General features: G+C 40.4%; 2 protein-coding genes, 3 long non-coding RNA genes and 1 pseudogene across 5 annotated transcripts; 5 read left to right on the plus strand and 1 right to left on the minus strand.

Moving 5' to 3' along the window:
* The first annotated feature begins 3,272 nt into the window (after positions 1-3,272).
* LOC120433243 lies at positions 3,273-6,287 on the plus strand. The gene is made up of 3 exons (XR_005608420.1): positions 3,273-3,666; positions 5,169-5,249; positions 6,254-6,287. It is a non-coding gene; the product is annotated as an uncharacterized LOC120433243 (long non-coding RNA).
* Positions 6,288-7,124: 837 nt separating this feature from the next.
* Positions 7,125-10,202, plus strand: LOC120439012 (annotated as a pseudogene).
* Positions 10,203-15,080: 4,878 nt separating this feature from the next.
* On the plus strand, positions 15,081-36,294 carry LOC120437457. The gene is made up of 4 exons (XR_005611143.1): positions 15,081-15,143; positions 18,700-18,879; positions 20,945-21,118; positions 36,235-36,294. It is a non-coding gene; the product is annotated as an uncharacterized LOC120437457 (long non-coding RNA).
* Positions 36,295-49,399: 13,105 nt separating this feature from the next.
* On the minus strand, positions 49,400-50,832 carry LOC120439206 (putative nuclease HARBI1). The gene is made up of 3 exons (XM_039609985.1): positions 50,155-50,832; positions 49,839-50,050; positions 49,400-49,526 (listed from the first exon to the last, which is right to left on the minus strand). Exons 1-3 carry the CDS (start codon positions 50,775-50,777, stop codon positions 49,462-49,464), a joined length of 900 nt encoding a protein of 299 aa, XP_039465919.1. The 5' UTR covers positions 50,778-50,832; the 3' UTR covers positions 49,400-49,461.
* Positions 50,833-51,713: 881 nt separating this feature from the next.
* Positions 51,714-53,934, plus strand: LOC120434087. Its single transcript, XR_005608943.1, has 5 exons — positions 51,714-51,876; positions 52,146-52,229; positions 53,475-53,542; positions 53,647-53,745; positions 53,819-53,934. It is a non-coding gene; the product is annotated as an uncharacterized LOC120434087 (long non-coding RNA).
* An 853-nt stretch (positions 53,935-54,787) lies between these two features.
* Positions 54,788-56,359, plus strand: LOC120437470. The gene is made up of 2 exons (XM_039608055.1): positions 54,788-54,973; positions 55,173-56,359. Exon 2 carries the CDS (start codon positions 55,598-55,600, stop codon positions 56,291-56,293), a length of 696 nt encoding a protein of 231 aa, XP_039463989.1. The 5' UTR covers positions 54,788-54,973; positions 55,173-55,597; the 3' UTR covers positions 56,294-56,359.
* The last annotated feature ends 15,730 nt before the right edge of the window (positions 56,360-72,089 follow it).

The raw sequence follows: 72,089 nt of genomic DNA on the forward strand, positions 1-72,089 counted from the left end.
TTTACAAAATGTACAATTTATATTTGCATTTCAAGTTATATAAATTTACTCAACATGTCTGCGGGTTTTTTACAGTAATAAAATACTACTAGGATTTTAAGTTCTTTGTGTGATTTCAGATCAGTAATACTAATGCGGTATGTCAGTGAAAAAACAACTAAATTCAGTTGAGCTGAAAAGATACCAAACAAGGCAAAGGGGGAAAAATAAAATGAAACAATTTGAGGGTGAAATACAAACGTAAACTCAAAAGGAGTCAAAAATGTCCGGTTGTATTTCAGACCTCAGAGGGTTAATCCAACAAATCATGAAAAATTAGGTTTAAATTTTTGTTCATGACAATGCAGATTTCTGACATTTTGTGTAATTCAAGCAGTAACAATGTGATTGTTTTCTAACAAAAAACAGTGAAACTTAAGTTAGACTTGTGTTCATAAATGAGCCGCCCCATGTTGTGTAGCTTTCTGGATTTTATACTTATTGGGCTACATATTTATTTATTATACAGGCTATACAGTACATAGCACCAAAACTCACATGTTTTATGTAACTAAAGTGTGTAATTATGTGGGCTACAGACAATAATTAAGTTATAGACTATATTTATATGAAAAACGTGTATACTTACTGCATTTGAATCATTTTAACCATATGTAACCACCTGCATATGTGTTTGAAAAAAAAAAGGCTTTGATTTTGCCACCCTAAGAAAATTTCTCTAGATCCGCCCCTGTTAGTGTGGGGCCCAGGGCCGCTCTGCTGCCCTCACCACCCGCTGCAGTTTCCTCTTGTCCTCCACAGCAGCTGAACCACAGTGTGCAGCAGAAGGATCTCCATGGTAGAAGTTCATGAGCAGTTTGTGATTAGCATTCTTACATAGATATCAAATTAAAAACAATGATTGATGCAAAACTCATTTGTTGCTTTGGGTTTGTTACTTTCAGTTTATTTAATATAAACTTTTATGTCATTTCTTCTTCCATTGACCTGAATCCTCACAGTTTATAGAAGAGGCCCTGTTGATGTGGAGAAACATCTGAGCACATGTGATGTGCAAGCTAAGAGCATTTGAGCATCTCATGGTGGTTACCTCGGAGACCATCTGTCACTTTGTGTAGAGCCACGCCCACAGCGCACAGAATACATGCGTACGACTAATTTGTCCACACAGGAGGCATCTTGATGATGTCATCATACACAAAGGCTTTTGTACAAAGTGTTAAACAAACTGCAGCACGTGTGTTCAAGACTTTTTCCCGTCTTATTTCTCTTTATTACACATAATCTATGGAAACGTGTGATTTGATTACTTTGCATGTGTGGATTTGATGGGTTGTTGCCACATCTGGTGAGATTTTCATGTCAACAGCACCTTCTGAAATATGTTTCTGTAGAAAATTGGTGACACTGGTGACATTCGTCCAATAGCCGCTCTATTTAAACCCCATAACCACACTGGGTAGCAACCTCACCACTACATGGCACAGAGATTTCCACAGTCTGCACCTGTGTGGAACAGGAACATGACACAGAAATGTATTACACAGATCTGGTCTGGTTAAATATTACAGTTTATCTTTCAGGTTCATTTCTTGGATGGTTTTGTAAGAAACAAACTGCTTGAATGGCGACTAAATGAGTTGGAGGAACGATTTGAAGGTAAATTATTATTACTTGGTGGCTTTTTTGTAGCAACTGTGACACTTAGTAGTAGAACTGACACACAAAACAACAACTACACTAACTATATAGTCTGCAACACACCCAGTGAGCTTGATGTGAAAACCTTTTCTGTCTTACTAACATCACTGAGCTCATCCCTGAAGTTGGTCCAAAGATTCAGACGCAGTCTTGGGCAGTTAAAGGTGAGTCTGTCACGGGTCTTTGTGACCCAGCATTTTAACTTCTTGTATTTGATGTTGTGCTTCTGAGTCCTTGGTTGTGCTGTTTTGTGGGAAAACTGCCCTTCACTGCTACCTCTCCCACCTGGAAAACACAGACTCATACATCAGGCTACTTTTGGTTGATTACAGCTCCGCTTTCAATCCTGTGATCCCACACAAACTCACTCACAAGCTGGCTACACTCGGCCTGCACCCTCCACCCTCTGTGACTGGCTACACTCGGCCTGCACCCTCCACCCTCTGTGACTGGCTACACTCGGCCTGCGCCCTCCACCCTCTGTGACTGGCTACACTCGGCCTGCGCCCACCCTCTGTGACTGGCTACACTCGGCCTGCGCCCTCCACCCTCTGTGACTGGCTACACTCGGCCTGCGCCCTCCACCCTCTGTGACTGGCTACACTCGGCCTGCGCCCTCCACCCTCTGTGACTGGCTACACTCGGCCTGCACCCTCCACCCCCTGTGACTGGCTACAATCGGCCTGCACCCTCCACCCTCTGTGACTGGCTACAGGACTTTTTGACTGGCAGACAAACACTGGCGTCCCACAGGGTTGCGTCCTCATCCTCTACACCCTGGTCACCCATGACTGTGTCACCTCCAACAAAGACAACATCATTTTGAAGTTCACGGATGACACTGCAGTGATCGGTCGCATCACTGGAGAGGACGACGTGGCTTACAGGAGAGAGGAGGCTGGTCTGGTGTCACGGTGTGAGGACAACAACCTCACCCTCAACACTGATAAGACAAAGGAGATGATAGTGGACACGAGGAAGAAGAAGAGGCCTCACCAGCCGCTGTTTACCCGGGAGCGTGAAGTGCAGAGGGTGAGCAGCAGTACCTGGGCGTCCACATCAGTGAGGACCTCACCTGGACACTGAACACCACACAGCTGGTCAAGAAGGCTCAGCAGCTGCTGTATTTCCTGAGGAGGCTGAGGAAATTTGGTATGTTGGCCAAGATCCTCAGCAGGTTCTACAGCTGCACTGTGGAGAGCACCCTGACCAGCTGCATCACTGCATGGTACGGCAGCACTACTGCAAACTGCAAACGCCTGCAGAAGGATGCAGTCACGCTGGAGAAGGATGAAGGAGTCTGACCTGAGCCAGTGTTTGACATGAACACATCAGCACTGCTGTCAGTGTTATAGTGTATCAGTTAACAACAGCCATTAGCATCATTTCAGTGTTTCAGTCATAAAAACACTTCCTGTCACTGTGGTGGTTACAGTGACATCATGCAGTTTCTGCTTTGACCTCCAGAGGGCGACAAATCAGCACAGACAGAGAGCTCCATTCAAACTTTGCTGCCATCAGTAATAATTCTTCAAATATAATCATCAGTGTTTGAGCAGTTATGATATCAGGGACAATCTAGACACGTGTGACAATACTGAACATGTCACATGACACACCTTAAACATCATGTGATCCACTCTCAGTCTGCACTTTCATTCATGACTTCAACAGGTTGAAATGAGCTTTGAACAAACATCAGTTCAGTGCTGAAATATTCAAACGCTGCAGGAAGAACAACAACAAAGTGATGACAGATGTTTGTGCTTCAAACTGGAAAACAGCAGAAATAAATCACAGCCTGCCAGAGGTTTGGAGTTTCCGAGGTGCACCTGAACGCAGCACACAGTGTCCAATGCTCCTGATTGTCCTCAAACGTCTCTTTGGGTGTTTCCTTCCAGCTCAAAGTTTACTTTCACTTCCTGAACGTCGTGCAGTGGATCTTGTTGTTGGTGTGAAGAAACTGTAAGTTTGCTTTGTTTCCTCCTTTAACAGTTTGTCTTTAGGAACTTTACTGTTTGTTCATGTTTGATTTCTTCACACAACAAACTGTGTGTGTTTGTATTTCCGGTCTCTCCATTAAAGTCAGTGTGTAATGTTTTCCTGGCTAACATCAGCTGTGTGCAGCTTAGTTTCAGCACAAATCTGCCGCTCCATAGTTCACGGTAACGGACTCACAGCTGGACCAACGAGGCCGAGTGTGTCCTCACTCTGAGCTACGTTCGTGTTTGTGTACTTGTAGTTTGTACTTTGTGAGTTCACTCAGAGCCCACAGAGGACGCAGCATACGTGATGACGTCACAGCCCTTTACCTCCTTTACTGTCACTGTGATTAATATTTACACACTACACGAGACACCTGACAGCATGTTAACGCTAAGCTAAAGCTAAGCTAATGCTGAGCTAGCCAATAACCCAGAGTGACGTTAAAGCTGAGTAAACACTGACCCCATACTAGGGCTGCCACAAACGATCATTTTGATAGTCCACTAGTCGCAGATTATTTTTGCGATTAGTCGACTAATGAGATCATCATCCACTGAACATAAAACGTACAGCTTATAGCACCAGCAGCATCAGCACTTATATAACTATCATTAGCTTCCAGCTTTTAGTGTTTAAGGTCTGTGCTAACTAAAAATAAAGATAAGATGATAGTTTGTTAAATTTTAATGAAATTTGCATATTGTTTCGGTGAAGTTTAATAAACTCCTTGCTATCTAAAATATAACGGGACACCGGAGTAAATTCTCAAGCATCTCACACTTCTGATAATCAGCTGTCTGTTTGACGTTTATTCAGCTGTGTAAAAACTAAAACTTTGATCTCAGCCAAACCGATTTACTCGGGAACAAATAAAATACTAAAAAAGCCAAACAATAAATTTTTTAAGTTATCAAAGTGACTTATATATCATGTTTAACCTGAGTAGCGAAAGACGGCGGTGGGTTTGAAAACGATGAAGCCGGGAGTCCGGTGTTCTCACGGCTCTAGTGAGCCTTGCCCCCGGCTCGCTATCGAGCTGGTGGGTAACAGACGTCTCCGAAAACGTCGGAGCGCTTTTGAAAATATGCGGTGTCTTGATAAACTGAGCAGATATTTGAGGTTTACACAGCTACATTCTCGCCTGAAAATATGTTAAACGTTTATTTTGTGACCCAGAAAGAATAATAAGAGTAATATTAAAGCTAACTAGCTACCGCCATTGTTGGAAACTGAGCTGGGCTGCGCTATGAATTCTGGGACACTGCTGCTTCTTCTTCTTCGGTGTTTAACGGCAGCTGGCATCCTTGTACATGCAGTGCTGCCATCTTCTGTTTCAGTCCGTTATTACACTCTTAAATCCTACTACTTATTCCTGCGTCTTTTGGGATCTTACAACTTCAAACGACGCGTCGACTATTAAATCAGTCGTCGACAATCGTCGACGTAATCGTGACTAGTCGACTAATCGTGCATCTCCACAGTGCAGCTGTAGAACCTGCTGAGGATCTCTACCCCAGACCAGCACCGTGATAAAGTGAGCTGCTGCTGCTGAACTTGAACAGGTAACACAGTGATGAGCAGTCAGGCTGCAGGTTTCTACCTGTTCATGTTTCTACAGTAGAATCACTTTGAAGTGTCTTTGTGCTGTTTCATCATAAACACTCAGAGAAACATCACGTGACCTCATCAGGATCTGTGTTGGTGTGTGGGGCTGTACCTCAGCTTTAGATTGTTACATGCTCATTTGTTCATTTTACACAGTAACATCAAAGTAATGTTATGAGGAGTAATGAAGTAACGTACTCCATTACTTTTAATTAAAGTGTTCTGTGTAATATGTGTAATAATGACTTTTTTGAGTAATGACCAACACTGATCACAACAAAGAGGAAATGCCTCCAACAAACATCTGACCCACAACATGCAGTTAATGCGCACAAATGTCTTTGATATGCTGCTCAGTGATGGTGGTGACTGTCAGAGCAGAGCTACTGAGAATCAATAAGTAATATCAATGATGGAATCACTAAATCCTTATCATCCCTGTCAGTATCATACATGTGCTGTATGATGTGATAAATGTAGAGGTGCTGGCTGTTCTCTCACTCTGCTGTTTAGCTGTAAAGGACGCCTCCCTGCCTTTGTCTCATTCAAATGTCTGTGCTCCAGATGTTTGTGCTCCAGATGTTTGTGCTCCTGGTGAACAGGCTCACAGTTTCCTCCTTGAAATAAGTGTTTATATTGTTGTTATATTGTTGACCCACTATTGATCATGTGACTCATCACATGACCAATGTTGAGCATCTCTTTCCCTCTCAGGTTTAAATATCTGGGTCTCTCCACCGTTTGGTTTTAGAACTGAAGAAGCTTCTTGGATGAAACGTCTTCCAGAAACTTAAAGACGTCTCTTTTCTCTCCAAGCTCCTTAGATCACATGACCTGGATGACTGAACCTACAGACATATTGACCTGGTTTCTAGGTTACATGACAGGTCAGAGGTCAGCGACTGTAACTCAGTTACTCCTGTTAATGTGACTCACTGAGTGTTTGTGGTTTACCTCTCAGACTGACTGAAGATGATGATGGAGGAAGAGGAGGACAGAGCAGAGTCTGCAGGGTCCAGCTGTCCGTCTGTGAGGAGTGACCGGTCCAAAGATGAACCTCCACTCTTCAGTGGTGAACCTGGAGCAACGAGGTCAGAGAGCTGTGATGACTCCTTTACATGTTTGTGTTTCCTGGATAAATCTGACCTGAAACATCCTCAGATTGTTACAAAGATTCATAAAAAGAAAACAAAGAGAAAAGATCCAAATGTTCGACTTGGTCATTTGCTGTTTGAGGACAGTGATGCTCATATCTGTGGGGAAAGTGTGACCTGAGTGGGTTCATGTTTGTCTTTAAAGAGCTGCTGTGATTCTCTTTGTGTCTGATCTGTGAAACAGTCTGAGAGTCACACAGAGACCCAGCAGCTAAAGCCTGGATCATACTGGCTGCTGTTACTCCATCAGGACAACACTGGACCACAGTGGTGTGGATGTAGTGGATAAATCCCACCATACTGATGCTCAGAGTTAATCACAGGGAACAAAACCAGATGTTACCTTCAGATTGTGACCTTTGGAGTGGACGATGCAGATTTCAATAGAGAATAAATGTTGTTGTTTTTCAGCTGTGAAAAAGAATCTAATTTTCTGAACTTAAGAATTTATGATGGTGGAAAAAACATGGAGACAATAACACAACATTTCACTGTATTCATAGAATGAATGTAAAACTGTCAGACATTCATTAAATATGCAAAATGTCCACAGAAGCATCAGAGGGTCAGATGTGAAGCACTCAGTGATTTTGATCAAATGACTCATCAGTTATTGATCTGTACTACACTGATCTACCACGTTAGTAAAGCTGGTGTTCTGGTGGTGGAGGGAGACCTCGGATCATGTTCTGGTGTTGGAGCAGTGATCTGCTGATGGTTCAGTTTAATGAGCTTCTTCAAAATCCTCCCTGACATCACCACTGAAAGGACGTCCATAAACTTACTAAAAATTACTGATATGTTCACAATCTGAGTTTATAACTTGACAGACTTGATTGAGATGAAGTTATTTGAGCAGAAACTCCTGGATCTTTATCCTGTGTTGATCTAATCCTTCATGGTTCCTCCACAGAGTGGACCAGCAGAGCTCAGAGGTTCCCAGTGGTCAGTCTGCCCAGCAGCATCAAACACAGCTGGACTCCATATTTATGGTCTGTACATGAACAACAACTACTGTTACATCTGTTCTGTCCACAGTCATCTCCATGCTGCTCTTTGGAGACCAGTGTCAGTGTGTCCAACATGGATCTGATGTTTGGCTCTATGATTTCAGTCTGATCGGCTCATTCACAAATATTCTGTTCCAGCTGCTGGAGGACAACATCATCACTTTTGTGAAGAACGAGCTGAAGAAGATCCAGAAGGTTCTGAGTCCAGATTACCCAGAATGCTTAGAGAGTCAGAGGAGCAGCAGCAGAGAGGCATTTGTGAAGATCACAGTGGACTTCCTGAGGAGAATGAAGCAGGAGGAGCTGGCTGACCGTCTGCAGAGACGTAAGAGGATTTATCTAAAGATTTAAGCTGCTGGATAAATGAACATTTTCCAGAGATGGAAGATGGAGCAACATGTTTTAAAGATTAGTTCTTTTTGGAATTGAGTGTTTATTTTTCTTCTCATTCAGAACGTCAAGCTGCAGTTTGTCATCGTAACCTTAAATCTGCTCTGAAGAAGAAGTTCCAGTGTGTGTTTGAGGGCATCGCTAAAGCAGGAAGCCCAACCCTTCTGAATCAGATCTACACAGAGCTCTACATCACAGAGGGAGGGACTGCAGAGGTCAATGATGAACATGAGGTCAGACAGATGGAAACAGCATCCAGGAAACCAGACAGACCAGAAACAACCATCAGACAAGAAGACATCTTTAAAGCCTCACCTGGAAGAGACGAACCAATCAGAACAGTGCTGACAAAGGGAGTGGCTGGCATTGGGAAAACAGTCTTAACACAGAAATACAGCCTGGACTGGGCTGAAGACAAAGCCAACCAGGACATCCAGTTCATATTTCCATTCACTTTCAGAGAGCTGAATGTGCTGAAAGAGGAAAAGTTCAGCTTGGTGGGACTTGTTCATCACTTCTTTACTGAAACCAAAGAAGCAGGAATCTGCAGCTTTGAAGACTTCCAGGTTGTCTTCATCTTTGATGGTCTGGATGAGTGTCGACTTCCTCTGGACTTCCACAAAACTACAATCCTAACTGACCCTAGAAAGTCCACCTCAGTGGATGTGCTGCTGATAAACCTCATCAGGGGGAAACTGCTTCCCTCTGCTCGCCTCTGGATAACCACACGACCTGCAGCAGCCAATCAGATCCCTCCTCAGTGTGTCGACATGGTGACAGAGGTCAGAGGGTTCACTGACCCACAGAAGGAGGAGTACTTCAGGAAGAGATTCAGAGATGAGGAGCAGGCCAGCAGGATCATCTCCCACATCAAGAAAGCTCAAAGCCTCCACATCATGTGCCACATCCCAGTCTTCTGCTGGATCACTGCTACAGTTCTGGAGGATGTGCTGGAAACCAGAGAGGGAGGACAGCTGCCCAACACCCTGACTGAGATGTACATCCACTTCCTGGTGGTTCAGGCCAAAGTGAAGAAGGTCAAGTATGATGGATGAGCTGAGACAGATCCACACTGGAGTCCAGAGAGCAGGAAGATGATGGAGTCTCTGGGAAAACTGGCTTTTGATCAGCTGCAGAAAGGAAACCTGATCTTCTATGAATCAGACCTGACAGAGTGTGGCATCGATATCAGAGCAGCCTCAGTGTACTCAGGAGTGTTCACACAGATCTTTAAAGAGGAGAGAGGACTGTACCAGGACAAGGTGTTCTGCTTCATCCATCTGAGTGTTCAGGAGTTTCTGGCTGCTCTTCATGTCCATCTGACCTTCATCAACTCTGGACTCAATCTGCTGGAAGAACAACAAACAACCTCCAAGAAATCTAAATTATTTAACAAACTAAAACTTCAATCTCTCCACCAGAGTGCTGTGAACAAGGCCTTACAGAGTCCAAATGGACACCTGGACTTGTTCCTCCGCTTCCTCCTGGGTCTTTCACTGCAGACCAATCAGACTCTCCTACGAGGTCTGCTGACACAGACAGGAAGTAGCTCACAGACCAATAAGGAAACAGTCCAGTACATCAAGGAGAAGCTCAGTGAGAATCTGTCTGCAGAGAAAAGCATCAATCTGTTCCACTGTCTGAATGAACTGAATGATCGTTCTCTACTGGAGGAGATCCAACAGGCCCTGAGATCAGGACGTCTCTCCACAGATAAACTGTCTCCTGCTCAGTGGTCAGCTCTGGTCTTCATCTTACTGTCATCAGAAGAAGATCTGGATGTGTTTGACCTGAAGAAATACTCTGCTTCAGAGGAGGCTCTTCTGAGAATGCTGCCAGTGGTCAAAGCCTCTAAAAAAGCTCTGTGAGTACATTTGTACTCATGTCTTTACTTTAACATCCAACTGTGTCAGTAATTTATTTCACCAGGTTTTCTTTGTATGAATTTGTATCCTAAAGTTTTGGGATTTCTCCAATACAACTGTAACCTCTTTGATGCCTCCCGGGGCTAGCAATTTTGCCAGTCGGGCTACCAAAATCTATCTCAGCCCTGCCCGTCGGGGGCATAAACTCTGACATCACTGCTGCTGTTATGTTATCAGTCTTTGTTTAAACACTTAGGCTGCATGTGCCTGATGCTGTGATACTTTATATTCACATGCATGCTCCTAGATACATTTCTACTGCAGGTCTATTTTTAGTCACAAATGTTGGTGAAACACTTGCTTTTACATGCAGGGCTCGCAAAATTGCTAGCCCAACGTCCCGGGGCTAGCAATTTTTCCAGTCGGGCTACCAAAAGCTATCTCAGTCCTGCCCGTCGGGCTATCATAGGAAGGAAAAATATATGTCAATGCTTTTGCATTCTTTCGGAAATGTAGCTGGGTAATTATGTCATTGGCATCGATGAGCCACTGTCAATACGTGACATATTGAAATCGCGTTTGAATTTGCTCTTGTTTTTTTGCTTTCACTTTGCAATCGAGCGAACTGTGTATAGAGAGCGACAGTACTGATTGGTGAGTGACGATAATTTGCGCACCAATTCCTCTGACATCGTCTTATCACTCATTAGCTTACTATGCAAACATGACAAGTGAAATCTCCCGCAGGAAGCTTAAACATGTGAGAGGTTGATCGTGCAGAGAATCGCTGAGCGTTATGTGAGTACGTGTGTAAAAGCAGCAGGATATATATTTTAGTTCTGCTGAGCCAAATAAGACCGGTCAGGGTGAAGAAGTGACAGCCAAAGAAAAGCTGACCACAAAACGGAAAAGTTATGACAAATCAGACTATGAGGCAAAAAAAAAGAGCAGCTTTATGGTTTCATGGACAAAAGAATTTCTGTGGCTGGAATATGACGAGCTAAATAACCAGGGGTGCACATAAGTGGTCCGCAGGTGCGCATTCGCTGTCAAAATAAAAAACGCGATAAGAAGTTGCAACGCACGTTTGCGTACATAAGATTTTCTGGAGGACAGACATTTGTTTAGAACTCTTAAAGATGTCGAAGAAGCTCATTTAAGCAATTACTTTGGTGTTCCTCCACCTCCAAAGAAATGTCAGGAGTCCGAACCACAAAAGAAGCGTGTATTCTCCGAAAAGTGGTTGCAGGAGGTGAGCTGGCTTCAAACAAATGATGAACGCTCAGAGATGTGGTGCAGAATGTGCCATGAAAATCCCACTCTAGCAGACAAAAACAGCCTTTTATATGGACGCAAACGCGCGTTGCAACTTCTTATCTGGTGCGCGTCTTTTATTTTGACAGCGAATGTGCACATGCGGACCACTTATGTGCACCCCTGTAAATAACACAATGTTCTGCCGGGTGTGTTGTTGGTTTCCCTCGATTTCTGAGTCGACAAGTGCCTTTGTTACTGGGACCAGTAATTTTAAGAAAGACCCCCATTAGAACCCATGAGAAATGCAAGAAATGCATCATTGCTCAGTCTGCAATATCTTTCCCGGAACAAACACCAATAAAAATAAACCTGAAAAATCTGTTTAGAACAGCCTACTATGTTGCAAAGAGTGAACTACCACTGGCAAAATTCAGCAGTCTTTGCAAACTTCAAACAGCAAATGTCCTAGATCTTGGTTCCACTTGCCTCTTACCTGTGATTTCAGTGGAAATTTCAAATTCATGATCTGACACAGACTGATTCATGTTCACAGTTCTTACAAGTTCATAGAAATTTCTGTTCAATTAGAACCAAGTATTTGAGTTGATGATTGTAATTTTTATACAATATTGTAATTTGTGTTTCAACAATTTTTTGATTAATGTTTTGTTTCCGTTACAATATTATACTTTAATGTATAATATTGAAACGGAAACAAAACAGGAAACAAAACATCAATCAAAAATTTGCTCTCTTTTTTTATTCGGGCTACTTAAATTTATTTTGGGCTACCACAAACTGAAGAGTCTCTGTCCAAAGAGCTACCAGGGATTTTGAAATTTTGCGAGCCCTGACATGCATGGTAGGTCCTGCATTAAAGAAAGCATTTGAATTACTCAGTGAATCCTGGCAGCCAGAGAAACATCCTTAGTTACACTTTTTTTTTTTTTTAATTATTTCTAAACTATTACTTCACGAAGGTGATTACAGGCATTAACACAGTTTACAAGGGAAAAACAAAACGAAAGAAAAAACAAAAACAAAAAAAACAGTCGGGAGTGACCAGTTAGCTATGTTGGTGGTTTCAAGCTTTGAGAAGAAGATTCGGCTTATGGGTACTGGCAAATAGGACCCACTTATCCCAACACGAACGGAACCAACACACCCTGTCATTGACATAAGCTGTTACCTCCTCCATCCTATAAATCTCTAGTGTAATTTCCCACCATAATGACAAGGTTGGTATATCTTGCAAGGACCATTTCTTCGTTATACTTTTCTTATCTTATCTTATCTTACTTGCAACAAGTAAAGCTCTTAACAGACATGTATCATTTTTAGACCAGTTCTGCGGTATACAACCAAAAAAGATTGTCTTCATGTCCAGAGGGAATGTACAGTAAAAAATGCCTTGTAATGTACCATGAATGTCTTTCCAGTAGGTCCGTAGCAAAGAACAATCCCACATAATATGGGTGTGATGTGCTCGTTGGTGTCCACAGTTTCTCCAACACACAGGAGGATTCCCATCATAATGAGCCTTTTGACACAGAGTAATAAAGAACCTTATCAAAGACTTCCATCCAATCCTTAGTTCCACTTTAATCTCTGCTTCGGTCCTCCACAGTGTGTTTGTGGTTTCTTTGTTGTTGTTGGCCTGCTCTCTCCTCTCACTCCAGTCTGGTTGCAGCAGATGTTTGTCCCTCCCTGAACCTGCAGACTTGGGTGCAGCACCTCAGTTCATCTTCAGTCTGAAACCAGCTGTTTTATCCCCTCAAGCACACCTTCCCTGGTCATCTCTGCTGTGGTTGGTGTAAAATTTAATCTTGATTTTAAAAAAAAGAACAAAAAAAAGAAAAAACTAAAGTCAGACTTGATGGCATTTATTGGCAGCATGGTGCCTGTTTGATGATAAACTGCAGCACAGTCTAAAGCAAACCTTCTGACTTTATTGACTTCATGCATGTATATGTTCTTCCTGTTCACCTTGGACACACAACAGCTCTGTTTGTTGTGACTGGATCTAGAACAATTCAGATCAGCCAACATCTCCTAATCTAGATGATTTGTAAGGTGGTATCTGGGAGGAAAAGTTAAAAATCAGCGTGGATGGCCTGTACTGTATGATGGCCTTGGTTGCACCACATTGACAGCCATGCAGGGTGGTTCACTCCTTGGGCAAGAAGACCGAGGAGTGAGCCACCCTTGGTCAAAGCTTGGTCATTCAAGCTCACTGTTTCCCCTTGTTGGTTGATGATAAGTATTTTTTTTACCTGACTTATAGTCATCATTGTCTTCAAATGAGCTCACACACTGCTGACTGCTGTAGCTTACCTGGCTGAGCAGGTGACCCATGTACTGAAGGTTAGAGTCGTGACTCCAGGGCCTGGTTTGAGTCTGCCCAAGACCATTTCCTGTGTGTTATTCTCCTCACTTCCTGTCTTCTCTGTCCTATACAGTGAAGACAAAAGGCCTCAAGTTCTGAAAACTCTTCCTCTTCATCATCTTCCATCTCTCTCATCTAAAATCACCAGTATTCTCTGAGTAGAGAATCTTTTCACAATCTTGAACGATAAGGATCCAAGTGGGTAAAGTTAGTTATTTGTTCCTATTTGCAGCTGGGACAGATTGTGAAAAACTCTCAGCTGCCAAAGTTACATCCAGTTTAGAAGAAAAACATTGAGTGAAGTGTTTGTTTCATCATCCTTCACAGCTCATCAACCAGGTGTCACAAACTGCAGCAGAGCAGTACAAAGCATGTCATACTGGAACTGCAACAACCAGAGTTTTACCTACCTTTGGTGTTTCTTGACAGCATGAGCGTAATATTTACTGAACAGAGTCGTCTTCTGTAATCTTTTCAGATTCAGAACACTGTATTTATTTTCAAGGGGCAATTAGGATCCTGACCTTGCCAACCGTACATACAATACACAAACATCACATTGGGGAGACAGGTCAGGCCAGGTAGCTGGCCGGTCGGCCGCTAGAGCAGCGACCCGGAACTGAACAGCAGAAAATGCACAACATGAGGAAAGATGAGGAGAAAAAAGAACTCCCCCCAGACTGAGCTCCAACAGGGAGATCAGTTTGAGAACAGAAAAAAATGACCTCAGCGCAGAGCACATGAAAACTCTTAATGCACCATAGAAACACATGACAAGCAACAGGGATGAGTAAAAGGTGAGAGACAGCCGGTGTAGACAGCGCATCCAGGCCTGCAGCATTTGCGCTGGTCCCCTCGACCCACCGTCTGCACCGGGAGGGGATAAGCATGCTTAGGGTGGAAGGAACAGTCTAAACACCGTCTGTTATCAGGGTGAGATTTGTTATGTTCAGCTCCAGCCTTGAGACCACAGCTGGCGCCGGTATGTTAGCCGCATGAAATGATGGTGGTTTTCTTTGGTGCCAACAACTGCATGTCACAGCTGATCTAACAGTCGGTCACTCGTCTCTCAATCTCCCGTTGGAGAGCCGCGAGCTTCTCCGAGAGGTTAGCGGTTTAGCGCTCAAAGAACAAAGTCTGAGAACTCACGACCGCCATGAGCTTCTTCAAGATCTTATCCGTGCTGCATTCAGTGAGCCCATTTTGAGAAGTCACGACCCGTGCCATTGTTCAGTCACAGCGGGCAGCCTGGTGGGGTTTTGAACAGCTGATTCTGCTTTCTTTAATCTTCAATAAGCCAGGGCCAAGCCAGCTCAGATCAGCAAGAACCCTTTGCTGCTGTGAATGTCCGTGCTGCTATATTTCAGTATCAGGCTCTAAATGTACAAATGGATCTGAGAAGATCTCCAATCATGTTTCTACTAGATTTACAGTTTGTTTTCATGTCTTCTGACTCAGAAGGTGGAGCAGGTGGAGCTTACAAGGAGTAAGTGCTCATATAGAAGAAGAGTTGTGTTTTAATGAAGCTATTTTGTTAACCAATAATTGTATTGCATGCTGGCATTAAAACATGTTTCATTTGACTGATTTAATTAATTTGTTTGTTTTCTTCCAGACTGAGTGGCTGTAACCTCTCAGAGAGAAGCTGTGATGCTCTGTCCTCAGTCCTCAGCTCCCAGTCCTCTAGTCTGAAAGAGCTGGACCTGAGTAACAATGACCTGCAGGATTCAGGAGTGAAGCTTCTGTCTGCTGCACTGCAGAGTCCACATTGTACACTGGAAACTCTCAGGTCAGGATCCAAACATCCCCACTGCTGATCATTAAATGATATTATTGTATAAACAACCAAGCTTTATAGAATTGGCAGGTGAACTTTTCTTTATCTTTGGATGGCTTAGGAGATTCTTAATTACTGTCTGAAGAGTTTTTACAGTCACATATTTTGTTTTAATGGTAAAACAGAATTATTGTTCAGTTCAATGAGCAGGTAGCTGTGAGATTCATAATAATGAGGTATATTTGTATTAAAGATGACTAAACTTGAACAGTAGCTGTGTGAGTTACTGTGTTTACTCATGTGTGCTGATGTTGTGAGTCATTTAAAGCTGAAGTAAACTTGTAATGAGTTTAATAGAGTTTCTGAAGTGAGTGTACTTGGAGATATTTATGTGTTTACTAAAGTCCAGGAGCAGGAGGCTGTGTGCAGCATAGACCTCAGCTTTGTCTCCTGGTTTCTGTTGCTGCTGTTACAGTTTCCCCTCATCGTTCCCTCCAACAGTCTCCTCACTGTAACAAATCAAAGTGTTCACGTCTGAATGTTGCCATGTGTTATTAAAACTAAAAGCGATGTTTCATACACCCACGTGGTTCAGTCATACAGTAACTGATGGTAAATAATGTTTGTGTTGAGCACATCGTACAGGTCAGCTGCTCCACACAGATCTCAGGTTTACATGCTGGAACAGTTTGTGATCATGAAGGATAAACTTCCTCTTTGTTTCATACAGATGTGACATGAACAATAACACGTTCATGAAATCCTGTTAGGAACACAAACACTATTGTAGCTGGAGAATATATTTGAATGTAGGATAATGTAGGGGATCATCAACAACAGTAATAACTAACCACCACCTCACCATTTGGGTTGGTAGCTGCATGTTGATTGATGAAGTCATTTTCTTCTTCCTCCATTTCTACCTTATTACCATCAGATTAAAAGCTGCACAGAGACAGGCACTGGACATGTTTAGCCTAGCTTAGCAGAAGGACTGGACATGGGGGAAACGGCTCTCATCACTGGATCAAAACATGAAAACAAATCTGAAGTAAAGTTTTGTTGAAGTGAACTGTGGTGGTTCCCAATGTTCCCTCTAAACTGCGCGCGTTTGCAATTGTGCACTGCTGGCACGTCTCTGTGCACAGAAAATCTGCGTTGCGCACAAAAAAAAATCAAATCTCAATTGAAATTAAAATTAAACTTTAACAATTCTGTTCTGCAGTGTTAGTCAGTGACTGGCTGCTCCTGTATGGGATTAGAACAATGCCACCTTATCCCATAGTCCAGCCAATGATGCGATTCACATTCGTATATACGCAGCTAATCAACGTCGCTGACAGGCTATGACAGCGTCCTTATGTGCCGACACCGGTGTTTTAGCAAAGCGGCTGATGTGGAGTGAAGCCACGTTAATGACAACGTGTACAACCATTGGACATGTGAGCAGGACAGACGGAACAACTGACGGACAAATTGTGGACTTTATACCAGTTTTTAAATTGTGTTGATCGGCCGTAAAACCAGAGTAATGATAAAAATATCTGCAATGTTTGGTTTTCTTCCTGAATACTGTCGTTGTTTATAACAACGACAGTATTCAGTATTTATTGCAACAAACTTTGTTGTTTGCAAAACTCAGTAACTTTTTTGAAGAAGTAACTATATAATTAATTGCCCAACATTGGTCATTATTTACTGTATTTTGCAGACAGAGAGTTACAGACTCTCTCCCAGACCACAGACTCATAATACAAGTCAGAGCCAACGTCAAAGTCAGAGAGAATTCATGACGATGTTCATCAAACGTAAAGCGTAGTTTGGATCTTCTTTTGCTGCTGGTTCACTCAGTTTTGGTTGGAGACAGATGAAACCTGCAGCTTCAGGATCTGTGAGCTGTCCACTTTCAGCCCCGACGGCGTGTCCGTGTACGTGCCGTCGAGTGAACGATCCACGCTCTGTGTTTCCATCTTTGTGTGTTTAGCTGCTCTCATTTACTGTTTTATCTGTTTGCTTGTTGTTGAAATACTTTTGGGAGCTTTAACCTGAGATTCTGGCAAAATACATTTATATTAAAAATCCATTCAGGAATGAATGAATCAACATTGCTTTATTCAAATTAAAACCATTTAAATAGGAAAATCCATTTTTTTACAGCCGCCTCTAATGCTGGGTAATGTCAGCTGGTCCACAGGAGATCTCCTTTATGAAGAAACTGTGAAAGTTTGTCCAACAGTGGGAAACATCTCAGAGAATATCTCAGAGAATATCTGTGAAACAGAAACTAAACACAATAATAGAAGAAAAGCCAAATAATGATCCAAATCCTGCTCTGAGACTATCAGACAGGCTTCCAAAGACTGCTCACCTCTCAGACTTACTTAAAGATGCTGGTGCTGTCCACAGATCAGCTGACCTGCTGGGTCTCCATGATCAGCTTTGTTTCTTGGAGATAAAGGCTGAGCCCTTTAGAGCTTCAGTTCTGCAGAGCAGCAGGATGTCTGAGGTCTGCAGAAACACAAAAACACAGCAGCTAAAAATAGTTGTTGAAAGAAAACGAGGTGGGAGCTGCTGGTTCCTGAGCTTTGATACTGGATTAGCTTCAGCAGTTGTTCCCATCACTGCTGTAGGAGCTGCATTTAGTCACAGCTGATTGTCTTCTTTGAACAATCACAATGATGACTGTTGTAAAAACAAGCACACAAAGAACCAATGAGAGTGAAGAACAGGATAAAGAGCTCCTGTGATGGTGGCAGAGAAATGAGCAGCAGACAGCCGTCTACATGTTGTAGTGGTTTACAGTCACCAGGGGGCGCCGTCACGGCCACGCAGTCAGTGGGCTGCTCTGCTTGTGCTGTTGTTGGTGAAGCTGAAGTGAAAGCGAGTGTTAAAACAATGAAAAGTGTCTACTGCAGCCTCCATCTGAGCTTCTCATGCTCTTCTTCTTTGATCCTCCATGTTTGTGCTGAACGCTGCTGTCCCTCTCTTCCCTGTTCCCGCCCACTTTCCAACCAATCAGCATTGGAGCGTGCACAGCGTCGTCCACACTGAGCTTTTTTGTGAGTGCGTGGACTCGTCTGCAGAACATTTGCAGTACAATAAGCAGCTGTGCATGCGCCCCAAGCAGCAGCTTCAAGCTCACCTCAAAGAAGTTTAACAGGAAGGACGACTCGTCCATCACGCGTCCAGCTGTGACCGTGTCCACAGCAGAGTGTGACCGAGGCTTCATGCTAACACGCACACATGAAGCTAATACCACCACGAGCAGCTGCTCAGTGGATTTGGAGGAGAAATGTCTGCAGCTTCTCACAGGCAGTATGCAGAATGTGGACCTCCACAAAGACTGTGGACACCTCGTCCCAGACTCTAAACCAACACTTGTCTGCACAAAACTTCTCACACGTTCCCGTCACAAGTGGCTTCTAAGTGAAGCTACCAGGTTCAGGTCCAGCTCTGTTTATCTAAATTTCTATATTCTGAACCTTCTTCAGCTCTGAACAGATGATGAAACACTGAATGATTTCAAGCACTTTGTCTAATAAACTTACATCTTTCATTCTTTATACAGATTGAAAGGCTGTGGTTTGTCACAGATCAGCTGTGATTATCTGGCAGCAGCTGTGAAGTCCAACCCCTCGTATCCCAGAGTGCTGGACCTAAGTGTAGACTGCAACAACCTGCAGGATTCAGGAGTGAAGCAGCTGTGTGTTCTTCTGGAGAATCCACGATGTGGACTTGAAACTCTGAGGTCAGTCACATGTTTTAGTTGTGCTGAGATGAATATGATGTGAAAGTTGTGCTGACACTGTGGATCAGTAGGCCCACAGACCTCTATACAGGAAGTCTGGTTGAGCTCTGTGTAGAACTTCTGATCCCTGATCCTCTGAGTCTGACTCAGTAGATAATGCAGAGTTCTGAGCTGATGTGGGTGAGCGGACTCAGGCAGCCTGACAGAGTTGATGTCCAGGTCTTCTCTGCTTGTCCTGAAACATAAACATGAGTATCCTTTGCAGGTCAGATCTCATCAGTCACACCTGTTAGTGCAGCTCTCCTCTAGATTGTAGTGCTTGTTAAACTAGGATGATTTTAGGAGCCTGGACCGCAGATCCAAGGGAAGATATGACTTGGAAAGACTAAACCAACCTATTAGAGGTGTTTGCACTAACATAGATAAATACTCAGATTTACACCTTTAGTGTCTCACAAAGGGTTAAAAAGTGAATGTGCACAGAGAGGTTGGTGGTGAGATGGGCACTTCCAGCACTGTAGATGTGTTCCAGCTCAGTGTTCATGGAAATAATCCGGAGAGCAGGATTCCTTGATGAATGTCACATCTTCTTAAAGTTATAATCCACAGGGAAAACTGTGAAACTGTCGATCTGATATCTACTCAGCCAATCAGGTGTTTGATCTCCAGCCCCACCTTATTATCAGTTTCTCTCTCTTTTACATCTGAATTATCTTCACTTCACATTTCAGTCAGTTCAGATTTCATTAGCACGTTCACTTTAGCATAATCCATTTTAATCCAAACACCTTTCTCTTTAAACTCTGTCAGTCACAGTATATCCAGTACAATCCTCTTCTTCACTGAGTCACACATTCAGAGATCAGAGTGTCCTGTGTGCTCTCATTCACTCACACTCACTCTCATATGGCTGAAGGCTGTTTGTACACAGGCTAATCTGGGACTCTCCACCATTTGACCCTAGAAATAAAGAAGGTTCTTGGATGAGAGGTGAAACGTCTTCAAGAAACTTAAAGAAGTCCAGATGCCTTTTTTTCTAAGCTCTTGAGATGACTGCGAACCTTCACAGACACCTCATCAGTGGGACTCTCAGAGCTACCAGCCCTTTGCTACAATCACAAAGCTCTTCATTGAAATCAATGATATCAAAGCTGGAATCCAATGAGTCCAAGTCTTCTGCTGATTCAGCATCACATTCATCTTTGCTCCTTGTTCTGCATCCCCACCATGGACTTCATTCCTTTCCAAGCCAGCCTTGAGTGTCCTTTATTCAGCTCATCCTCTGCTTTACTTTTACACCTGATTTTAGCTGCTTTATCTCTCTTTCAACAAGTTTCTGTGCCTCAATCTTTTTCTTCTCTCCCTCATAACAAGACAGCTTCTTCTGCCTGAGAACATGTTGGAGTGATTTACTAATCCAGGGCTGCTTATTGGGGAAAATACTTCCTGTTTCCAAAGTAATCCCCATTTTTCCCAGAAAGAAATGTCAGTAGAAATCGATGATCTAAGTGAGAACATGAGCCTTGAAAAAGGCTCTTCTGAGGCTGCTGCCAGTGGTCAAAGCCTCCAACAAAGCTCTGTAAGTAAATCTGTGATCATAGCTTTAGTTTTTAAATGTTTATCCTAGTTAACACAGATCAGGTGGAACAACTCAAATAAAACATCAAAAATATTAAGTGATCATCGGTACTCAGTTTGTTCAATACTGAATACATTGGAGCACAAATTGTCCACATTTCTGAAATATTTCTGTGTGTAACTGTTACCAATTTAGACCTGGCTGTGGTTGTTATCTAAGTGATAATCATCAATTCTACTAAAACAAATACAAAATAAAGAAGTTTGACACATTGTGTTGATATCAAAAGCACACTGAACAATTCAGTGTTGTTTTACTGCTGTTGTCTCTTCACTTCTTCTCCTCTGATTCTCTCCACATGTTGCTCTGCATAAGTGCTCAGTTTCCTGACAAAAACAAGATTAAATATTGCTAAATATAATAGTATCTCATTACATGTCAACATAAGTGTTTTATTTTTGTAATTGTTTATCTGTTATTTTTCAGACTGAGTCACTGTGACCTGTCAGGGAGAAGCTGTGAAGCTCTGGCCTCAGCTCTCAGCTCTCAGACCTCTAATCTGAGACAGCTGGACCTGAGTAACATCAACCTGAAGGATTCAGGGGTGAAGCTTCTGTCTGAAGGACTGAAGAGTCCACACTGTACACTGGAAACTCTCAGGTGAGATCAAGCATGTTTCTTTCATCAACTGACAGAATTAGCAGATTAATAATAAGGCAGCCCTCTAATGAGAGGAGAAGTGGAGATGTTTTGAAGGGCAGCATACTCTTATGTTAACAAGACAGGAAGTAGTTCCTGTGAACAGCTTCCTTTGTTATTGTCTAAGTAGAAACATGATGGTAAAACAGTGATGAGTTTGCAGAGGTGAATCCACACAACACAACACAACAATGCTGCTGAAAGCAGACTTCTCACAGATTCTGAGACTGCAGGTTTCATCACTGTCCAACCAAAATTCATTGAACCAGCAGTAAATGAACGTCCAAAACTACGCTTCATGTTTAAAAGACAGATGATCAGGGGGATTTGTGTTTACATCGTTGTTGTGTAATCTGTTCACCTGCTGTTTCAGCTGTTTGGTGGTTGTTGAGATGGTTTTGTGACCTTTCAGCTGAGATTCTGACATTTCTGTAGATACCACACATGTCTAATTACTTTGTATAGCATGAATGGCCATAACGAGGTTTTTAACAGTAAGAAAAGTTGTAAAACTTAAGAAAATATAGTTAAAAGTCCAAAACCTTAATATAAGATAAGGAGCAGATCAAGCGAGTAAAGAATTAGGTTATAATTATAAATGGCTTCAACAGCACATTCAGGTCTGTGAGACTCGTTCAGACACTGAGCCGTGGCTCTGTGCTACATGCACATATTTCTGCATCTCTGCCATTCAGACACACTTTATATATAGTTTATTGTGTGGATGCCCTAAAGGGCTTCCACACAATTGTTTTCCTGTTTCTCTTTATTGTGTGGATGCCCTCAAGGGCTTCCACACTATTGAGTTCCTGTTTCTCTTTAAACTTTATTCTTTTTCAAGTTGCTCGCGTTTTTCGGCACATAACTACTCCCTCAGTTTTCAGCCGATTTTCTCCTTTCAAACTCTAATCTGTTCTGCTCTTTCTGCTAATTCCAGCTATGACTTTTGGTGTTTATTACTATTATACTTTTTAAAATATTACACTTTTTTCCTTTAATTTGTCCCATTGAAATGAATGGGAACCTTCCACAATTCTGCTAAAACTTGCTTGTTTTTGAAACTTAACTGCTTCCTCATACTTTCACCTAGAAACTCCATTCAAACTTTAAAACGTTCTCAGATTATTGGGCTATTCCTGTCTGATTCAGCTTTTTTTAGACCTTCTACCGTTTTAATTTAATGCCTCTTTAAGTTTTCAGTTGCAGCTTTGTGATTTTTCAGAAAATACATGCGTTGTTATGGTTGCTATGCAATTAACTCACAGTGAGCACTGGTCCTTTCTGAAACTTCTCTTCATGTCCGAACAACTTCTTGCTACTCGCTCAATTTTCACTCAACCCCCACAAATTATACATCAAAACGTAGGTATTTTTGCTGGCTTTCAGACAATGTTACTATCATTATTGTGAGATTTACCGTTTTTTCGCAATTTGCCTCGAAGTGACACATAGTCTGGTTACTTCCCATTCAAAGTATATGGGGAGGTTTTGAAATTCAGAGCTGAAACTCTGTAACAGGAGGCATTTTCAAATCGCCATATCTAATTAACAAAGCAAAAGTTAGGACATGAGGCTTGTGCCAACATATCTTCAGACAGTGCTGACACTTACAGTGGAAGCAGTTTTTACATTCATCTTACCGTTGAGCCATAAATTACGTTTGTTTGAGGGGTGGAAATCTGTCCTCCTCTCAGTTCTCACACTCTGAAAATGAAGCCGTTTCTTCTCTCGTCATATCTCCGCGACAGAGGTACAAAGAGCTATGGAAATCGCAGTCAAAATACACCAAAGTCCGCTGATTCACCCAGTACAAGAATTATTCTGCTAGCCCTCCTAGTTTTTGAGTTACACGACGTTTTGTAACTCCAAAAACCGGCGTTTTTCGCCTCTCACCGCGATCTAATCCTGACTGCTCAAGTCTCTGTGTCTTAGACACCCGCCCCCTTTGTGACCAGACCTCATTTGGCTCAGAGGGTTGAGCCGCTGCTGTGGGACCCGGTGGCAGAGGTTCGAGTCCTACCTGTGACAGTTGTTACACATCTTCCCTGCTTGCATGCACTCTCCTTTCTTGACACTCTTCAGTGTACCCTTACACATGAAGCCATCTCCATCAAGCGCGTCTACACCTCTTTTTTAGCAGAAATCTGTCCTTCTCTCAGTCTTCAAACTCTGGAAATGAAGCCGTTCCTTCTCTCGTCATATCTCCGCGACGGAGGTACAAAGAGCTATGAAAATCGCAGTCAAAATGCACCAAAGTCCGCTGATTCACCCAGTACAAGAATTATTCTGCTAGCCCTCCTAGTTTTTGAGTTACATGACGTTTTGTAACTCCAAAAAAACGGCGCTTTTCCGCCTCTCACCACGATCTATTTTCTGACTGGTCATGTCTTTGTTTTTGAGCTGAGCGCTCCCTTGCCAGGTGGCGCAATCAGTAATGACACGGCTCTGCAACTTAAAGGTCGTGGGTTCAATCCCACCTTGCTTCAACATTTTTTTTTTCATTACTAATTTAAACACTATCACAGACCTGTAATTTATATTGATCATTTATTACAATTCTGCAAAGTTTTATCATTTTAGCAGCTTTTCTAATATTTACCGAAATACATACAAGTGCCCAGCCTAATGCAGCAGACAGAGGCAGTAGCTCTGATTGGTGAATTTGAGCAGAATCAGGTTGTTCTTTCATTTCATTTCTTTATTTATTTCACACATGGTTCATCCTGTTTCTTTTTCTACATACAGAACCTTCTGCCTCTTTTCAGCAGAAATTCTGCCTCTTTTCAGCAGAAATTCTGCTCATTCACCTCTTTTCAGCGCAACGTTCTGCTTCTTTGCCTCTTTTCTGCAGAAATTCTGCTGATTCATCTCTTTTCTGCTCATTTTAGCCTTTTCACCTTTTTCAATGCTTTCATCTTTTTCAAATCATAGAGTTCAAATCAAAATATAGTATTTTTACCAAAGCATTGTATTTGTACGAAGTACAGTATTTCTGCCAAATCATAGAATTACTGCAATTACATAGTATTTTGAGGAATCCCTTTAGTTATAGTATTACTTCTAAGTCATAGTATTTCTGCTTTGTCATAGTATTTGTACTGAAACATAGTATTTCTGCCAAATCATAGTATTACTGCTATTTCATAGTATTTGAGTGAAATTACAGTGTTTCTGCAAAAACATTGTATTTCTGCTACTGTATTTCCGCTGTATTACGTAGTGGCAAAGTAGGAGGCTGACTGTTACTAAGTGCATCAGTGTACATAGGTCATCTCTTGTGTTGGAGTGCCCTCTTGTGGCGCCTTTTGGGTAGTGCCTTACTAAACGTGAAGACTGCAAAGTAGTGGTATCAGACTGGTTTGTAGTGGAGGAATTTGTTGCCAGTTTCTTTCATCTTTAATCCGTATTCATGTTGTAATGTAGTAGTACCACAATATGGCAGAAACACTATGTTTTGGCACAAATACTTTGATTTGGTATACTTTAGCTTCTTCACCCCTTTTCAGCACAAATTCCAGCTTTTTTGGCTGTTTTCATGAAAAAAAAATCTTTTCAGCAGAAACTCTGCTGATTCATCTCTTTTCAGTGCAAGTATCTGCTTCTTTGCCTCTTTTCTGCAGAAATTCTGCTGATTCACCTCTTTTCTGCAAAATTTTCAGCCTTTTCACCTCTTATCAGCACAATTGTTAACGCTCCATGGCAGAAACAAGTACACAGCCTGATGAAGCAGACAGAGGCAGTACCTCTGATTGGTGAGATTGAGCAGAACCAGGTTGTTCTTTCATTTCATTTATTTATTTATTTCACACATGGTTGAACAGTGTTTCTTTTTTCTACATACAGAACCTTCTGCCTCTTTTCAGCAGAAATTCTGCTCATTCACCTCTTTTCAGCGCAACATTCTGCTTCTTTCCCTCTTTTCAGCAGAAATTCTGCTGAGTCACCTCTTTTCTGCAAAATTTTCAGCATTTTCACCTCTTATCAGCACAATTCCCAGCAGCTTCTGCTAATTTCAGCAGAATTGTCAGTCTGTCCACCTTTCCTCTGTGAGAATGAGTTTGGCTCAGTGAGATGAGTAGCTGCCTTCAGCCCAAGAAGGCCAGGTTCAAATCCTGCTCATGGCAACATTTTTTTTTTCACCACCATACAGCTTTTTGCAACTTTTCATCTTTTTCAGCTTTTCAGCAGACAGCTTCAGCGATAAGGCATCCACACAGCATTTTCGCAGGAAATGCAAATTTTTCTAGTTCTTTATTATTATTCTTCTAGTTGCTTCCGTACACTTTTTGGACCTTAACTACTCCCTCAGTTTTTGTGCTATTTTCACCGTTCAAACCTTAAAAAATCCTGCTCTTTCTGCTCTTTCCGGCAATGACTTTTGGTGCTCATAACTTCTATACTTTTTGAGATATTGAATTTTTTTTGCAATATTTTTTGCCCATTTCTGACATATTATCAGTGGCCTCACTGATTTTCCTTGCCGGGTTGACCTGTGTTTTAGCTCAGTGAGATGAGCGTCCGTTCTCAGACTGGGAGGCCCGGGTTCAAATCCCACTTATGGCAACATTTCTTTCAGTTAACAGTTAAACTTTTTTTACTCTTTTCAACACAAATTTCAGCTTTTTCACCCCTTTTCAGCAGAATTTTCAGTTTTTTCACCACTTTTCAGCACAAATACCAGCTTTTTCAGCTGTTTTCAGCAAAAACCTCTTTTCAGCAGAATTCTGCTCATTCAGCTCTTTTCAGCAGAAGTTCTGCTTATTGAACTCTTTTCAGCAGAATTTTCACTTCTTTTCAGCCCAAATTCTGCTTATTCACCTCTTCTGCAAAATTTTCAGCCTTTTCACCTGTTATTAGCACAAATCTCAGCTGTTTTCAGAAAAAAACCTCTTTTGAGCAGAAATTCTGCTGATTCATCTCTTTTCAGCGCAACTTTCTGCTTCTTTACCTCTTTTCAGCAAAAATTCTGCTGATTCACCTCTTTTCTGCAAAATTTTCAGCCTTTTCACCTCTTATCAGCACAATTCTCAGCAGCTTCTGCTCATTCCACCATAATTGTCAGTCTCTCCATCTCTTTCCTTGTGAGAGTGAGTTTGGCACAGTGAGATGAGTCTCTGCCTTGAGCCCAGAAGGGCCAGGTTCGAATCCTGCTCAGGGAGACATTTTTTTTTCCACCACCATACAACTTTTTGCTACTTTTCATCTTTTTCAGCTTTTCAGCAGACAGCTTCAGCGTTAAGGCATCCACACAGCATTTTCGCAGGAAATGCAAATTTTTCTAGTTTTATGTAGTATTCAATACTGAACTGTACATTTAGTCTTTTTAAAGGCAGCAATTTGTATTCAGTGTTTTCATAAAAGCCTTATTTTTATCCATTTACTGCTATTAGGAAGAACACGTGAGGTTTAAGACCTGGACCAGTTTGAAACCTTTTGTCCTCCACAATGAAAATGGGTGGAAATAAAAATGGGTCTCACTTTAGCAGCTCCTAATTTTATCAGTTCTACTCTCAGCGTCTCCTGTATATCTCCTATATAAATGTTGCACTCAGCTTTGTGGTCTCCAGTATCACTGACATGCAGCCAGATGCTGCTCGTTTTGCCTTTTCACTCTTTCCTGACACGCTTGCATTTCAGTACAGCTCCCATTTCTCTGTGTACCTGGTCTCTACCACTACCCTTGCTGTCTATGGGACATGTCTTCTTTCACATAATGGTATGATCCCAGTCTGTCTCTTAGAGTGTTTGGCCACATGGTTTGCTCATCAGAATAACATCTCAGCCGTGCTCACATTGATTATCAGCAAGCCTGAAAATTCATCAATATTTGACATATGAAATTATCTCAAGGGCTGGATTTGGCCCACGGGCCATATGTTTGACACCCCTGGTTTACACAGTTTGGTATTCAATGTACGAGTTAGCTCTCAGCTAACTAGCAGACAAGCTAACTGCTGGGACTGCGTCTTTCTAACCAGAGCGTCAGACACTCAGACTGGTTTTCTTTGTGGATGATGATGTGTTCTCACACTGATCCTTCATGCTGATGCTGCCATCCACCCACTGCTCCTGGATTCCTCATCATCATCTCCATCAGCCTTCACAATACTCCACCTTCATCAGCTTCATGTTCAGCAGCCTGGATGGACAGTAATTCTTTCCATGGGTTATGGTGGGACATTGAGAGCTGAAGTCAAACAGCAGTGAGAAATGAAAGACTGTTTCTCTTTAGTCTTGTGATGTGCAGCTTTGTTCAGAGCTTTAAGGCCCAGCAAAGATTACTGAGGTCACAGAGTCACTGATGAAACCTGTGTGCTTATAGAAACTGAAACCAGATGAACCAGAATAGAAGGACATTAAAATGAAGTGTCAGCTGCACAAAGGCAAAGCTGTTCAGTTGTTGGTGTGAGTTATTTAAATGGAGGATGGAGTCAGACTTTAAGCTGCTGGACTCAGTCACTATATCCTGTTCTCCTCATAGGACCTGGATACACAGACTCACCTGTGACACAGTGACACACAGTGTGACTACACACACATTAGAAAGTGGATCAGTCACACTTGTGCAATCATTTGTTGTGCTGGGAAACCATGAACACTTTGAATCACCATTAATGGCTTTGTTACAGCAACATTCAATCATGAGTTCAAAGTAGTGTATTGTGTCCTTATGTTAATAGTACTGCAGTATGAGAAGTGCAACATTCAGTGTGCAGAAACAAATCAGGTGCTTTCTAACAGCAGTGTTCCCTTTAACACAGCAGCAGTTCAAATATTTCTGTCAGTCTGAGCTGAAACATGAATCTAATCAAATATCAAATCAAAGTTCTTTGCCTCTGCCAGGACGTCAACATCTGATCTAGTTTTTTACAAAGTTCCCCTCAGAGTCCAGAGACACCAACATACCTTTGACCAACAGCAAGTGAACATTTATAAATGTGTGTTTTCAGAACAGGAACCAGCAGAACTATTGTTCTGTTATCAGGCAGCAGCACAAACGCTCATCAGCTCATTTACTGTGCAGGACTTTGAGTGTGTGAAGTGTGTGTTTGTGCTGGATTTCCTTTGGAGAATCTCAGTCAGAAACAAGACAAAGAAAAACTCTTTCAGTCGTCCAGGTTGAGTTGACAACATGAACTGCATTTATCTTCCTCTGACTTGACATGTTCTTCCTCCTCTGCACCGAGCCAGCTGCTAAGACACAAGCTCACTGACATTTTCTGATGATAAAGAAACTCTCTTCTTCTGTACAATATGAGCAGCAACAGAGAACAAGCTCTCACAGGTACAGATGTTGCAGCTGTGGCCAAGTACATGTGCTGCATGTTTGGAGCAGCACTCTAATGGACAGGCCTCTGTACTGATGGTGGGCTCTGTATCCACCACACTGTTCTCAGCTGAGTCTTCCTCCTGTTCACACTCTGATGAAGCACCAATAGGCCAACTTTTTCTCTGGTGGCTCGGATGTTGTTGCTTCCACAGGTTTCCCTCCAACAACCCTCTGTTCCTGCAGTAAGTTCAGTAAGATCTGGGTAAACACTTGAGCTCCTTGAATCTGGCTCCAGTGCAGCAGCAGCTTTCACATATACAATGTTGGCATTTTGCTTGCGTGTCTCCAGGTCTGGTCTGAATGTAGACTTGAATTTGACCACGTAGGCGGAGTCATCATCTGAGCTCTCCATCACCTGAGAGAGACGACAAAACACAGAATCACAGAGCATGAAACCAACTTTTCTCCTCCCAGAAGTTCAGTCACAGACCTGCAACAGAAACAAGAATCAAAGATTCAAATGACGCGGAGCATTCATGTCCTTATATCCACAAACATGTCCTCTACATATTCATGCTGTATTTACACACACATACAGAGGCTGTTTGTCTCTCACACTCAGACAGGACACTGAGAAATACATCATGTTAAATATACCTGCAGGGTTCCAGCTGTGCACGTTGTCCCTGTTAGCTGTGGTTGCCATGGCAACCTTGGTGTTGTGCGTGATGCAGGGACGTGTTCAAAGGATCATGTTTGATGCACTATCTGTACTGAGTGTGCTGACGTTATTTCAAATGTCCCACTGCTTGGGGTAGGGGTGTGTCACCAGGGTGCAGGGGAGGCATCCCCCCCCCTCTGTCCCCTTCTGGCTTCTTGTGCCTCAATTTTATCTCACAACTTAGACATTCACATTACTCACACTCTCATAATACATACATATAGGATCTTGGGGGTGGGCACGCTACACGGAATACAAAAGACCATCAGGGTGTACACCTCACCCCTGGCATCGTTGCCCACCTCTCAATTTTAAATACACGTAGACAGTGAGGGCTAGCAGGAGGGGCTCTGCGCTTACCTGCTGCTCTCTGGCAGGTAGCTCCATGCCCTCCTGGGTTTTAAATGCACCTTAGAACACACATGCATCAACACTACATATGAGCGGGTGGAGGGAGGTTTGGAGTCTTCCTACACCCCCATTCTCTGCGACCTGTTGGAGTGGGGGGGCTAGGAGGAGGAGTTGGCCGTCTGACTGGGGTCTGGAATGTGGGGCCTCCCTGCTGCTGCGGTGTCGGGGCGGTCTGCTTCTCTCCAACGCAGGGAAAAGGGTAAACACCACCTGGGTCTGGGCGCAGTTTCCCCCTCCAGGGGCAAGGGTACCTAGACCCGGTTCTTAGAGTATGCTTGGGGAGTGTGATTGTGTGTAGAGTGTCTCTCTATGTCTGTTTACACGTTGGGTGAGTGTGGAGTAATTGTATATGAGAGCATGAGGGTGGGAATGGATGTTTGTATCTGTGTGTGCCTGTATGTCTGTGTCTATATGTCAGGTTGGGTATCAGACGCCACCTCTCTGGGGACATCTCAGGCCCTCCAAGATTTGGAGGCCTATCTCCCCCCACCACTCCCCCTGCCAGTGGCAGACGCCCTCAGACCTCAGTGCGTTAGTGGTTCTTTGTGTCCGGGGATGGGCGTCCAGGTACCCACCGGCTCACTCCTGGTGGCTGCTTGTCGGGGCCTGGAGCCTGGGGCTCGCTCGGGCCACTTCGGGGGTGGGGTGCCCTCGGCCTCTCGGCCTGCGGCTCGGTCACTCTGGCACAGCTGGCTGCCGGCGGCGCTCATGGGCACGTCACTGCAACCCCCCCTGGCTTCTGCTCCGCGGCTGCTGAGTGACCCCTCATCTGGGACTCTCCTCAGCTCTTTCTGGGATAGTGGCGCAGCTGCCCCTCTGTTGGTCTTCCTTGGTCTCTTGTGTTCTGGGGGCCTCTGGATGTCTGGAGTTTTGATCTCCTCCATACCTGCTTCATGCCCTGGAGGACGGGGCTGTGGCCCCCCCACACCCACACACTGTGCGCTGTCGATCTTACGTGCTGCACAATAATGTTTAATATTTAGTATTTACTGTTATATTCACATAGATCATCGTGATGTTGTTTATTGTATTGCTCTCGTTTTCTTCTGCCTGTTTTCTTTTTTCTTTCTCAACAGGTGATCCAGGTGATTTATATGTATTTTTTTTGTCTGCTTATTTAGTTGGTTTTTGTTTTTTTGCCCTTTATCCCCGTCCCTCTTCTCCGCTGTTTTTCCCCCTCTTCCTTTCTCTCTTTTCTTTTCCTCATTCAAGTCTGTCCCGTATCTAGCAAGTTAAAATAAAAAAAAATAAACAAAATAAACAATAAAAGGTGAATCAAATAGACCATTACGGCAAGGCTGGGATGGTCCATTTGGTAAAGTAAATCCGTTGGGCATCTTTCTTCGCCTTTAGACAATAATTCTGATGGCAAAAGAGCCAAACGGGCCAAAAATAAGAAAAAAAAAATGTCCCACTGCTGTGCAACATGAATCACATGTTCTGCACGTTTTTGTAACTCCCAGGTAACCATGGTTACCCAGCCACGCCCAGTAGTCTCCAGAGAGACCAACAGCTGGTTCATGTTGTAACACCGTGGCTTTCGTAGTCTCTCCTTCTTCTAGAGCTCATGTGTTCTTCTTGTGATGCTGCGTCTTGAAGCTCATACATGCCGTCATTTGTTGATCCTAAGAACGTTCCTCAGACCGACTTCTTCAACAACACAAACCTGCAGTTTGTAGCTACTCACTTCACTGTGGTGTTTGTTAGCTTGTCTTTCTTTGGTTTATCTAGACTCCTCCCACAAGCTGATCCAACGTAGTCTGCCCAAGCCTCCCACCTCTGTTTGTTTGGGTGGTTTGTTTGCTGCCATCAACAGCGTGTAATGCATTTATTCCAACTTTGTTTTATTGATTTCAACAATGATATACAAAGTTAGCAACAGCAAAGTCAATCTTGATTTCAGAACAGTGGTATGTCCATTATACCCTCCAACCCCCCAACCCGAATTCTCTCCCTACCAGGTCCACACTAGACAAGACACCGCAGAGAACCAGTCTCTGCCCACACACACAACCCCCAAAAAAAAAAAACCAACAACAACATCTCAGGACCCATACACATAACAAGCATAACCCCCAAAAAACAACAACCACAACCCCCCCGCCCCGCAAACAAACAAACAAGCAAAAACAAACAAAGCAAAAACAGAGAAAACAAAAGCAGAGAAAGGACCAAACAAAACAAAAGGAAAAACAAATAGATAAGGTATAAATAAGATTAAAAAAACAACAACAAAAAAACATTATAATGTAGCTTCGCTCAGTTCACTTCAGACTCAGGAAGTAAAGTAATGGTGTCCACCAGCAAGAGAAATGATTTCCAGATTTTGTTAAATTCCCTAATAGAACCTTTTAGAGAGAATCTAAGTTTTTCCAACTTTAAGTTAAAGAGTACATCTCTCACCCAATGGTCATGAGTTGGGGGGTGGGGAAGCTTCCACTTCAACAGAATAAGCCTCCGAGCCAGTAAAGTGGTAAAGGCTAGGGCCTGTTTGAGGGGACCAGATAAGTTCAAGTCGGGAGGAATGCCAAAAATTGCGGAGAGTGGGTTAGGAGGGACAGTCTGGCCATATGCTTGGTTAAGTGTGTCGAATATATTCCTCCAAAATGCACTCAGTTTCGAACAAGACCAAAACATGTGGACATGGTTGGCAGGCGATAGTCCGCATCTGCTACAGGCATCACTAATGGTTGGATAGATTTTAGATAATTTTGCGTTTGTATAGTGTACTTTATAGACCACCTTGCACTGAATCAAAGCATGACGTGAACAAATTGAGGACGAGTGAATCAATTTCAAAGCAGAATCCCACTGCTGTTCTGGCAGGGTTGTCTGTAGCTCTTCCTCCCATCTCAGCTTAATATGAGAAATGGATTTGGGGACCAAAGCATCTAGTATTTTATACAAGGCTGATATCAGTCTGTTTTGATGAGGGTTCGTCTGCAGGATGATATCCAGATTTGTTTCTGGAGGCCGATTGGGAAAGTGAGGGAACTGCGTTTTTACAAAATTTCTAGCCTGAAGATAACGAAAAAAGTTGGAATTAGGCAGGTTGTATTTAGATGATAGGTCAGCAAAAGATAGAAAGGTGTCCTGACTGTACAAGTCCTTAACAGTCCTAAGTCCGTTATCTTTCCAACTGCTAAAGGCCGCTTCAGTGTTTGAAGGTGCAAAATTACAATTTTTTGATAAAGGCGTTAGCAAAGACAGTCCAAGTAGCCCGAAGTATTTTCTGAACTGTCGCCATTTTTACCGTTTCCTTAGCTATTGGATTATCCCCAACAAGGGTTGGAGAAAAGGGGAGTGGTGAGCTGAGTATTGATGATAATGAGTAACAGCTAGATGCAGTTTCCATTTGTACCCAGGCTGGTGCAGGGGGTCGTTATGAACCCAATGTAAAAGTTTTTGTATGTTAGCTGCCCAATAGTAGTGTCTAAAATTGGGCAGACCAAGACCACCGTCAGTTTTAGAGGACTGAAGAATAGACTTGCGAATTCTAGCTTGTTTCCCTCCCCATATGAAATGTGACAGAATCTTTTTTAACTTGTCAAAAAATGCCTTGGTAAGAAGAATCGGGACATGTTGAAAAAGATACAAGAATTTTGGGAGGACACTCATCTTTATCAGGTTAACTCTCCCTGCCACTGACAATGGTAGAGAAGTCCCACGGTCACAATCTTTCCCAGCATTTTCTAGTAGGGATAGAAAATTCTCGCTCATCATTTTATGTATAGAAGAGGAAATAAAAAACCCCAAATATCTAAATCCGGTTTCTGTCCACTTAAAAGGCACTATTGAGTGGGGAAGAGCTCTGGCCAGGGAATTGAGGGGTTGCAACTCGCTTTTTTTGATAATTGAGCTTATATCCTGACAGTGTACCATATTGGTCCAGTATGTCAAAAAGCACCGGGAATGAGTTTAGAGGGTCAGAAATGTACAGGAGCAAGTCATCTGCATAAAGGGAGAGTTTGTGGGTCACACCGAACCTTGTAATGCCTTTAAATCTATCCTCTGAACACAGCCATATTGCAAGAGGCTCGATAGCAATGGCGAATAGGAGGGGTGAGAGAGGGGACCCTTGCCTAGTGCCCCTCTCAAGTGGAAAAGGCAAAGACAAGTTGTTGTTAGTACGAATACAGGTGGATGGCGAGGAATATAGTAGCTTAACCCAGAGAATAAAGTCAGCCCCTATGCCAAACCTATCCATCACCTCATAGAGGAAGCTCCACTCGACGCGGTCGAAAGCTTTCTCCGCGTCAAGAGATACCACAACCTCTGGAATTGAGTTGCACGATGTATGGATAATATTCAAGAAGCATCTTGAATTGTCATATGAGTGCCTGCCGGCCATAAATCCCGTCTGGTCAGAGGCGATAATTTGTGGCAGAACACGTTGTAGCTTAAGTGCGAGGATTTTAGATAGTATTTTAAAATCAATATTTAAAAGAGAAATTGGTCTGTAACTGCAGCACAACAGAGGATCCTTGTCCTTTTTCAAGATTAAACAAATAGTAGCTTCGGACAAAGTCTTGGGTAATTGACATTTTGAAAAGGCTTCATTATACATATCTTTCAACAACGGTGCCATAAGATCAGAATTGGCTTTATAGTATTCTGCAGAGTAACCGTCAGGGCCCGGCGATTTACCTGTGTTTAAGGATTTAATGGCTTCTTGTACCTCTACTACAGTAATTGGTCCCCCTAATCCCTTCGTCAGATCTCTATCTATTCTTGGAAAATGTATATTTTGGAGAGTTTCTTCTGATAGAGGGGGAGAGCTTGAAGTGTACAGATTGGAATAGAAACTTACAAATACTTCATTAATTCCCTCTGGGTCCGATGTTATGTCACCAGCAGCAGACTTGACCTTTGGGATTAGCTTGGAGGTTGCTTCGGCACGGGCTTGATAGGCCAGAAGTTTCCCTGCCTTGTCGCCGGATTCAAAAAAGCGTTGCTTAGTCTTAATTAATTGAACCATAGCTGTTGCGGTGGTGGTTAAATTGAGACTGGCTTGAACTTTCACACGTTCTGTATAGAGGTTAGGATCTGGGTTTGATGCATATCTGCCATCTAGATCTTTGATCTTATTCAATAAACTGAACGTGTGTAATGCATTTGAGTGATACTTCAGACATAAAGTACTCCGGTGATAAAAAACTCAACTTTGCTTCCAGATAACTTTAGTTGTATCAACACTGCCTCCTGGAACAGTTTCAAATGAACATGTCAAAGATCTGTACCTGTCTCCATGTTTCTGTCCCCGCCCCTTTCTTTCTGTCCTGGGTCATGTGAGCGCTGCAGTAGTATTAGGCCCACCCTCAATGCTCTCATTGGCTGAGACGCATAATGACGCCCATTTCAAGTCAGCACTGATCAACATCCCTCCTGTGACCCATGGCTTTATATTCAGAGCCAGTGAGCACTTTCACAATAATCATGATTTTAGAAACTGTGATTAAAATAATTGCTGACTTTAATCAATTAACTAGTTAACGAGATACTAACAGGTTAAGTTGCCCTAATAATTAGACTTTGATGACAAACTGATGTGATCTCCATGTTTCCTTTGTTGGACTGTGGGCGAGTGTCAGAACTGAATGTACTGAGTAACATGTAGAGTTTAAATATGTGTCAGTTCCAGTTTTAGAGCTCTAAAGTGCAGCTATCATGTTAGGAATATGTTAGGAATAGACAGAAACACTGAGGTCAAATCTTTATTTTACCACTCGCTGCATTCTTGACGTTCATGAATTCAGCAGGTTCATGATTGTCTGCAGCATTAATCTCATATTTCCATCTAAAGTGTTGAATTTGACTGTTTGATGTTCTTTATGATCTCTGGCACCAGTTCATCTGTAGGCTGAGCTCAGTCCATCCATTTAGTGAAATGATGTTTAAAGGTCTCCTTGTTCTGTGAGCGTGCACAGATCCTGAAGCAGAAAGCCTGGGTTAACAGAGAAATGATCATCACTGTGATGATGCTCATCATCTCTGACTGGGATTTGAGGTTTTGTCAAAGCAGCAAAGAAAGCCTGGCTATGTTGGACTGGGTGTGGAAGCAGCTCCCAGTTTGAGTTCAGGAGACAGACACCCTCTCTACTTTGAAGATCAGCTTCAAACTTTCCTTTTTGATAAAGCTTATAGTTCGAGCTGGATCAGGTGACCCTGAACCATCCCTTAATTATGCTGCTATAGGCTCAGGCTGTTGGTGGACTTCCCATGATGCTCTGCTTTCTTCTCCCCTCTTTTCACTCCTGATGCTTTTATATGTCACTACTGCATGTCCTTAACTTTTGTCTTCTCTCTCCTTAGTTTGTGTTTTGTTCTTGTCTCTCTGAGCTCATCTCTTCTCCTTCCACTCACCCTGCAACCAGTCATGGTAGATGCTCCTCCTGGAGCCTGTTTTCACTGGGAGGATCTTTGTGTCAAAGGGAGTTCTTCTTCCCACCATCACCAAGTGCTGCTCACAGTGGATTGTCTGATGGTTGGGGCTTTCTCTCTAATATTGGAGGCTGTTACCTTACTCTGTTAAACAGCTTCAGATGACTGTTGTTGTCTGTTGGGTATTGTCACTTATAAATAAAGTTACATTGAATGGATGTAAATGGATAGATGTTATTGTGACAAAGAGAAAATGATTGTTGACAGATAGATTGTTGTTTTGTGTGTCTGCAGTCTGTCAGGCTGTCTGATCACAGAGGAAGGCTGTACTTCTCTGGCCTCAGCTCTGAGCTCCAACCCCTCCCATCTGAGAGAGCTGGACCTGAGCTACAATCATCCAGGCGACTCAGGAATGAAGCTGCTGTCGGCTGGACTGAAGGAACCAGGCTGGAGACTGGACACTCTCAGGTATGAAGAATGTCTGATAGAGGAGGAAGAGCTGGAAACATTTCCTGTGTCTTTCACTCACTTCCTGTTTGTTTCCTGCAGATGACACATGAACAATCACACATGCAGGAATATTTTCAGGGACAGACACACTAGTCTAGCTGGATAGTACGTGGATATTTATGTAGGGGGTCTCCAAGGAGTCTGTTTGCAGGAACATCTAGGTCACAGGTGTACCTGAGATAGATGCCAGTGTACCTAATAATTAGTTAGTGTCAGCTAACATTTGGAAATGGAAGCTTAAATAATGACAAACTCTACATTCACAGCTGAATTCACAATATATTTGTTCTCAAGTGCACATTTTTCTGTTATTGTTCTCAAACAACAGAATGAGAATGAAATATTGATTCTAACAGGGCCCATAAACAGCATTAGCTTAGCAGCATTAGCTTATCAGAGTTTCCATCATGGTCACACATATCCTTAGCAGAGCAAAGTGGCCTACTTAGCAATAGCTGCTCAAGTTGTATAAAGCAAGGGAAAACAGTATTAGCATTAGCTGCTAATGGCAGCTTACTTAGCATAAACTCTTCACATCTTTATAATGCAAGGGAAAGGAGTCACTCATGGAAGCCTATTTAGCATTAACGTCTCACATCATTATAACACAAGAGAAAAGGGTATTAGCGTTAGCTACTAATGCTTATTCACCTCAAATTAGCTTTAGCTGCTAATGGGAGCCTACTTAGCATTAACTCCTCACTAATATAATGCTAATTCACATCAAATTAGCATTAGCTGCTCATATTGTTATAAAGAAAGAGAAAACGGTATTAGCATTAGCTGCTAATAATTATTCACCCCTAATTAGAATAAGCCACTAAAAGCAGCCTACCTAGCATTAACTCCTGACAACGTTATAATGCAGGGGAAAAGGGTTACCATTATCGGATAATGCTAATTCACATCAAATTAGCAATAGTTAATAATGGTAGACTTCATATCATTAGCTGCTGTCATTCTTACAAAGCAAAGGAAAACAATATGAGCATTAGCTGCTAATGCTTTTTCATCTAAAATTAGAATTAGCCACTAATGGCGTCCTATTTAGCATTAACTCTTCACATCGCAGGGGAAAAGTTAAAATTGAATGAAAAATAGTGTTCACATTACCTACTCATATTGTTAAAAAGTAAGAAAAAATATTGTTGGCATTAACGGATAATGCTAATTCACCTCAAATTAGTATTAGCTAATAACGGTAACCTACTTAGCATTAGCTGGTCACATTGTTATAAAGCAAGAAAATATGGTATTAGCATTAGATGCCAATTCCTATTCACCTAAAATTAGCATTAGCCACTAATGGCAGTCTACTTAGCATTAACTCCTCACTAATATAATGCTAATTCACGTCAAATTAGCATTAGCTGCTAGCATCAGCCTACCTAGCACTAGCTGTTCACATTGTTAAAAGGCATGAGAAAACGATATTAGCATTAGCTGTTAATAATTATTCACCCTAATTAGAATTAGCCGCTAATGGCAGTATACTTAGCATTAACTCCTCACATTGTTATAATGCAAGGGAAAATAATTAGCATTGTCTAATAATGTTGACCTTGGCCCACTGGAAAAGTTCAGAAGTCTGTTTGCTAAAGATTTAGGAGTGTTTCTCGATAACTCTTTCTCATTTGAGAAACAAATAAATTCTGCTTTTAAAACCAGCTTTAAGGTTTGCTTAGAAATATTTACTCATATATGAGTTTTATAATCGATTGCATAATGATAGAGGTTCGATCCTTAGTAGTCTGTGAAGACTCTGTGTGCCTTCCAGAGTGCTCTGGCATGCACACCTTAAGGTCATGAGAGAGGTCGTACCTTCTCTTACTGATTTATGGTGTAGGAGGACACCTACTCTGTGTCTGGTTAAGTATAAGAGCCCTTTGTTAGGGGGACCGCTGGACTCTTAACACCAGCTTTGGGTCACAGGGTCACATCTGGAACACACACACACACACACACACACACACACATACCTACACTATGCACAGACTGGTACTCTTTGTTCATACCTGTGTAAGACGTCATATGTTAATGAACTTATGCATATTCATGTAAGCTCAATAAAGAGCAGTGTTACGAGGGAGCAGACGAGAGCGACTGAGGTCAAGTGAAGGAACGGCGCTGTCACAGTTCTCTCCCTCATCAATTGTCTGGTTCCAGCGGTGGCTCTGTGCTAGACGACCCATCACCAGCTGTTTCCACTGGTTACCAGTACGTCGTAGAATCCACTTCCAGATCTTGTTGTTTGTCTTTAAATTTCTGAGTGGATTGGCTCCATCTTATCTCTCTTTAACAAAATAATCCAAGTGGAGCCCTCAGGTCTGCAGATAAGCAGCTTCTGACCAGAACTAGCCGTAAAAACAGAGGTGAGCTTTATCGATGGCTGCAGCCAAACTCTGGAACAGTCGCCCTTCACATCAGGTCGTCACCAACACTCGACATGTTTAAAACCCGGTTGGAAACACATTTGTACTCTGTAGCTTTCAATCCTGACGAGTCTTTATAGTAATTACTGTGTATGTTTCCTATTTTATCTCTACTCTGTGCAGCACTTTGGCTCAAGCTGTTTTTAAATGTGCTGATAAATAAATGTAGATTTCTTTGAATCAAACAGTGGAGCCGAGCTTTGAGCTCAGTGTGTAACAGTGTGTGTGTGAGAGCCATGTAATGTCCATGTGTGCATGCTGACTGCCCTGACCCCTCCTCCTTTCAGGGCGGAGCCTGCTGGAGTCCGATGGTTGAGACCAGGTCTGAGGAAGTGTAAGTAGAATAGAATAGAATAGAATAGAATAGAATTCAACTTTATTGTCACTGCACATGCACAGGTACAGGGCAACGAAATGCAGTTTGCATCTATCCAGAAAGTGCTTTAGCCGTGATATAGATATATTACAATATATATTAGCAATAATATAGATGTGTAAGTATGTTACAGAAATGGGTCTATTATGGTATGTTATAATGTACACAGTGTGAAGTATGTTATGAATATTCTATAACTATAAGTATGTACAGGCTGTAGTGAGTACAAGCTATGTACAGGCTATGAACAGGATATAAATATGAAATAAAAACTATACAGAAATCTGAGATATACAGTTATACAGAAATGTGAACTACGAAAGTTATAAACAGTTGTATGATTAAAAATTATATGTACAGAATTATTATTTACACAGAACTGTACAGTAATGGTAAAGTGCTAGTGGTTGTGGGTGTGTGTATGTTCAGTCCATGAGTTTAACGTGGGTCAGATGTCAGGAGGCAGAGTTCAGGAGTCTGACAGCTGTGGGGAAGAAGCTGTTCCGGTACCTGGTGGTCTTAGTCCGGAGGCTCCTGTAGCGCCTCCCAGAGGGCAGGAGGGTGAAGAGTCCATGTGATGGGTGACTGGGGTCTCTGATGATTTTCCCAGCCCTTTTCAGACACCGCTTCCTGTAGATGTCCTTTATGGCAGGAAGTGGTGCTCCGGCGATGCGCTGGGCAGTTTTCACGACCCTCTGCAACGCCTTCCGGTCCGAGGCGGAGCAGTTCCCATACCAGACTGTTATACAGTTGGTCAGGATGCTCTCGATGGTGCAGCGGTAGAAGTTCACCAGGATGTCTGAGGACAGGTGGTTCTTCCTCAGAGTCCTCAAGAAGAAGAGGCGCTGGTGAGCCTTCTTGACCAGCTTGGAGCAGTTGGTTGTCCAGGTGAGATCCTCGGAGATGTGGACTCCCAGGAACTTGAAGCTGCTCACACGCTCCACAGCCGTGTGTTTTTAATGGGATTCATGAAAACAAAGCAGCACACATTCAACCATCTTCATCATGTCAGGAGTCATCATCAAAGTGTCAATCAATGAACAGATGATGGATCAATAACTGCAGCTGGATTGTGTTTGTTCTCTCCATCAGATTCCTGTCAACTCACAATCGACACAAACACAGTGAACACAAAGCTCCAACTGTCTGACAACAACAGGAAGGTGACACATGTGGAGGAGGTTCAGTCATATCCTGATCATCCAGACAGATTTAATGTTTATCAGCTGCTGTGTAGAAATGGTCTGACTGGTCGCTGTTACTGGGAGGTCGAGTGGAGAGGAAATGTTTATATATCAGTGAGTTACAGAAGCATCAGAAGGAAAGGAGGCAGTTATGACTGTTGGTTTGGATACAATGATCAGTCCTGGAGTCTGTACTGCTGTGATGATGGTCCTCAGTCTGTCTGGCACAATAAGATACAAACATCCTCCTCCTCCTCCTCCTCCTCCTCCTCCGTCTCTAACAGAGCAGCAGTGTATGTGGACTGTCCTGCTGGCACTCTGTCCTTCTACAGAGTCTCCTCTGACACTCTGATCCACCTCCACACCTTCAACACCACATTCACTCAAACTCTTTATCCTGGGTTTATGGTCGGTCGTGGTTCCTCAGTGTCCCTGTGCTGAGTGTAAAGAGTGTCTCCTGTTAGAGAAACACTCTGACTGTTGAACAGTTCAGTCTGTACATGTCTGTCTCTTTCACTCACAAACACGTTTTCACATTCATGGATTCAATCAGTTGATGTTTGAAACTCTTCTAAATGATTCCTTGTAAACTTCTTCAGTCACAAACAAACAGGAAGTGATGTCACATGTGTTCCTGTCCACACAGCAGAATGAGTCTATTGCTGACAGTGATGTACAAACAGAGTGAGCATTTCTGAGGCCCAAAATAAACTGAGTAGTTCACTGAATGAACACTGTGAGCTCAGTTCCTTCATCATTAGTATGGATTATATATGTATATGTATTATATTAGTATCATATATATCAGGTGCTGCTGGTTCCAGTCATTGTGCAAATGTGCTGTTTGTAAGGTTGTAAAGCTGCAGTCAGCTGAGACTGAAGAAGTCACCTGATCAGTGAGCAAAGGTGAAAACGTCCAGATGAACAGAATCAAGCTTTTGGGATCAGCCAGCAATGCAGCATCATTGTTGTTCAGGTTCAGAGGTTTGCAGGAATGAACTGATGACCAGAAACAGCTGCAGAGTCCAATCAAATACCAGCTGGAGTTCAGCTGCATTTGAAGAAGTCAAAGAAAAGTAAGGATGGCAAAGGGCCATGTTTTCTTCCAAAGAACTGAAAACATGGTCGACGCCTCATTAGAAGAATCATCTGGACATTTGTGAGGAACTCTAACCAAGAAAGCAACGTCACACAGATCCAACAGACAGTTTCCATGACTGCAAGTGTTCAGTGGAAAAATGCTCCATTGCATTATTGCATCCTCTCACCACAGGAGGCGCTGTTGGCACCACTGATTGCTGATCATCTCTGATGATCTGACGTTGATCCTGTGAATAACGGGACTCACTGAACTCTGTGACACAGTGAAGATCACAGAGTTTAACATCTGACTGACGTCACACAGACAGAAGGATGAACCAGTGAGGCACAGAACACAGTTACTGGAGATACTGGATCAGCTCCATGTGAACCTCTGATGGAGAAGCTGCTGACCCAGAGAAACATCAGGACATGACGGGCAGCTGCACTGATCTAACAACATGTAGCAGAGCTGATCTATGTTAGAGGATCTATGACAGCAGCTGAAAGTCCAACACTGGATACCAGCTGAGCCTGTGCTGAGTGTTACAGGAAAAGAAACACTGACACTGGGAGACACAGTGATGCTGACTGGGGCACAGAGCTGAATGAGATGTGTGGTGTGAAGGCTGCTGGTTAAACTGGGACTCACTGTTTAAAGCACTGAGTGCTCATAGAGAGATGCTCCATGAGTCCCAGTACAGACTACAAACATGGTGGAAACTTAGCTTTGATATCCACACACTCTGCACGTCTGTGAGTAACTGTGATGAAGATGTGCAGAGATCTGTGTCCAAACAGGAGGAAGACTGTAAAGACTCTGTGCTTCTAACAGCCTCTGTTAACATATGTGAGGCTGTTTGTTGTTGTTGCCATGGAGCTTTTCACTGTTTGGGTCAGCAGGTCATGTGATCAGGTTTGTTCTGCTGGACGATGGTTCAGTGTCAGGGTTTGTTTGCATTCATCAATAAATATCTAAATAAATCAAAGACTCCATGTTTGTTCTTTCATCATGTGACCTCTGCTCATCCATCTCTGTGTGTATCAGGATACATTTAGTTCATAATACACGAGTCAGAGAAATCAAAGAAAAGACAGCGTGATGTCCTGTATGGACAGGTGGAAGGAACCAAGTCCTCAGCTGAAACACTCGTGTTTGTCCACAGGAAACACAGCAGGAAACAAAGAAGCTCATGGATAACACACTTCCTGTCAGTCACAATGAGGCTGGAGCCAAACACAGAAAGGTGTTTTTGTCCAGATGAGCCCAGAGAAGAAACACGAGTGTTCACAGACATCAGAAGCTCAGAGAGGTGAAACATGAGGTTGGAGTCCTCGTCAGCATCCAGAAGAGCTGCTGTGAAACCCTGAGTACTCATGACAGACTCTGATGGCACAAACACATCATGATTCAAACATGAAGACAAACATGGAGCTCCTGATCCTCCTGCATGAGAACAAGCTGACATGAGCGCTGTGTCTGAGAGTGTCTCCCTGTCACAGTGACAAGAACACAGCTGCTGCTCACAGTCATTAAACTGACCTGAGGTCAGCTGCTAGCACGTCTCTGTGCTCCTTACATATGAACCATGTGACCTCACATCAGTGCTGTGGATGACTGTAGTCATAGAAGAGTAGAGCTGTAGCAGGTGGTGTGAGGAGGAGGAGGAGGAGGTGGTGTATTCTAGTTAACGCAGTACTGAAACACTCCAGCAGAGGGCGCTGTTAAGTCCTTATTGTAACACAGTTACTGTGTGCAGTTAGACTTCATACATAATCTGCACTTATTTCCATCAGACATGCTGTCAGTAAATGATTGTTTCTATTGATTCTACTTCCTGTTGACTAGTTTGATGACAGTGAAACAATCACAGCTGATTGTGTGATGATGTCACTGTTACATTCAGTGTGTGTGACATCATGTTAGTGCAGCTGATAACAGCCTGGTTCTGTTAGAAACACATGAACGTGTCCATAGATCAGTGTGTGTTTAACATGAGAGCTTCAGCCCTGCTGATGTGTTCAATAAAGACATGCAGGAAAACTGATGAGACTCTGAAATAACTCTTTATATTTATAATGTAACTCTGCATCAAAAGAACAACAAAGGATCCCAGACAGCTTTATGTGAACAAAGACCATGTTTCTGTGTTTCTAACAGTTTGACATTATTAGTAAACAGACTGCAGTGAACAGCATTTATAAAGAGCTTATATATAAAGATATGACAGCTGTTTGTTGATCACTCTGTGTTTGGACCTGATCAGTCCAGCTGTTTACTTGAAATATGTTCATTTACCTGTGACGTTATATTTATGTTCTTTGTTGAAAAACACATTTTAATGTCCCTCAGATTTTTCTCCCAGATGAATAAATCTAAAAATGACACAAACTGACTGCAGCTACTTTTTGTCCTTTCTGTCAGAAACCTTCATGTGACTCATGAGAGACACGTTTCAGCTGTTTGTGACAGATCAGAGGCCAACAAGTCATTTCTAACACTTTCCATCATTGTTTAGCACAAACACATGTTGACACAGCAGCGGGGCCGCAGTGAGAGTCAGAGCCAGGAGATAAAAACTCCTGTTTGACCACAGCCTCACTTTGTTCCTGCAAACACTTCCTGTTGTTGACTGGGTGGAGTCAGGAAGCCAGCGAGGCCCTGCAGGACTGAGACTGCAGACTGGGACGTGCTCTGTGATGGAGATCAACAGCATCACTGACTGTTTCTGTGAGGACACCATCATCCCAGCAGGGCTGTTTCCCAACAACAAGCCTGGACCATCAGAGACCTGAAGCTGCTGCTGAATGAAAGAAGAGGATCTTCAGGTCTGGAACAAGGACCAGCTGAGAGTGTTAATAACGTTACTAATGTTCAGCTACACTTTACTAGGTCACATCTGTGACACACGTCACTTAAATAAAGAAGCAAATATTGGCTCTGTTTTATCTGCTGGGCCCAAAAGTGACTCCCCGTATTTAAACTGCTATGAAGAACTTGTTGGTCTATAATATGTGAAACATGTGTCAAATGTGTCCATCATGAAAGATATCAGGTCATCTTGAGCCACAAAAACATTCCTATCATGAGGTAGAAGCTGGAATCAGTTTGTTGCAGAGGGACGTTTATATATCCCATATTTATCCAGTTAAAGTCACATTGAAATTCAAAAATGTCTTTTCAAGAGTCGTCTGTCCAAGAGGAGCAGAAACAAATATAACAACAGTTATTTAAGCTGTTTTAAAGGCCACAAAGGAGCAGATTGGTTATAATGCAGCTGCTTCACAGGAATAAAGATGAAACACTGTTTTTATTTCATGTGTAACACCTTTCAATCATATGTTGACTAAAGTCTATTGACCAGTATAAGTAAAGACATCACACACACACACACACTGAAACCTGTTTTTGGTGCAGCAGCGGTCCCAGCTGCTGGCCTTTATCTAGACTGGGTCGGCTGCTTATCTCAATATAATCAATGTTTAAAGTTCTCAGTGTTTCTGTGTTGCTTCAGTATAGGATCTCCCAGCATCATCACTGTGCTGTCCAATCATTGTGTGCTAGGTTACCCTTATAGTGCGATGTGTGTTTGCACAAAGAGAAGCATGTGTGTCAAATATAAGCACAGAACAGAAAAAAAGCTGCCAGTTTCTTCTATTTAGAGTCAAGTTAGTGTTTTGTGTCTTTGTTTGAGGCCTAATGTCAAGCAGAGGTGTGTGTAACTGCACTGCTCTGTTATATGTGTGAAATGTGTGCTTCAGCATCATCTTCGTCACTGCTGATTCCTTTGTGTCATCATGTGTTGAGAAGAGAGAACAGTTATAACGGAGGAGCAACAGGAAGCCCTGAAATCTGCATCAACAAGGAAGTGTTGGCTCAAAATTGAACAGGCAAGTATGAGTTATGAACATTTCTAAACATTACTTTACTTTTCTGAAATGCGTCCGATGATATCCGGTGACCTTTTCATCCGGGACGCTGATTAAGGGTGAAGGTGATAGTAGCCTAGAGCCCAATGAGTCAAGTACTTGCGGTGGCGGTGTGATGCGTGCACATGCTTCAACAACTGTAGGAACTACAGAATTACAATTTTACTTGACAGTGTTAAACAAACTACGTTTGTAAACTTGGAAAAGTTACGAGTTCCTGTGGTTCTGCAACAGACAATCATGAGTGACGCAAAACGACAGATAAGGTAAGCATGAAATTAGCTTAAGCATAAATCATTACGTTTGCCTTATTGACAAAAACTTTTATGAAGTTTTCCTTACGGCTTTTTGCTTCATATGTTATTTGCTTCCTATTACTTTTTTTACAGTTAAATTTGGTTTTAACGTGTTTTTGAGTTCTATGTATTTAAGTAGGGACACATTACGTAATAGATGTGTTATAACCACGTGATGCTCTCGGTAGCCCCTATAAACAAACAACCACTTTTAAACAAATTTGTTAGAAATAAATTTGATTTCAATACATAATTTAATAACTTTTCCTACGTAGGCTTATTTCCTTGAACCCGAAACACAAATTATCAGACTGTTGCTTTGTCCATATCTTTGACTATAATGGTGCGTTAACAATAATATGATTAGTCTGTTTCCATCCGAGACCATTTCGCTCACCCCAGTGGTTTTAAATATATCATTTCGAGTGATACAGGAAATATGTAAATATAACAAGTGCATGACAAAAACTGAAAATGTTACTGTTCGGCAAATACATTGAAGCAAGGCGTCGATTTGGCATGGACGGAAGGGACATGTCCCCCACCAATATCCAGCGATGACTGAATTGTCCCCACAAATAATTTGATTTCTTCGAGTAAAAAAACCAAACCTGATAGAAAGAAAAACGATCTGTCAGCGTTTCTCACAATATTCTCCTGAACCGGTTAGCTTCCATTGGTATTAGTCACACCCCCCTTGCCTGGTTTACCTCCTATCTCTCAGACCGCACTCAGTTTATCCAACTTAAATCCCATTCTTCTACTCTCTTTCCTGTTTCTGCTGGTGTGCCCCAGGGTTCAGTATTGGGGCCTCTTCTATTCATTATCTATATGCTCCCTCTTGGTTATATATTCCGAAAATATAATATAAATTTTCACTGTTATGCCGATGACACCCAGCTCTACCTTTCTTCTAAACCCAATTCATCCCTCCCACCTCCCTCCCTCTCAGACTGTCTTATTGAGATTAGATCCTGGTTCTCCTCCAATTTTCTCAAACTTAACAGTAATAAAACTGAAGTTTTACTTGTTGGTACACCATCTATCTTAACCAAATCCCACAGTTTCTCCATTAACATTGAAAACTCTCCCACCCTTCCCTCCCCAAAGGTTAAGAGTCTGGGTGTCATACTTGATAATACTCTTTCATTCCAGTCTTACATTAATTACATAACCCGGTCTGCTTACTTCCATTTACGTAATATTAACCGACTCCGTCCCTTCCTTACCCCCCATGCTGCTGCCATCCTTGTCCATAGTCTTATTACATCCCGTATTGATTACTGTAATTCCCTCCTAATTGGTCTCCCTAAACGGTCCCTCCATAAACTCCAACTTCTTCAAAATTCTGCAGCTCGGGTCATAACCCGTACTCCGTTAAGTGCTCATATTACCCCAGTTCTTCAGCAGCTTCACTGGTTGCCCATAGAAGCCAGGATAAATTTTAAAATCTTACTTCTTACATACAAGTGTATCCATAAATCTGCTCCTTCATATTTGTGTGACCTGCTCCATATCACCACTGTTTCCCACCCTCTCAGATCATCATCTGCTATTCATCTTACTGTTCCGTCCTCACACCTTATTACTATGGGGAACAGAGCTTTCAGTCGCTCTGCTCCCGGCTCTGGAAGTCTCTTCCTCCTGCACTAAGAAATATTGACTCCCTCTCTGTATTTAAGTCACAGCTCAAAACACATCTGTTTAAACTGGCTTATTTGCTTCAATGCTGATTTTATCTGTTGTCACGCTGTTTTGTAATTTTAACTTATTTTATGTATTTTATGACTACTGTTCCTTTTATTAATTGTATTTTTGTAAGGTGACCTTGGGTTTCTGAAAGGCGCCCTCAAATAAAATGTATTATTATTATTATTACATAATAATAATTTTGATCTGAGGATAAAATGCATGTACTGAACCTGAAAGAAGCTTCAGTGCTCTCAGAAGACTAAAAACATGGCTAAGGTCAACAATGACTCAAATGAGATTAAACAATGCTGATGTATGCCATGTCCACCAGGATAGACTGGACAGTAAAACCAATAGGCCAGCAGTTTATCTCAGTTAACGAGAGGAGAAGGCACGTGTTTGGCTCCTTCACATAGTGGACATTGAGTTGTTGTGTGGGGCACCAGTAGTCCATGTCTGTTGCTGTAACAGTAGTTCATGTTTAGAATGAAAAGTCCCAGCTCACTGATCTGATCATGGCAATAGTGCCTAAAATGTTGCATAATTTTGCTGAGAGATCTTTTACTTTGTGGTAATCTTAGAGGAGTAGTTTTATGGACAAAAACCATCAGGGCCCGTATCCCTAAAGATTCTGAGAATCCTCTCAGAGAGCTCCTAACGTAACCTAAAAATTCCTTGCCAGGAGTTTTAGCTTAGAAGTGATTCCAGAAGTGATTCCAGAACATTTTCAGTGAACTCTGAGCAAGGAATGGATGGAAAATCCTATCTTAGTGAGGAGGTGTGGTTGACCCAGTTGCTAGGTATGAGTCATCATTTCAAAAGCTGTGATTGGTTGATCCTACAAGTTTGATGGAAATGAGCTTTTGGTGAGAATGAGCAAAGGATGTACCCACAGATCAATAAACATAATTATACACTCTAATCTTATGCTGACTGTAATTGTAAATAAGATTTCACATTCAAGAAAATGAATAGTAAGCTGTAGGGGTTATAGCCTAACATTAGAATCTAAAATATGTGAAAACGTAAACTCATTACACCCTGTTCAAATAATGATTCGTGTCTTATTTGCTCATATTAATATCCTAGCTGGCATATTTTGTACTTTCACTCCCATATGGACCCCATTGAAAACAAGATGGCCTATCTCAAGGGGCTAATGAAGTAGAAACCACAACGTTACAAGTCCAGTGTGGTCTTAACGAGGGTAACACGGCTCAGCTTCTATCAATGTCTGTGATTGCTGGCTGGTCTATTTATAAAGGCTTGTTAACAAATATCCTACAAACACAGAAAATGGAGAAAAGAAGGACTCGCAAGCCGAACTGGACTGAGGAGCAAGGTTTGTTGCTGGCCCAGTTGGTGAACGAACATAAAGGTATGTTACGAGGAAAATTTGGCCCAACTGTCACTAGCCAAGGCAAGAGGCGCGCCTGGGACACAATATCCCAAACAATCAATGCCTCTTTTCCACTGGTGGTGCGGACAGGCGACGATTGTGAGAAAAGGTGGTATGTGCTGCAGTCCAAGGCAAAAGATGAGATTGCAGCACACAAGCGGGAATCCTCACTCACAGGTGAGCAAAATATTATAGCCTACCACATAATCTGGCAACTTGCTCCTGCTGGCAAAGTTAATTTACATGCCTAAATACTGTGTTCATTGACTGTTTCTTTCTAGGGGGTGGACCACCTGCAAAGCGGCTGTCCCAGGTGGCCGACGCTGTCTTTCAAGTCCTGGGACAGTCTGAGGTCAGTGTCACCGGGCTGCCAACAGGCATTGACACATCAATGATGCAGGCCCTTGAAGTGCAGCAAAGGTAGGGCACAGGGTTATTCATATCTACAGTGTTCATTCATTGCAGAAGCCATTTCATGTGTTATCCATGCTCATTGTATCAGATTAATTTAATCAAAACAATAATTAAACTAGGCCTATGTATTTCTGTAGCATGAAGCCATCACAAGAACCGGGCCCATCAAGTTTGCCGATGAGATTGCCGCCTGAACCATCTGCAGCTGCTACTCAGGATAGCCCAGCGGATCAAACACCATTCCCATCCGCAGCACCTGCTCCGTCAGCATCCCTGCAGGAGAGCAGATTGCAACTCATAACTGATGTGTTTGAACAACAAAAAAAAGTCCTTTCCCTTCAGGAGGAGTACTACCGCCGTAAAATTGAACACCTAAAAATAAACCATGTACAGATTGTGTTCTGTGTCTTGCATTTAACAATTGCAGGTGATGTGCAGTAAAACTGTGGTAGTTCTTAATACCATCACAAGTTCTCAAAAGACATGGGGCTACAGCTTGCCTGAAATGTAAATTTGTGAAGTTTGCCTTGTAAGGCAGTCCACTCTGGGCTAGGTTCTCCTGTGGAATGTAAATATCTTCCTCACCACCATCCTCATTGTTGTCTTCATCCTCATCGCCATCCTCCAGAGGTTCTGCAATCTGTCTAACCTTGCAAATATTGTGTAATATTGCACAGGCTATGATGACTTTGCTGACTTTTTCAGGCCTCAGCTGCACCTCTCCGTGGAGAACATGAAAGCGCCTCTTAAGCTGGCCTATGCCACGCTCCACCACCGCTCTTGTTGTCTTGTGGGCCCTACAATGGAATACAGAGACCTTTAATTATTTGATGGAAATATTGCACTACTCTAACATATTGCTTGCATTTCAGTTCCATGATTTTTGTATTGTTTGGCTTATCTGTTATAGTTTAGTTGGGGCCCTTGGCGTGGCTGGAGGTAAGGTGTAAGGAGCCATGGTTTGCATGGGTAGCCACTGTCCCCTAACAAGTGGCAATTAGCTGGCACATAGCGTCTCTCAAAAAGCTGTCTGATGCCACTCTCGGAGAGCATTCTCGCATCATGTGTGGAGCCTGGCCATTTCGCCACAATGTCCACAATCTTACAGGTCGCATTGAACACTATTTGCACATTGATGCTGTGGAAATTCCTCCTGTTAACAAAGACAGCCTCGTCCTCTGATGGCGCAATTATTCTCACATGTGTTCCATCAATTACACCCACAATGCCAGGGAATCCTGCAATGTCCATAAATGCCCTTTTATGTGTGTGTAAAGTGCAGGCATCCAGTGGGAATGAAACAAATTGTGTCACAATATTAGGTTGTGACAAAGCTGTCAGTGTTTGGGTGATGACTCTGCTGACGGAGGATTGGGACAGACCCAAGTCATCACTGCTGCATTGTTGCATTTTCCCGGTTGCCAAATACCTCAGGGTTGTGATTACTTTCGTCTCCGGTGTAATAGCGTTGTGGCGTCGAGTTGGTGAAGTAATTGCATCTCTAAGGAGCTCCACCACAAACATGATTCCTGCACGATCCAATCTGTAGCGTCTCAATAATTCCCTGCCATCCAGTGTTTGCAGGACATCTCTCCTGCCTCTTCTGTTGGCCATTTTGTGCAGCTGCTTAGGGGAACTCCTAAGCCGCTAAAAGTCCTCTTCCCTGCTCTTAGCAGATCTCGCCTTAGGAGCCCTTTTAAGCGCTAGGAATCTTGAGGAATAGCTTTTATATTAACTGGGATTGTCGTGTCACTTTTAGGGGAAATTCTAAAAAAGCGTCATGACTCTGAGAATTTTCTTAGAATTTGGCCGCTAGGAGCCGCTTTTTGCACAAAGATTCTTTAGGGATACGGGCCCAGGTCATTCAGTGTTCCCTTAGTGCTAATGTATAAGAGATGTTGGTGTACTATAACTGAAGTAATGTTGTTAAGTCCTTAAAGTCATATTCTTTTATTGCCGTGACTCTATTTTTATTTTTGTATGATACCTGATTTATATGGAATATGGCTGAAGTAAACTAAAGCCTAAAATACTTAAGTAATTTAACATTATATAATTCACATATAAAAGTATGAATTGTGATTTTAAATAGTTTAAAAGCATGTAGAATAGCATATGTAGGCAACTACATTTCTCCTTTTTTTTAATCAAGAAGCAAAGACAAAAAGGGGGGAAAAAAAGAAACAGGGCAGGGTTCGGTGGATGAATCATCCGTCCCCACCAACACCAAAGGCAAATCTACGCCCTTGCATTGAAGCCTTTGTTTTTTAATTTCTTATTTGTGTTACAGAACCTCCACATTTCCATCCTTTGGAAAGGCAAGTTTTATCCTTGAACAATATTTTGAAGTTATATAGTGTAAAAAATTAAAATATAATTTTATAGTTCTAGATCTCTCTATTTTATTTAATTGTTTTACTTGCATTTACAGACACGGAGAATTCGTCTGAAACATGAACATATAATAAAATGCATTGAGACTTTCTCCGAACCACAAAACAGAAAGAAACACCGTGTTCACCGAGGAGACGCATCCTGGAGTAACGTGTGCAAAGACCTGGGAGTGCCAAATCATTGTACAAATCGTACAAAACTTAATCATGTTGCTCTGCACTACCAAAAGGTAAGCACTCTATGATATCTATGTTTAGAGTCTGAATACTACTCTGGACTTAGTATTTATCAAGGAGAGTGGCAAACATTTATTAAGCTCTGAATGAATTACAGAGCAAAGATTGAGTGAGCAACAGAAGTTTGTTTAGACCTGAAGAACAGTGGATGAATAATAAAAACTGTGCCTTGCACAGGCACACCTAAGTATAACTAGGTGGAAGGATACTGTTTTACATTACAGAGAGATGAAAATGTAATGACTACATGTGTATTAAACAGAGAACCATGGAAGTCAGACACAAACCCAAAAATATCCATGTTGAAGGTGATAGTGGGACCTCTGGAGAGAACACATCTTCTTTGGTACGTAAAAACAAAATTACAGGATTTCTTTGATGTTACATATATTGTTATGAATTCAAAAGTTACATTTTTTAATTGTATTAATGTTTACATGGTTAAACAATCATTTACACATGAATTTATGGTTTTCTATCAATTGTAGTGTAGTGGTAACTCCATAGTGTAGTGGTTAATAATAACACCTAACATGAGACATATTGCATTAATGGATGGAGGCACAAAAAACAGGAACCGTTGTTGTTTGAAGGGCAAACACATTTGGCTCTGGCCACCTACAGTACACCCATTCAAGTCTTTGAGCAGGGTACATTAAGATTGTTATTTTTTTATTTCAATTCTGCTGTTTCACTAAAGGAATTTCTATGTTTTGCTTTTTGGTGTTACACTTTTTCCTTCACATTTTCATGCAGATTTTAACGTTTACTCTAAAATGTAAGTTAAATCAACCACCAATACCTTTAGCAATGCCTAGCTTGTGCTTCAATATTGTATCAAACAAATATAAATGATTTATATTTGCTACTGGGTGGCTGTGGGTCAGGTTGTAGAGCAGGTATACTCGTCGATTCCTGGCTCAGTCTGCATGCCAAATATCCTTTGGCAGGATACTAACCCCAAGTTGCCCTCTGATGCGCTCATCGGAGTGTGAATGTGTGTAAATGTTTATTAGTTTCACTTGATGTTAGAAGTGCATGTATGAGGTGTTGTGAATGTGGTATGTTGTACAGAGCGCTTTGAGTACTCCGGGAGAGTAGAAAAGCAATATATATAAATCAGTCCATTTATCATCTATGTGTGTATCAATCAATCTTTATTTATAAAGCACTTTTCATACAAAGATGTAGCACAAAGTGCTTCACATGGTTAAAAGCAGCCCACCCTGCCCTCCAGCTCACTCCCCACACTCTCATTAACATAAAGTAAGTAAATTACTTGTATTATGTCCACACTGCAGAAGACAATATTTTCATATAAAAGCCATATAAATATATATAAGGCTTCACAACATTGTGGTGTTCAACAAACATTGCTTTAAACTCTACTAAAGAACTTGCTGTGACACCGTGCAATACAGAGGAGTTGATTTCACATTTCTATTATCCAGTTTCCATTTTGCATAGGTTATATAAACATCTATTATATTTGTAATATAGAGTCAGCTCTATGCTAAACCTTTTAAACTAAAACATGTAGTTCCTGTTTTACCTTACTATACTCATGAGTTAATAATTATTTCACACTCAGGATGAAGGAAACACTGGAGATGTGTCCATCTGCAATGGAAGGAAATGAATCTCTATTTGCTCAAACAGGTTGGAATTATTTATTACATTACTTTGAACTACTTTTACTCAATGAAAACAATGTCTCTATTTAAAAATATTTCTTTGTTTGACAAATAAAATGATATTCAAAGGATGTTGTGGAGGACAGTGATGACAATGGCATTGTCCTAAACATTTCTCCTGAATTGAAACAAACTGGTGTCTCCATCACGTCTACATCCCTCGAAAAGGTAAAGTATTTTCCACATTTCTGTCATGAAATTACATCACCTATTTTTAATAAATTCTTTTTATGCATTATAGGACTGGAGTAGAAATTCATCACACAGAAGTGACAGTAGTAATGCTGAAGAGGAATTCTACAAATGCTCTTTGCCACAGCAGCCATGTTTGTTTTCATTGACCAGAAAGACTGGCAAGACCTAAAAACACAGAAAGGGAGGCTTTTCAAAGGTATGCAGTGGACTAATGTTGTAGCCACTGGCATTAAGTCAGTACACCCATTTTGCAGTTTTGGATTTAAGAGGCAGACCATCAAGACCAGTCAGTCACAGTCTAAGACGGCTGTATTCTCATGTACGACATACTGCCGTTTTAAGGACTGTCCAGTGAAAGTGGAGGTTAAAGATGAAAAAACCCTGAAGGCTGATGTGCTTTTCCAAGGAGGTGAGGAGTGCCACAACACAAAGGAAATAAAAACAAGACCTGTGCGTGGACAGTCCAGAGATGTAATAGCAGAAAACCTGAAACCAAAATGCCAAGAAGTCTTTATCTGGATTCTCTAAATCAAATACCAGAAAAAGCTTTCCAAGCAGGGTGTCGGGATGAGGCTCCATCTAAAGATGTCTTGAAAAATATTGCCTTGTCCCACAGAAAAAACAGAGACCTCATTTAAATGAGACGGCCAGTCTGCAAATGTTAATAGACAGACAGCAAGGACTTCCACACGAAGTCCTTCAGAGAGTGCTCCTGCATCCAAAAGGTATAATGCTGTGGTCCAAAGAAACACTTTCAGTGTTTTACCAGCGGTGCAAAGACCACATAGTATATTTGGATGCAACAGGAAGCATCTAAAATGATGCTTCTGCTACTCCGTTACTATGTGTATGAAGTTATAGTTAGAAATCCTTCAAGGGATCATCACCTCTACCAACAGCAACTTCTGTAACATGTGACCATACCACTGCTTCTGTTACATATTTTCTACAAGCATTTCAAACAGAGCTTACACAAATGTATGGAAGCAGGGCAAACAAGAGGCCAGTAATGATGTGATGGCTCACTGGTGCTTCTCCAGTCCATTGCTGGAACATTCTGCAGAGCAAGTTTGGAAGACCTTTTGGAGCGATACTTCCAGGTTATCACAGGACAGTTAGACACGGATAACTTCAACATACCCATTCTCCACCGGTGTTTGAGTCACATCATGAAGAACGCAAAGGATCTTTGCAAAAAGAGGTATTTGTGCCAGAGTCTGTGAGTACGATTGTTATTGTTCTGTTTTAAGTATTTCTGTGGTGTTAGTGTTCTTGTAGTTATTGTTGACTTGCTAATTCATCTCTATTATAATTATATTTTGTTAATGTTGTTTCTGCTAATGATTAGACTTTGTGTTTAGTATGCATGCTTATTGTTTATATGCTTTTTTCCACTATAGACTACAGAAACACTACAAACTTGGCACGTTTTTGGATTACTGGCCTGTTCTTCCAACTTGAAAGACATGGATGGCATCATTATAAGTGCAACAGCTGTTTTCATGCAGTGGACCAGAAGTGAACAAACACCTGCAGAACCTCAAACTGCTGATCGATCAGACGGGGAATGGGGATGCTGAAGGCAACAGGTTCTCTGAGCAGAAACGTTAGCAAACTTAAAATATCTCCTGAAAACGGCAGCTCTCCGTGGATACTAAAACTTTGAGAGCGTGGGTGGGAAACCGTCCAGAAGTGGTGGCTCATCATTTGCGACCTCTCGAAAACTCAGAAGTTGATGTTTTTGAACCGTAGCGGTGAGTGAGAGGACGCTAGCATCAACTAGCTAGCCGGTCGTCACGGCAACGCTACAAGAGCGTCTCTCAGCATGGGCCCGAAAAAAGTTCTGTCAGCTGAGGAAGGTGACGATATTAAGAAGTCGCTGGAGTTTATGACAGAGGAGATTTCTACTGTCAAACTGCAGCAGAAAGCCATCCTGGACCTGGTCGAGGAAGTTAAGGCTCTCCGCATCCAGAACGCCGAGAAGGATCGGCGGCTGGCGTACCTGGAGAACAGAGTGGCGGATTTGGAGCAGTACACCCGGATGAACGATGTTATCATCACGGGGCTTCGCATCAAACCTCGGTCATACGCCCGGGCGGTCGCCGCTGACAATGTAGGAGGGCCAGGAGAGGAAGATGTCAACTCCACGGAGCATCAAGTGGTCACCTTTCTACGGTCCAAAGGTGTGGAAGTGGATTATAACAACATTGAGGCTTGCCACCCTCTACCCCGAAAAAATGACAGTGACAAACCAGCCATCATTGTGAGATTTGCAAACAGAAAACACAAAACAGCACTGTTAAAACAAGGAAAGAAACTGAAAGGATCCGATGTCTTCATGAATGAACATCTGATAAAAAGAAATGCGGACATTGCCAGGAAAGCACGTTACTTGAAGAAACAGGGAAAAATTCAAAATACATGGACCACCAACTGCAAAGTATTCGTTAAACTCAATGGAACACCGGAACAAGCCAAAGTATTGGTCATCAGAAATATGGAGGAGCTGGACAAATACTGAGGTTCAACTTACACTGGAGGTATGAATACACATGTGACGTGACACACAACACAACACATGGCACAGTCCAAAAGAACTTCATCTGCATCCGCAACAATATCAATATAACTCATTGGAATTCTCTTTATGATAATCTGGAACTGAGAACATTTCGATACACAGACCATAATGCTCTAGACTTAGAAAAGGATATAGACCCGAAAATAATTTCTTTTACAACATCAGCAGTAACTGCTGCTACTTCACTGATGAACAGTTTAAGCACACCATCAACACGGAAAATAAATTATCAATAATCCATTTTAATAGCAGAAGTCTGTATGCCAACTTCAACAATATAAAGGAATATCTAAATGAGTTGACAAATCCATTTGGAATCATTGCCATTTCTGAAACATGGTTCAATGCGGAGAAAGGAATGGACTTTGGACTGGAGGGATATGAAGTGAATTTTGTAAATAGAAGGAACAAGAGTGGAGGGGAGTAGCTGTGTATGTGGATAAAAACCTAAATTACAAGGTGGTAGAAAGTATGACAACTGTAATTGATAATTTATTAGAATGTATAACAATTGAAATTTATAAGGAAAAAGAAAAATGTAATAATTAGCTGTATATATAGAACACCTGGCTCTAGTATTCAAGTATTTAATGACTTCATAGAAGAAGTATTCTCTAAAACTAATCAAAAGTTATGTTTATCTGTGGTGATTTTAATATTGACCTGTTCAATCCGAAAAAGCATAAAATGACTGACGAATTCCTAAACACTATGTACAGTTTGAGTTTACATCCTAAAATAACCAGGCCTAGCAGAATTACACCACATTGTGCCACCTTACTTGACAATATTTTCACTAACAATATGGAAAACAACATTGTGAGTGGATTATTAATTAATGACATCAGTGATCACCTACCAGTTTTTGCAGTTTATGACACTAATTATAAGAGAAATCAGCATGAGGAACAACTCAGATACAGGCGTGTAAGGACAGAAGAAACTATGAATGCACTTAAGAACGATCTATTAAATCAGGACTGGGACAACGTGTACGAAGAAACTGATATTGATATTGCATATGGCATATTTTAAGAATATTCATGGAGTTGTACGATAAAAACTGTCCAACAATAAAATACAACAGAAAGCACAAATATTCAGATAGACCATGGATCACTAAGGGTTTACAAAATGCATGTAAAAAGAAAAATACACTCTATAGGGAATTCCTAAAACAAAGAACAAAAGATGCTGAAAATAAATATAAAAATACAAAAATAAGTTGACCAATATTATACGTGTATGTAGAAAGGAGTATTATAGTAAAATATTGAACAATAATAAACATAATATGAAGGGAATATGGGATGTTTTAAATGGTATCATTAAAAATAATTCTGGACAACAAAGTTATCCTCAATACTTTATCGACAATGGCAATATTATGGAAAACACTGCTGATAAGGTCAACAGCTTTAATCATTATTTTGTAAATATTGGACCAAAACTGGCAGAACAAATTCCTGAGTCACTGCCATCAGTAGACTGTAGTGAAAACCTGATTGATAGGAACCCTAACTCAATGTTCCTCACATCAGTGGAGGAAAAAGAAATAATTGACATTGTACACATGTGTAAATATAAAACATCTACTGATTGTAATGATATTGACATGAAAATCGTCAAGAAGGTCATTGAAGGAATTGTAGGACCTCTAACATATATTTGCAACTTATCATTTCAGACTGGAAAAGTTCCAAACAAAATGAAAATAGCTAAAGTTGTGCCGCTGTATAAAACTGGGGATAGACGCCACTTCACAAATTACAGGCCTGTTTCTTTACTACCACAATTCTCCAAAATCCTAGAAAACCTGTTTAATAAACGATTAGACAAATTCTTAGATAAATATAAATTACTCTCTGACAGTCAATATGGATTCAGATCAAAAGATCAACATCTCTGGCATTAATCGAATCAATTGAGGAGATTACGAATGCTATAGATCAGAAACAGTATGCAGCTGGAGTATTTCTGGATCTCAAGAAAGCATTCGACACAATCAATCATGACATATTAATTAATAAACTGGAACGGTGCGGGATCAGGGGTTGTACTGCAGTGGGTGAAAAATTATTTAAGTAACAGGAAACAATTTGTGAAGCTGGGTGTCCATTCCTCATCATGCTTGGACATTGCTTGTGGTGTTCCACAAGGCTCTGTACTGGGTCCAAAATTATTTATTATTTATATAAATGATATTTGTAAGTCATCTGATATATTAAAATTTGTATTATTTGCAGATGACACAAATATTTTTGTTCTGGGGGAATCTAAAGGAGCTGCAGGATACAATTACTTCAGAAATGTGCAAAATTAAAAATGGCTTAACAGGAACAAACTATCGCTAAATCTAAGTAAAACTAAAATAATCTTATTTGGGAATTCCTTAGAAATGCACAAGTGCAGATTCATTTAGATGGTGTGGAAATTGAAAGAGTACTTGAACATAAGTTTCTTGGTGTGATTGTAGATGATAAATTAAACTGGAAGTCTCATATAAAACATATTCATAACAAAATTTCAAGAAGTGTCTCAATCTTGAGTAAAGTAAAACACATTCTGGACCACAAATCACTCCACATTCTCTATTGTTCCCTGATTGCACCGTATTTGAATTACTGTGCTGAGGTTTGGGGCAATACTTACAAATGTTCGCTATCATCAATCTTTATATTACAAAAAGGGCCATAAGGATAATCCATAAAACTGGTTACAGAGATCATACAAATCCACTGTTCTTAAAATCAAAAATTCTAAAATTCACAGATCTGGTTCATTTTCTTACTGCACAAATTATATATAAAGCAATAAATAACCTGCTTCCTGACAATATTCTAAAAATGTTTTCTAAAAGGAACAGGGATACAATTTGAGGGGGAATTAAATTTAAAACATCCTCGTATCCGTACAACATCAAAAAGTTTTTGCATCTCTGTGTGTGGAGTGAAGCTGTGGAACAGACTAAGTAAAGATATGAAGCAATGTCCGAGCATGGCGCAGTTTAAAAAGCGGTTTAAGGATATGGTTTTACAGGGTACAGGGAAGAGGTAGAGATTTGATAGGGTGTTCTTGTCTAATATTTTCATGCGTGTGCGGGTGCACGGGTATATTGGTATGGGTATATATATATATTTGTAGGTTGTGTATCCTTGAGGTGTTAATGGGGTTATTGAAAATGTGTATATGTGCGTATGTGTATATCGTATGTGTATGGATAGATAGAAACATATATGTATATATTAAAAAAAAAAAAAAAAAAAAAATACACATGACATATAATGTAATTGCAAGGAGGTATTTCTGTAGTCTATTGATACTAGATAGTGGAAAAGGGGTGGGATTAAATAAGTTTATGCTTCTTCCTGCTCCTTTTTGAACATGAAAGTTATTTGGAGTTGTGGTTGCTCGTTTTCCTTTTGTTTTGCTTTGTTCATTTGTCTCTTTTAATTCTATTTTGTTGTACTTTTTCAACATGTTCAAAATAAAGATTCAATCAATCAATCAAAAAAAAAACAGACATCCTTCCAGAGGATTATAAGGTCATTTTAAAATTCAGCTTGGATTTCAATGGTTAAGATATTAATTGTGTCCATGATATAGTGTGACACCAATAACATCGTTTGTAGTACATTTCTGTGTTTTTAAAACAGATTAAGACTTTCTTTAAGAATCAAAAACATTATATGATATTTAAATTTTTATTTCAGACGGCAATAGTTCACTCATCACTTAAACAGCACTTTGCAGAAGTCATTGCCAGTGCCCACCTTGATGTGACTGGACCACCGAATGTGTACCATGCACCAGCATTCATTTCAAGTATTTCAAAGTACTTTCTACCACATGCTACCTTGTGGTCAGGAATGCTGCTTGGTATGTCTTGTTTTAGTCAATCAACACTTATATGTTGTTATTTATGTGCTTTATTGATTAAAAATGCTGTTTTTCTTTAGGAGACCTTGGACGGCATGGGAAAGGCTCAGCGTATGGCTTTCTCAGTAAACGGTACAATCATGTGTCGCAGTTGAAGAAGCAGGTAGAATAAGTTAATACAGTAAAAGAAACATTATGCTGAATTTGGCCAAAGTGTAAATGATGTAATTACCATTTTCAGAACTACACTGAAGACAATCGAACGCAAGGGATCATGGAAAAAAGTCACTGGGACCTGAAAAGGATTCGCTTTGAACGAAGGCGTCTCGCTAGCCTAGATGACTTTGTGCAGATATATCAGAGGAAACATGATGCTCTTCTCCGAGAATATGGCCATGTAGGCAAAAAAGGACGAAGGTGAGGTTTGAAGAGGATAATTAACATTTTGGGACAGATTTGGTGCAGTTTTTACACAACGAAAGTCATTCGCACTGCTGTTGTTGCATTTATCCAATCTGTAATGTATATTCCCATTCACATTAGAAATTGTCTGTTTTTGTGCATGCTTTAGTCTAAAATGTCTTTGGTACTGTCGTTGTGACTTTGTGTTATTAAAAAACATTTTACTGCATTACATATGGTTAGAATGACATTTCTGATGTGATAAATATAGGAGATTATTTGACTAACAACTGTAATTAAACCAAAGACAGGAAGCATGAAGCATTTTACGCTCCAATAAATTTGGGATTACAGTAAATGTCCTTGACGGTTTGCATGTTCGTAATCTTTTGTACATGAAGATCAGATCTAAAAAGTATTGTTAATTATTTCAAAAGTATACTTTTCAGTCTTACCGAGTGGAGACCGAGAAGTGGAAGAAAAACAGTAGAAAAGGAAAAGGCTTCTATGTAACTGCTCTGATGGGAAAACGAGTCAAACAGGTAAGGTATCATCATTTTTTCTTTCATCTATGTCACTAAAACATTTTCTATTTGAAAGCTTGTGTGTTGTAATCAAATTTAAATGTATACTTTGCTTTTTTTACAATTGTTCAATTAGGCATGTAAAAAATCCTGTAATCTTACTGTAATTCTCTTTATGCTCCTGTGATTTAATTCATTTTATGTTTATGAAAGTAAATAACGATGTTAACTATACATAACTGTACAGTAATTATAACTCATCTATGTGTTAAAACTGTGTTGTATACATCAGATAACCATGTTATGTGCCATAATACATTTTAAATTAAAAACATCATTAGTCTTTCACAGCTTTTAGGAAAACTTATGAAAATCATGATATTGTACACTCCACACATGGCAACAGCTGCCCATAAAATACTTGATGTTAGTGAAATAATGAGCATTATTGTTAGTTATTGCTGTTGTAGAAGACCATTTATATCACTTAACATTTTGTTCTGTAAATGCAGTAACATATAAACACAGACTGTATATTGTCTAAACCTATGTATGTATTATAGATGGAGAATAATTTAAGTTCTGCTAAAGACAAACATGTTCATGTGTGTTCTGTAAGTATTCTGTGTTCTTCCATGTAAAGTTGTAATTTTATTATTTTTATAAGGATCATCAAGAAGAACCACCACACTCAGATGTGCCCACAGAGCCGACTGAAGCTGTCACTACACAGGTTTGATTATATGTATCTATATATATACATACATATATATATATATATATATATATATATATATATATATATATATGTATATATATATATATATATATATATTTTTTTTAATTGTATTAAACAAACTATTCTTATAATTAATGATTTTAGTTTGTTATTTTTTTATGTATAAACACAAACCCTTAATTATCATTTTAAAGAGGTTGCTAGTAAATATTTATTAAGGGAACCTTCTAAAAGAAAAACAAGCTTTCTTTTTATTTAAATACTTTGAAAGTAGTTCTCCTGGATGCTCCTCGAAGAAGCCTTGAGAACAACACCACCAATGGCCAAATTACATCCCTGAACAGTGACAATATATTTTGTTTTTAATCATTGGCTGTAGATATTAATATTGTATCTCTGTACTCATATTCTCATAACCTACAGATGATGATATGAATGAAAAAATGTAATTTTACGATTCATCACCTATTAAAAACTGTGGCCACTGATGTTTTTAATTTTGCATATCACAGTCAGTGAGTCATATTTGGCTTCATTGATTATTACTTCTTGGCAGTCGTTCCTATTTTTGATCCGATAATCTTGAAGGCCAGCCATAATACTGGTTCATATCAGGACTTATGTTCGTAGGTTCCTTTGTTCTTAGAGCAACTAAAAAGTTCGAGTTAATTGGGTCGTCAAGAAGTCACTTCATTTCCTCAGAATAATGTCAGTCGGTAGTATTCGAGTAAAAATGAGTGAAAAAGTCCGGTCATGAAAGGCATTTAAACTGTTGGAGTGATTGCTCAATACTGTTTAAAAAAAAGACATTTTAATATCTATCGATCGATAGATAGATAGATATACATAGAGAGAGAGAGATAAATATGTGAGTGTGTGTGTTTTTAAATTTTAATGTTATTATGTGAGAACAATGAAAATGTGGATCTAATAGCACTAGTTCATGCTTTCTAATACAGCAGCTAATACAAAGAAGAGATGGCTGGCATCTGTAGTAGTTTTGCCTAATCTAATTTTAAACACATTGTTGTTGAGCTATGCTGGACCTTGAATAATATGTATATTACAATCACTGTATTTATCTTTCTTACATTTTTTATAATGTTATGAATTCTATATTTATTTTGTTATTTAAAGATTTTTATTTACAATAAATCTTGTGGACAAGGAGGAAAAAAATGCAAAGAACTGTTGAGGGACCCATTTCCAAACAGTGAAGGAGGAGGAAATCAGAATGAGGATCCAACTCCAACTTCCATAAGTCAGCTGATCATTGTTTTTGTCATATTAATGTTTGAATTATGGTCATTTAGTTTTGATTGATATCAATAGGAAAATATGGAATGCAAGGCAAAAATGACACTTTAAAACAGTGAATTATAATATACTAGCACACCACACATATTAAACAATATTTAAATGGTAAAGTGTTTTCATTTATTATAGAGCACAGAAGATATAGAAGGATGCGATGTGCGAAACACCTCCAGAAAAGTCCAGGAGGAGGAAAAGGGCAACACGTTGGATAAATTACAGGTAAATCAATGTGTATTCTACTGTCTTTAACTTCAATGAAATCAAACAGTCATAACATCATGATCACTAGAGTTGCTGCTGTCATTCAGACACAGTTCAGAAACATGCAGAGGATCACATGAGAAGAACATGTGAATTTTTATGTTTGAACTTTTTGTGCCAAACTCAGGCTTCTGTATTCTGTTCTGCTGAAAACTGTTTCTGTTCCCTTTAAACTATTCATCCTTTTAATAGCTTTTCCAAGCTAATTAATTATTGATCGTGGTAGGTTACACTGATGTCAAATTGAGTTATTAGTATTCACACATTAAATTTGAAAGTAACAAACTTGTGCACATAAAACAACTTTTCCATAAATACTTCACTTGTCCTATCAATGTATTAGGTTTCTATAATGGTATAACACAGAGTCATTTATATGTCTTGATGAACTGTCAATCATCCTTTTTATGTCAGTCTGAAAAACTTGACTCTGTTCATCTGGACGTTTTCAGTGGGAGAAACGTTTCGTCATCATCCAGGTGACTTCTTCAGTCTCAGCTGACTGCAGGTTTCCCCCAAATTATAAAGAGTACATTATCATCATCACTGAAACCAGCCAACTGAAGTAATGATGGGTTGTGGGGTGAATTGCTTCATCATAATTATGCAAATATGAGCATTGATGAAGAACGAGTCATCAAAGACCACTAATAAATGCCCATGAGTCAGTATGCAAATGTACGTTTTGTAAGATGCGGGAAATCTGGAGTTATTTGTCTACTTTTTTGACAAAAGAATTTCTTACTCTTGTGCCACAAATACAAATACACTGTTTATTTTGCCCATAGGTCACTGCACTGTGGAAAAGACAGGAAACTGTTGTTGCTGTGATTCCATCACAAATAAAAGGGAACAACTTTATAGTTCACCACAGCTGAAATCACTGGAACCTCATCGATGGTTAACAGGCGAGGTACCTGGAAAAGACTACAAAATAAATGAAGCTGTATTTTAATTACTGTGTTACAGTAATCCTTTCAAACCCCAAATTTAATTTCCTGCTGTTTGTTTTGCTTTATTGCTATTCATAGAGCAAAAACATCACTGATCCTAATGCTGTTCCCATATCAACAACACATTTTATCATCCACGTTAGACAGATGCAATGTTTTTATAGACACAGCTATTGTTCATACATGCTTTAGTCTTAAATGGATTTGTTACTGTGCTGATGCACTTGAATCTTAAAGGTTTTATACTGTTGTCAGTCACAACTCCAGATCGCTAACTTTCATGCGTAATGACCAGCATTGCTTTAATTTTTTTTTTAAAAAATAGCCGTAAAAAGTTAAAAAATATTTATCAAAGATTTAAAAAAAAAAGTGAAATTGTCAAAGACGAACTTTCAGTCTTGAGTCACATTTTGTATCCAAATTTTCCATGAAAACACAACTCAAGGATTTAAGAATGTTCTGTGATGGTAACTGTGGAAGTTATTATGTGTGCCTATGCCAAGAGGCACACATATTACTATTCCTCGGATTTATTGTGTGGATGCCTCAAGGCATCCACACTATTGTTTTCCTGTTTCTCTTTATTCTTTATCTTTATTGTGTGGATGCCTTCAAAGGCATCCACACTATTGAGTTCCTGTTTCTCTTTATTGTGTGGATGCTGGAAGCATCCACACTATTGAGTTCCTGTTTCTCTTTATTCTTTATTGTGTGGATGCCCTAAAAGGGCTTCCACACTATTGAGTTCCTGTTTCTCTTTATTGTGTGGATGCCCTAAAAGGGCTTCCACACTATTGAGTTCCTGTTTCTCTTTCTTCTTTATTATACTTTATTCTGGTTGCTTCCGTACGTTTTTTGCCGCTTAACTACTCCCTCAGTTTTCAGCCGATTTTCTCCGTTCAAACTCTAAACTGTTCTGCTCTTTCTGCTGACGTAGGCTATGACTTTTGGTGTTTATTACTATTATACTTTTTTAAATATTACACTTTTTATGCTTTTTTTTGTCCCATTGAAATGAATGGAAATCTTCAGAACTTCTGCTAAAACTTGCTTCTTTTTGAAACTTAACTACTTCCTCATACTTTCACCTAGAAACCCCATTCAAACTTTAAAATGTTCTCAGATTATTGGGCTATTCCTGTATGATTCAGCTTTTTCAGATCTTCTACCATTTTAATTTTATACCTCTTTAAGTTTTCAGTTGCAAAATTGTGATTTTTCAGAAAATACATGCGTTGTTATGGTTGCTATGCAATTAACTCAGAGTGTGCACTTGTCCTTTCTGAATTTTCTTTTCATGTCTGAACAACTTCTTGCTACTCGCTCAACTTCCACTCAACCTTCACAAATTATACATCAAAACGTAGGTATTTTTGCTGGCTTTCAGAAAATGTCACTATCATTCCTGTGGGACTTATAGATTTTTTGCAAATCTCCTCAGAGTAACATAAAGTCTCAAAATTCTCCATAGTAACTCAATGTAGAGTTTCTTCAAAATCAGCGCTGGAATTCTCTAATGAGAGGCATTTTCAAATCGTCATATCTCCTTAACGAAACAAAGTTGAGACATGAGCCTTGTGCAAATATATCTTCAGACACTCCTGATGCTCACAATTCAAGAAGTTTTTTCTCACCTATTTCCGTTCTGAGATGAGTTACACTTGTTTGAGGGTAGGAAATTCGTCATTCGCTCAGATCTGTTCAGATTTCAAACTCTGGAAATGAACCACTTTTTTCTCTCGTCATATCTTTTTGATGGATTTCCACAGAGACCTGAAAATTTCCATGACTGTTCACCAAAGCCTGCTGTTTCTTACGGTGAAAGAATTATTTTGATGCTCCATATAGATTTAGAGTTACAAAACGTTGTTTGAGGGCAAGTCAAGGCAGTTTTGCTTTACCTCTACTGAGTTACAGTGTATTACAAGTCAGATATCTTCAATAATTTATATTTTATCGCTGAATTAAGAAGACCTGCAGATTCCCCCATCTCTTCTGAACAAAACGGTGTCAGAATGAGCATTCTAGCCCCTACGGTTAGGAAATTATGGCCATTTGTTCGAGGGGAGTCCTGAATGTGAGAAATACACTGAAGAACACTCATACTTCTCTCTGTGTCTGTGTGTGTAAGGGCTGATTACGCAGGTGCAGCCAATTTAACTGACCTAGATATACCAAGCCTAGACTCTTAACAGCCACTGTTCCCTTTAGGCTCTGTGTATGTGCGTGTGTATCAGTATTTCTCCTATGTTAAAGTATTACTCCTCCATAATAGTATTTCTGCTAAATCAAAGTACTTCTACTACATCTTAGTACGTCTGCTCAATCATAGTAATTCTAGGTAATCATAGTATTTGTGCCAAATCATGGTATTTGTGCCAAATCATGGTTTTTGTGTCAAATCATGACATTTCTGATATGTTATAGTATTACTAGTAGGTGGAGGTATTTCTGTTATGTTATAGTATATGTGCTGAATATAGTATATCTGCCAAATCATAGTATTTATCCAAAGTCATAGTATTTATGCAAAATTGCAGTATTTCTGCTAAAAAGCAGAAATAGTACCTTTTAGCAGAAATTTCTGTCAAAAGATATTATTTATGTTAAAACATAGTATTTCTGCTAAATCATAGTATTTGTGCCAAATCATAGTATTTGTACTAAGTCATAGTACTTGTGCCAAATCATAGTATTTGTACCCAGTCATAGTATTTCTGCCGTATCATCGTATTTGTGCCAAATCATGGTATTTTTTTGCCAAATCATGGTATTTGTGCCAAATCATGTTATTTGTGCCCAATTAAAACTTCTGTTATGTTATAGTGTTACTACTAAGTCGTAGAATTTCTTTTATGTTATAGTGTATCTGCTGATCATTGTATATGTGCCAAATCACAGTATTTGTGCCCAAACATAGTATTTCTACCAAATTGTAGTATTCCTTCAATATTATAGTATTATTGCAATTTCATAGTATTTGAGCGAAATCGTAGTATTTGTGCAAAAACATACTATGTCTGCAAAATCACATTATAACTGCTATGTTATAGTATTAGTACTAAGGCATAGTATTTCTACCAAATCGTAGTATTCCTTCAAAATCATAGTATTACTGCAATTTCATAGTATTTGTGCGAAATCGTAATATTCGTGCAAAAACATACTATATCTGCAAAATCACATTATAACTGTTATGTTATAGTATTAGTATTAAGGCATAGTATTTCTACCAAATCATAGTATTTCTTCAAAATCATAGTATTACTGCAATTTCATAGTATTTGAGCGAAATCGTAGTATTCGTGCAAAAACATACTATGTCTGCAAAATCACATTATAACTGCTATGTTATAGTATTAGTACTAAGGCATAGTATTTCTACCAAATCGTAGTATTCCTTCAAAATCATAGTATTACTGCAATTTCATAGTATTTGTGCGAAATCGTAATATTCGTGCAAAAACATACTATATCTGCAAAATCACATTATAACTGTTATGTTATAGTATCAGTATTAAGGCATAGTATTTCTACCAAATCATAGTATTTCTTCAAAATCATAGTATTACTGCAATTTCATAGTATTTGAGCGAAATCGTAGTATTCGTGCAAAAACATACTATGTCTGCAGAAATCAAATCATATCTGCTATGTTATAGTATTACTACTTAGGCATAGTATTTCTACCAAATCATAGTATTCCTTCAAAATCATAGTATTACTGCAATTTCATAGTATTTGAGCGAAATCATACTATTCGTGCAAAAACATACTGTGTCTGCAGAAATCACATTATATCTGCTATGTTATAGTATTACTACTTAGGCATAGTATTTCTACCAAATCATAGTATTCCTTCAAAATCATAGTATTACTGCAATTTCATAGTATTTGAGCGAAATCATAGTATTCGTGCAAAAACATACTATGTCTGCAGAAATCAAATCATATCTGCTATGTTATAGTATTACTACTTAGGCATAGTATTTCTACCAAATCATAGTATTCCTTCAAAATCATAGTATTACTGCAATTTCATAGTATTTGAGCGAAATCATACTATTCGTGCAAAAACATACTGTGTCTGCAGAAATCACATTATATCTGCTATGTTATAGTATTACTACTTAGGCATAGTATTTCTACCAAATCATAGTATTCCTTCAAAATCATAGTATTACTGCAATTTCATAGTATTTGAGCAAAATCGTAGTATTCGTGCAAAAACATACTATGTCTGCAAAATCACATTATAACTGCTATGTTATAGTATTACTACTAAGGCATAGTATTTCTACCAAATCATAGTATTCCTTCAAAATCATAGTATTACTGCAATTTCATAGTATTTGAGCAAAATCGTAGTATTTGTGGAAAGACACACTATGTCTGCAAAATCACGGTATATATTTTATGTTACATTATTACTACTAAGGCATAGGATTTCTACCAAATCATAGTATTCCTTCTAAATCATAGTATTACTGCAATTTCATAGTATTTGAGCAAAATTGTAGTATTTGTGCAAAAACATAATATGTCTGCAAAATCACAGTATATCTGTTATGTTGTAGTATTACTACTAAGGCATAGTATTTCTACCAAATCATAGTATTCCTTCAAAATCATAGTATTACTGCAATTTCATAGTATTTGAGCGAAATCGTAGTATTTGTACTAAATCATGGTACTTGTGCCAAATCATAGTATTTTTTGCAAATCATATTATTTGAACCAAAACACTGTATTTGGACGAAGTCATAGTATTTCTTCTAAATCATAGTATTTCACCCAAATCTCAGTAGTTGTGCTAAATTGTGTGTAAGTGCTGATTACAGCAGGTGCAGCCAATTTAGCTGACCTAGATATACCAAGCCCAGACTCTTAACAGCCCTGTGCTCTCTGTGTATGTGTGTGTGTATATCAATATTTCTCCCATGTTAAAGTATTACTCCTCCATAATAGTATTTCTGCTAAATCAATGTACTTCTACTACATCTTAGTACTTCTGCTCAATCATAGTATTTCTGCTAAATCATGGTATTTTTGAAAAATCATGGTATTTGTGCCAAATCATGGTTTGGGGGCAGAACCATATTATTTAAGACACAGTATTTCTGCCAATTCAAGGAGGCTGACTGTTACTAAGTGCATCAGTGTACATAGGTCATCTGTTGTGTTGGAGTGCCCTCTTGTGGCGCCTTTTGGGTAGTGCCTTAGTAAACGTGAACACTGCAAATAAGTGGTATCAGACTGGTTTGTAGTGGAGGAATTTGTTGCCAGTTTCTTTCATCTTTAATCCGTATTCATGTTGTAATGTAGTAACTTTTGTAGCACAAATACCACAATATGGCAGAAATACTATGTTTTGGCACAAATACTTTGATTTGGTATACTTTAGCTTCTTCACCCTTTTTCAGCAAAGTTTTCATTTTTTTCACCCCTTTTCAAAACAAATTCCAGGTTTTTTCTGCTGTTTTCAGAAAAAAACTCTTTTCAGCAGAAATTCTGCTCATTCACCTCTTTTCAGCGCAAAGTTCTGCTTCTTTCCATCTTTTCTACAGAGATTCTGCTCATTCACCTCTTTTCAGCGCAAAGTTCTGCTTCTTTCCATCTTTTCTACAGAAATTCTGCTCATTCATCTCTTTTCAGCAGAATTTTCACCTCTTTTCAGCCCAAATTCTACTTATTCACCTCTTCTGCAAAAATTTCAGCCTTTTCACCTCTTATCAGCACAAATCTCAGCTGTTTTCAGAAAAAAAAACTCTTTTCAGCAGAAACTCTGCTGATTCACCTCTTTTTAGCGCAACTTTCTGCTTCTTTGCCTCTTTTCTGCAGAAATTCTGCTGATTCACCTCTTTTCTGCAAATTTTCAGCCTTTTCACCTCTTATCAGCACAATTCTCAGCAGCTTCTGCTCATTTCAGCAGAATTGTCAGTCTGTCCACCTCTTCTTTGTGTAAATGAGTTTGGGCCAGTGAGATGAGTAGCTGCTCTGCGTCTGGTAGGGCCAGGTTCGAATCCTACTCAGGGTGAATTTTTTTTTTTTTTCACCACCATACAATTTTTTGCAACTTTTCAGCTTTTTCAGCTTTTTCAGCAGGCAACTTCAGCATAAAGGCATCCACACAGCATTTTCGCAGGAAATGCAAACTTTTTCTAGTTCTTTATTATTCTAGTTGCTTCCGTACACTTTTTGGCACTTAACTACTCCCTCAGTTTTCAGCCGATTTTCTCAGTTAAAACTCTAAACTGTTCTGCTCTTTCTGCTAATGTGTGCTATGACTTTTGGTGTTTATTACTATTATACTTTTTAAAATATTACACTTTTTTCCTTTAATTTGTCCCATTGAAATGAATGGGAAACTTCCACAATTCTGCTAAAACTTGCTTGGTTTTGAAACTTAACTGCTTCCTCATACTTTCACCTAGAAACTCCATTCAAACTTTAAAATGTTCTCAAAGTATTGGGCTATTCCTGTCTGAATCAGCTTTTTCAGACCTTCTACCGTTTTAATCTTATCTCTCTTTAAGTTTTCAGTTGCAAAATTGTGATTTTTCAGAAAATACATGCGTTGCTATGGTTGCTATGCAATTAACTCAGAGTGTGTGCTGGTCTGTTCTGAATTTTCTCTTCATGTCCGAACAACTTCTTGCTACTCGCTCAATTTCCACTCAACCCCCACAAATTATACATCAAAACATAGGTATTTTTGCTGGCTTTCAGACAATGTCACTATCTTTATTGTGAGATTTACCATATTTTCGCAATTTGCCTCAAAGTGACACAAGGTGTGACAAGTCCCCATTCAAAGTCTATGTGGAGGTTTTGAAATTCAGAGCTGAAATTCTGTAACAGGAGGCATTTGCAAATCGCCATATCTAATTAACAAAGCAAAGTTAGGACATGAGGCTTGTGCCAATATATCTTCAGACACTGCTGACACTCACAGTGGAAGCAGTTTTTACAATTATCTTACCGTTGAGCAATGAATTACGTTTGTTTGAGGGGTGGAAATCTGTCCTTCTCTCAGTCTTCAAACTCTGGAAATGAAGCCGTTTCTTCTCTCGTCATATCTCCGCGACGGAGGTACAAAGAGCTATGAAAATCGCAGTCAAAATACACCAAAGTCCGCTGATTCACCCAGTACAAGAATTATGCTGCTAGCCCTCCTAGTTTTTGAGTTACACGACGTTTTGTAACTCCAAAAAACGGCGCTTTTCGCCGCTCACCGCGATCTATTTTCTGACTGCTCATGTCTATGTTTTTCAGCCGCCCGCCCCCTTTCCAGGTGGCGCAATCAGTAATGACACGGCTCTGCACCTCAAAGGTCGTGGGTTCAAGCCCACCTTGCTTCAAAATTTGTTTTTTCACTACAAATTTATACACTATCACAGACCTGTCATTTATATTGATCATTTATTATAATTCTGCAAAGTTTTATCATTTTAGCAGCTTTTCTAATATGGACCGAAATACATACAAGTACCCAGCCTAATGAAGCAGACAGAGGCAGTAGCTCTGATTGGTGAATTTGAGCAGAATCAGGTTGTTCTTTCATTTCATTTCTTTATTTATTTCACACATGGTTCATCGTGTTTCTTTTTCTACATACAGAACCTTCTGCCTCTTTTCAGCAGAAATTCTGCCTCTTTTCA

The sequence above is a fragment of the Oreochromis aureus genome, linkage group 3, assembly GCF_013358895.1.
Source record: "Oreochromis aureus strain Israel breed Guangdong linkage group 3, ZZ_aureus, whole genome shotgun sequence".
Classification (NCBI taxonomy): Eukaryota; Metazoa; Chordata; class Actinopteri; order Cichliformes; family Cichlidae; genus Oreochromis; species Oreochromis aureus.

Bases quoted from the DNA above. Each gene is read 5' to 3' on its own strand.
- LOC120437470 (XM_039608055.1), top strand. From the start codon at position 55,598: ATGGGCCCGAAAAAAGTTCTGTCAGCTGAGGAAGGTGACGATATTAAG.
- LOC120439206 (XM_039609985.1), bottom strand. From the start codon at position 50,777: ATGTTTGTGGTGGAGCTCCTTAGAGATGCAATTACTTCACCAACTCGA. The intron at 50,051-50,154 runs ATAAGCCAAACA...ATTCCATTGTAG, and splicing joins CCCCAACTAAACTATAACAG to GGCCCACAAGACAACAAGAG. The intron at 49,527-49,838 runs GTGAGGAAGATA...GCTCTCCTGCAG, and splicing joins AGACAACAATGAGGATGGTG to GGATGCTGACGGAGCAGGTG.